Source organism: Oncorhynchus nerka, linkage group LG22, assembly GCF_034236695.1.
Source record: "Oncorhynchus nerka isolate Pitt River linkage group LG22, Oner_Uvic_2.0, whole genome shotgun sequence".
Lineage (NCBI taxonomy): Eukaryota > Metazoa > Chordata > Actinopteri > Salmoniformes > Salmonidae > Oncorhynchus > Oncorhynchus nerka.
The window spans coordinates 77865499-77937587 of NC_088417.1; the positions used below are offsets into that span (position 1 = coordinate 77865499).

Sequence of the window (72089 nt, forward strand, 5' to 3'; positions counted from 1 at the left end):
TTTCCCTCCGTGTAAGTGGATCTTCGTGCAGGGCGACTGTGGGTTTCTGTGTTTAGGTTATCTCTGTCTGGAGATCTGATTCCAGTGAGTGCGCTACTGAGGTTTAGCCTACACTATAGCCTTCCTGATGGGCCTACTCTCACCCAGCACCTGCTGCTCCTGGGAGTGGAGAGTGGGTTAGCCAAGTCCGAGATAAACGAGCGCAAACACCAGCCAGCACAACACAACATTTTTGTAAGACAACCTGAGCTGAAACTGCATGAATATTCTCAGGCTGACAGAAAAATATTAGAGACAGGTTTGTTTTCCTTGTAGGCACTTTTTCATTGTCTGCAGGACCAAACATTCCATGCAGATCACATACATGAAAGAATATAACAATGTTTAAAACCTTTCTAGTGCAGGCGTTCCGCTAGCGGAACCCCTCGACAACATTCCGCTGAAAAGGCAGCGCGCGAAATTCAAAAATAGTTTTTAGAAATATGTAACTTTCACACATTAACAAGTCCAATACAGCAAATGAAAGATACACTTCTTGTTAATCTACCCATCGTGATTATGTTAGATCACCGCCAAGTCCAAAAAACACACAGCCATTTTTCCAGACAAAGATAGGAGTTACAAAAAGCAGAATATAGATAAAATTAATCACTAACCTTTGATGATTTTCATCAGATAACACTCATAGGACATCATGTTACACAATACATGTATGTTTTGTTCGATAATGCGCATATTTATATCCAAAAATCTCAGTTTACATTGGAGCATTACATGCAGTAATGTTTTGATTCCAAAACATCCAGTGATTTTGCAGAAATACTCATAATAAACATCAATAAAAGATACAAGTGTTATTCACAGAATTAAAGATAGACATCTCCTTAATGCAACCGCTGTGTCAATTTTTTTTTTTACTTTACGGAAAAAGCCTAATCTGAGAACGGCGCTCAGAGCCCAATCCAGCCAGAGAAATATCTGCCATTTTTGAGTCAACAGAAGTTAGAAATAACGCAAATATTCACTTACCTTTGATGATCTTCATCAGAAGGCACTCCCAGGAATCCCAGTTCAACAATAAATGACTGATTTGTTCCATAAAGTCCATAATTTATGTCCAAATAGCCACTTGTTGTTAGCGTGTTCAGCCCAGTAATCCATCTTCTTGAGGCGTGAGCACTTCGTCCAGACAAAAACTCGAAAAGTTCCGTTACAGGTCGTAGAAACAAGTCAAACAATGTATGGAATCAATCTTTAGGATGTTTTTAACATAAAACATCAATAATGTTCCAACCTGAGAATTCCTATGTCTGAAGAAAAGCACAGGAACGAGAGGTAACTCTGTCGGGAGCGGGTGTCACGAGCCTGAGACACTCTGCCAGACCACTGACTCAAACAGGTCTCATGAGCCTCTCCTTTATAGTAGAATCTTCAAACCAGTTTCTAAAGACGGTTAACATCTAGTGGAAGCCGTAGGAAGTGCAACATAACCAATATCTCACTGTATCTTCAATAGTGGCTGAGTTGAAAAACTACAAACCTCCCACTTCCTGGTTGGATTTTTCTTAGGTTTTCGCAGACATCATTCAAACAGTTTTAGAATCTTCAGAGTGTTTTCTATCCAATACTAATAATATGCATAAATTAGCATCTGGGACAGAGTAGGAGGCAGTTCACTCTAGCATCCAAAAGTGAAAATGCTGCCCCCTATCCCAAAAAGGTTTTAATATCAGTAGAGCAAATTAATCTGCATTTATTTCAGAACTAAAATCCCAAGTGAAGAGATGAGAATGCATGGGTCTCATGGGTATCAGGAGTAGGCTTGTGCATGGGTTAGAATACCGCTGTGAATCTTGGCCCCCTATACTCATATGAACATGAGGAACATAGACATGGCCCTTTACTCATTTGGGGATGTAGGTGAGACACTAATTAACCAGTCATAGACTAATTGTTTAAAACAAACAGTTTTCCTCCTAATAATGACTCGGGGGTCAAGAGGAGGGGGATTATCGCTCTTTTAATTGCGAAAAAACAGAATGTAGGGCAACAATAGCTCAAACTAAAATTGGTTCAAATTATCGTAGAAAGAAAAGAAAAAGGCGACAAGGCTCACTAATTAGGAGCTGTGGCACTCGAGATACTAGTCAGTCTTTGTGCGTGGGTGTAGAGGCTGTGAGGCAGGCCGGCAGGCAGGCGACAGGCGCTGGTGCCCAGACAAAGGACTGTCTGCTGCTGGGTTGCTAGGCTTTCCAGGCCGCAGTCCCCATGAAATACCCAGCCTCGCACTTCACTTGAAGCTGCAATTTCCATCAACTCTCTCTTTCTATCTCTCTCTCTCACACACATACGAACATGCAAACATATTTGTAAATTTGCATGATTAGGCTCAGGATTATGTTCACATTTGTCAATGTGCTTGCAACATTAACCAATTATACCAATATGTTATATGTTGAACATAAGTAGGCCTATTACCATAAGTAGGCCTATTACCTTGGAATATCAATTTAAAATAGCTTAAACGATATTGACTTATAATTTGTAGGCTACAGTTTAAACTTGAGAAATGGGAATGCGTAAATAGGTTATTGTGTGCAACAGAAGTAGGCCTAATAGAATATGTTTAAAATAACTGGACAGCCTAACTAATAGGAGTAGCCTACAGCCAATGGGCTGCATATTTTCCTCACAATATTGTTTTAACTGTTAGTTTTATAACTGATGAAGAATTCTTCTAAAGTGAATTACTGTGGCTTAGAAACACGATGACATTTCAAAGGGAGGTCAATAATTAGTAAGGCAAGCGTTTATCATAATTGTGATGTTGCCAGATTGACTGTAAATACAGTAGCCTATAACCTAGTGGTGGAAAATGTATCCAGTTGTCATACTTTAGTAAAGGTAAAGATAGCTTAATAGAAAATTATTGAAGTAAAAGTGAAAGTCACACAGTAAAATACAACTTGAGTAAAACTCAAAGTATTTGGTTTTAAATATACTTAAGTCAAAAGTAAATGTAATCGCTAAATATATATCAAAGGTAGGCTATAAATCATTTCAAATTCCTTATATTACGACACCATTTTTTTCTTTAACTGACCGATAGCTATGGGCACACTCCAACACTCAGACATCATTTAATGAAGAATGAGTGTTTAGTGAGTCAGTCAGATCAAGGCAGTAGGGATGACCAGGGATGTTCTCTTAAGTGTGTGAATGGACCATTTTCCTGTCCTGCTATGCATTCAAAATGTAAGGAGTACTTTTGCGTGTCAGGTAAAATGTATGGAGTAAAAAGGACATCATTTTATTTAGGAATGTAGTAAAGTAAAAGTACTGATACCCCCAAAAAACTGCTTAAGTAGTACTTTAAAGTATTTTTACACCACTGGTATGACTTGAGCTAGCTAGCTAGCTAAGATTGAGGAGGAAGCACCAACATTTTAGCTAGCTAATGTTAGCATTGCTAGCTAGTTATGACAAACTTTGCTATGGCAACATTGACATCTCTCTAAGGTAAATTTGGCAACATAATGATGGAAAACGTTTTTGTTTTACTAATTATTTGTCTACTTTAGCAATGTCATCATATTTCCAGAACACTAGTGTAATTTTGACTAAAGAGTCAATAGTCCCCGTTCAGAAAGACTGAGCATTAACCATCAGTTGGACATCAATATGCTGCGGGATCTGTAGAATGTTGATAACAATGGCAACAATGTGACCGAGTGATAGAGGTGAAGTTCATTAATATATAAACATTTACAGAAATAATACAATAATTATACATGAGTTTGATCAAAATATTTCAAAAGTGTAGGGTATTACACGGAGAGAATAATGAAAACCCTAGAAAAATAACTGTCCTTTCAGGTAAATTAAATATCTAGAATTGCTCAAGTTGTCAAAACAATAAAACAGGAGACATTTTATTATAGCAAGAAGCTATTGCATGTCAAAAAAAATATTTTTTTCCAACATTCCAACATTGAGCTAGGCTAGAATTTAAATGTTTATTTAGCCTGTATATTTGGGAGCATCCGGAGTGAGAGAAAAAAAGACCTATGATACAGGCTAGGCTATGTCTTTTTAATAGCCATTGGATTTCAGTATTTAGGCCTACATTTGTAAAAGGACTTCTTTTGATGCGGAGGGCCTATTATTTGATCAACAACAATGCAACACACTTGATTTGTGCAATGTTAGTTGTTTGGGGTTTACGAAAGGTTGCTTCTAGTCCTTAGGAAACTATGTAGTATTTTGTTGTTTTATGTATTATTTCTTACATTTGTTAGCCCAGAAAATCTTAAAAGTGTTATTACATACAGCCGGGAAGAACTATTGGATATCAGAGCGACGTCAACTGACCAACATTACGACCAGGAATACGACTTTCCCGAAGTGGATCCTTTGTTTGCACCACCAACCAGGACATTGGATCTGATTCCAGATGCTGACCCAAAACAATGTCGCCACAGTAGAGGTAGACGGAACAGCCTCCTGGTCAGACTTCAAAGGCGTGCACACCACCCACCGCTTCAAGTATATTACTCACCAATATCCAATCTCTAGATAACAAGGTAGACGAAATTAGGGCAAAGGTTGTTTTCCAGAGAGACATCCGGGATTGTAACATTCTCTGTTTCACGGAAACATGGCTCTCTCAGGATATGTTGTCAGAGTCGGTACAGCCATCGGGATACTTTATGCATCGCGCCGACAGACAAAAACATCTCTCTGGGAAGAAGAAGGGCGGGGGTGTATGCTTCATGATTAACGACTCATGGTGTAATCGGAGCAACATACAGGAAGTCAAATCATTTTGTTCACCTGACCTAGAATTCCCTACAATCAAATGCCGACCATATTATCTCCCAAGAGAATTTTCGTCTGTTATTTTCACTGCCGTGTATATCCCTTGTCAAGCCGATACCACGATGGCCCTCAAGGAACTTCACTGTACTCGATGCAAACTGGAAACCATATATCCTGAGGCTGGATTTATTGTAGCTGGGGATTTATTTTAACAGAGAAAATTTGAGATCAAGGCTACCTAAATTCTATCAGCAAATTCATTGTAGCACTCGTGCAGGCAATACACTGAATCACGGCTACTCTAACTTCCGCGAAAAAGAAAACCAGCCACGTTACGGACACCGACGTCTTGCTTCTAGACAAACTAAACACCTTATTTGACCGCTTTGAGGATAATACAGTGCCACTGACACGGCCCGCTACCAAGGACTGCGGCTCCCCCTCTCCTTCTCCATGGCCGACGTGAGTAAGACATTTAAACGTGTTAACCCTCGCAGGGCTGCAGTCCCAGATGGCATCCCTAGCTGCGTCCTCAGAGCATGCGCAGACCAGCTGGCTGGTGTGTTTACGGACATATTCAATCTCTCCCTATCCCAGTCTGCTTTCCCCACATGCTTCAAGATGTCCACCATTGTTTCTGTACCCAAGAAAGCAAAGGTCACTGAACTAAATTCCTATTGCCCCATAGCACTCACTTCTGTCATCATGAAGTTCTTTGAGAGACTAGTCAAGGATCATATCACCTCTACCTTACCTGACACCCTAGACCCATTTCAATTTGCATACTGCCCCAATAGGTCCACAGACGATGCAATCGCCATCACACTGCACACTGTCTTATCCCATCTTGACAAGAGGAATACCTATGAAAGAATGCTTGTCATCGACTACAGCTCAGCATTCAACACCATAGTACCCTCCAAGCTCATTATTAAGCTTGAGGCCCTAGGTCTTAACCCCTCCCTGCAATTGGGTCCTGGATATTCTGATGGGCTTCTCCCAGGTGGGGAAGGTAGGAAACAACATCTCCAACTCGCTGATCCTAAACACTGGGGCCCCACAAGGGTGCGTGCTAAGCCCCCTCCTGTACTCCCTGTTCACCAATGACTGCGTGGCCATGCACGCCTCCAACTCAATCATCAAGTTTGCAGACGACACAACAGTAGCGGGCTTGATTACCAACAACAACGAGACAGCCTACCAGGAGGGGGTGAGGGCACTCAGAGTGTGGTGTCTGGAAAACAACCTCTCACTCAACATCAACAAAACAAAGGAGATGATTGTGGACTTCAGGAAACAGCTGAGGGAGGACCCCCTTATCCACATTGCTGGGACCGCAGTGGAGAAGGTGGAAAGCTTCAAGTTCCTTGGCATACACATTACTGATAAACTGAAATGGTCCGCCCACACAGACAGCTTAGTGAAGAAGGCGCAACAGCACCTATTCAACTTAAGGAAGCGGAAGAAATGTGGCTTGTCACCTAAAACATCACAAACTTTTACAGATGCACAATTGAGAGCATCCTGTCAGGCTGCTTCACCACCCACAACCACAAGGCTCTCCAGAGGGTGGTGCGGTCTGCACAACGCACCACCGGGGACAAACTACCTGCCCTCCAGGACAGCTACAGCACCCTATGTCATAGGAAGGCCAAAAAGATCATTAAGGACACAATCCACCCGAGCCACTGCTTGTTCACCCTGCTACCATCCAGAAGACAAGGTCAATACAAGTGCATCAAAGGTGCATCAAAGCTGGGACCGAGAGACTGAAAAACAGCTTCTATCTCAAGGCCATCAGACTGTTAAACAGCCATCACTGACACAGAGAGGCTGCTGCCTACATACAGACTAGAAATCATTGGCCACTTTAATAAATGGATCACTAGTCAATTTAACAATGCCACTTTAATAATGTTTACATATCTTGCATTACTCATCTCATATGTATATACTGTATTCTATGCCATCTATTGCATCTTGCCAATGCCGCTCGGTCATCGCACGTCCATATATTTATATGTACATGTTCTTATTCCATCCCTTTACTTAAATTTGGGTGTATTAGGTAGTTGTTGGGGAATTGTTATATTACTGCACTGTCGGAACTAGAAGCACAAGCATTTCGCTTCACTCGCATTAACATCTGCTAACCATGTGTATGTAACCAATAACATTTGATTTGATTTGAACATGAATATAAGGAGACATTTTAAGATGTGTCATTGATTCTATATATCCATAACTGGCCTAGGCAGCCGGTAATAGGCTCTGGATCTGCACTGTCATGTAGGCTTGATGTGCATTCCCGGTAATACACTCATGTACCCAGTGGACCGGCTCGTACATAAAGCATCCTCCATTCAAGCTGCAAAGGTATAATTTTCTTCCTTAACTAGCTTTAACCTCTTAAGTCGACCCTCTACTTTTTTGAACATTCTGTTAAAAATCGCGCAACATTTCAGCGCCCTGCTACTCATGCCAGGAATATAGTATATGCATTTGCTTAGTCTGTGTGGATAGAAAACACTCAGACGTTTAAAAAACTGGTTAAATCACTGCTGTGGCTTTACCAGAACGGCATTTACATCGAAAAGCACAGGAAAAACTGATCACTGAAAATGGGAAAATATATCCATGCGCTACTTGAACCCATTGATAAACGTGAACCACAATTAATTGACTGAGGTTGCAGTACCTACAGCTTCCACACGGTGTCTAGAGTCTTGTCATTTCCCTTCGAGTTTTTTCTTGGTCAAACACATACAGGACACCGTATCTCCTCCGGTCTAGGACCGGATATTTTCGTTGAGTTTCTAGCCGGACATTTTTCCAGACGGACAGCTAATGATCTTTACATCGCCTCCTGATGAATTTTATCGCTTATTAACGTTTACTAATACCTAAAGTTGCATTACAAACGTATTTCGAAGTGTTTTGTGAAAGTTTATCGTCGACTTTTTGAATTTTAAAAATGACGTTACGTTTTGAAACGATGTTTTTCGTTTATCACACAGTCTACATATAACGATATCTAGGCTTTATATGGACCGATTTAATCGAAATAAAGACCCAAATAGTGTTTATGGGACATCTAGGAGTGCCAACAAAGAAGATGGTGAAAGGTAATGAATGTTTTCTATTTTATTGTGCGGTTTGTGTAACGCCGAAATGCTAATTATTTTGTTTACGTCCCCTGTGGGTCTTTTGGGGTGTTGCATGCTATCAGATAATAGCTTCTCATGCTTTCGCCGAAAAGCATTTTAAAAATCTGACTTGTTGCCTGGATTCACAACGAGTGTAGCTTTAATTCGATACCCTGCATGTGTCTTTTAATGAACTTTTGAGTTTTAACTAATACTATTAGCATTTAGCGTAGCGCATTTGCATTTCCAGAGCTCTAGTTGGGACGCAAGCGTCCCGAGTAGAAGCAACAGGTTAATGGCAGAAACGTGGAACATTACAGGGAAAACATGCATACTTTCTTTATGAAACAACATTTTCCACCACCATGCTAGAGTGGCTAATGCCTAGGAACACTAGTTCTGGATGCAAAAATTCCTTTCATAGGAAGGCGGGGCAATATCATGAATATTCAGAAGTCTCGACATAGAACCAGTCGGGTGATTGGTTGAGCCTTCTTGAGTGTGTGACGTCATTCTGAGCCCTTACCAAACACAAAACATGACAATTTCTCTTGCCTTGGATCTGAAACCAGTAGTAACCACCAACTTAAATGACAGTTAACATAACATGTAAATACGGAGCTTGCTTGCTAGCTAGTGTTTGAATCACATCAGCCATTTTCTTATGAAAGAGCGCAGCTAGCTAGCTAATTTGTGATGCTAGCTACCTAACATTAGCTAGACTCGGGAGCTCATAGGCTTCAGGAGCCAGCGGGTTAAATATGATTCCACCATGGGCAACAACAACTGGCTACGAGTTAGTTTGCAGCCAAATATGTTCAACTTATAGCTGGTTTATCCTGTGACTACCCTATTTAGAAGGATAGCTACTGACTGAAATGTAGCTGGCTAGCTAGCATGCTGGCTCACACTGGCCATGCAGTAGACTTGGGACCTCATGGGCACACAGGCTAGATGGCCAACTGGTTAGACATGATTACACCACGGGCAACAATAACTTGTTTTCAGACAACTTAGTTAATCTACTGACCACCGCATTTAAGAGGATAGCTAATTACAGAAATGTAGCTAACTAGATGACTGGCCAGGCAGTAGTCACCAACTAATTGTGGACGCATGACCTATTCTTTGACACATTTGGTTGAACATGTTCATATCAAAAAATATATTGGTAACTAGCTGGTTAGACTTTAATCAATTTACCAATTAATTTAGTGAAGATGAGGCTGAGTTTCCCAAGTCATTCGGTCGGTGCTAACTGCTCATGCTGGTGGCACGAGCTAGATAAAGAGAAGGCTCTGTGGAACATCTGTGAGAAGGCTCAACCAATCACCTGATCGGATCTATGTCGAGAAGTATCAGGTTGCAGCAGGTAAATTATGCCTTTTACAGTCTTAATGGAGGATGCTTTATGTACGAACTGACCGGGGACAGAAGTGTATTACCGGGAATCAGAAGAGGCTGCTGAGGGTAGAGCGGTTCATAATAATCGCTGGAACGGAGTGAATGGATCGCATCAAACACATGGAAACCATTTGTTTGATATGTTTGATACCACTCCACCCATTCTGTTCCAGCCATTACCACAAGCCCGTTTTTCCCAATTAAGGTGCCGGGAATGCAGGTCAAGCCTAGACAATAGTGCAGATATATTGCCTAGGCTAACTCATAACAGAAGGTATAATATTAAAAGTTGTAATGTTTTCCTTTACAGAAAAACGGATTACACAACTTTGATTTTGATCAAACGTGTCATGTCAAAACAACTGAAACCTAAGACATTACGTTTTAATTTAATCGAGACTTTCAAATATCTTATTTCACGAGGCAAGCTCAACAATACACAAATCAAATAACGCAAACGATACAAAACAACATCTGAAGGACACATGTTTATTTAAAGTGTGAGGAACTCCACAAAAGCATATTAATTTACCCGAATAAACCAGCACAAAAGATGCCAATTCAGCTACCTCTGATAGTCTTCAGTGCTGGTGAAAAAGAAACCTGAGTTTTCCCTGCCAATTGCACAGTGTTGCGCGTTATATTGCAAAACAATGTTTCATCAACAGCATATGAAAAAGGTATGCAGGTGGCAGGCATTTCCTTCATATATCATCTCACTGGCAGGATAAACAGCAATGCATCACAAACATTTGAAACTCATTCGGTTTCGTAACAACAAGCGCTAAATAGTGTTAATGTACAATAGCCTATATTTCCATGTAAAAAGGGAAATTATAAATGCAACAAGTTGAAATCTAAGTAGTATATACACGCCAATGTACAGATTTGAATAAATTAATAACAAGTTGCGTATTATTTGATACTTACAGGATCTTGGAAACATAAATAATTCAATCAGATCAATCGTTCATATAGGAGTTACGAACGTTTTTACAAAACAGCTTCAGAAATCAGTTTAACCGGGCGTCTCACTTTCCGTCCCTTTTGACATATATTGTAATGCATTTTTGGGATGTAGCTTTTTCCTTATCAATAGTCTACCGAACCGCCCCAACATCATATGTTTCCTTTAGGGGCCTAGATTTTCTCCATACACAGTTATACATTGACGTTAAAACAAGGGATCTATATCACCAATATTGTATCTCATTTGATGAACTCCCTTGTTGGTAATTTCTTCAGCCCACATCACCCGCCCATCTAACTCTCAGCACAACTGTGTATATAATCCGACATAATGACGTTAAAGACACCTTGATTAAACAGGTGGTTTTCGTCACTTTTTTGAGTCAATGGCAGGAGACATTTCTCTGTGTTTTTCCAGTCCTCTGACCAGCCTCTGTATATTTATCAGTTCGTTAGTGGAATCCTTCACAGATGTCTTGGGGGATGCCGTGCTCTGGCTGGACGCTTTCTGGCTGTGGTGCTCGGATACAGGACTTGTTTCTCTGCTGCCTGATTTGGACAGGTGGGTTGCTGCGTTTAAACTGCCCGGCAGCCCTGTGGTGAGCAGGTTGGTGCTTGGAGGAACAGACGTGGGCATCTGATATGGGTTGAATCGCAGCCGTTGTCGGGAGGTGGTAAGGAAATGGTTTCTGCCCAATGTCGAGGCTGCGGTGCAGTTGGGGAGGGCCGAGGCCGCAGCAGCAGCTGCCATGTAGTTGTATGGATACGGGAACAGTCCTCCAAAAGGTGGAATCGAAATTCCCTGTGTTGAAAAAATAATGGCGTTATTATACATGTACAAATGCTATACAAACAGAATCCCAGGCCTGTCGTACTTCTTGGATTCGTAGTTGCATTTTTGTCTCTCTGTCTATGATGTTAAGACGACAACTGTGGTATAGGCTATTAAAATATTCTCATCTAATACGATTACAAAAAGTAGGCCTATGTCTATTCATAATAAAAAAAAGTATATTATCATGTTCTCAATTAAATCGAAAAAAGCATGCACAAGATCCCAATTTTGTTTCGAATAGCCCAATAAAGTAGCCTTTAGTCATTCTCTAGTGAAACTATATAGTCATAAACCTACATTAAATTGATCATAGGATTACTGAAATAATTTATTATGAATGCACTTGAAAGTGATTCTAAAAATATGTTTTAATTGCAGAAGTTTGTGAAGGAAAACGTGTAGAAATAGACTATAGTGTTTATCACCCCAGTTGTATTATTGGAATGTGATACAAAACGAGGCAATGGTTTGCTTTAGGACCATGCGTAGCCTCCGAGAGGTCGGGTAGGTCGTTTGGAGTGTTTATCTCACTGAATAAAAAAATAAAAATAAATGTGCTTCTACACCTGCATTGCTTGCTGTTTGGGGTTTTAGGCTGGGTTTCTGTACAGCACTTTGTGACATCAGCTGATGTAAGAAGGGCTTTATAAATTCATTTGATTGACATAGGCTACATAATGTAGGCTAATTTCTTGTTAAGAAGATATTACTATTATTAGGCCATGTAGCCTCTGTAGCTTATATTAGAGTTGAAGTAAAGGTTTACCTGAGACGCTAGCATGTGCTGTGACAGGTGGAACGGGAAGGGACTAGGGCCCGCACTTTGAGAGGAGAGACCTCCGTTTTCCAGACCATTAGCTCCGGACATAGAGGCCAACAGATGCCCCACCCCCATGTTGGAGAATGCCCCTGGTGCCATCGAAAACTGTCCGGGGTGGAACAACATTTGTCCCATATTCAAAGGGTTAAAGAACTGTTGACTGTGCAAACCGGAAAGGGCCAGACTCTGCAGGTGACTCGCGCTGAAGTGTGATGGGCTCTCCGTCTGTACCATCAGAGGAGAAAACCCATTGTTCACCCCACTGATGCCCCCACTATCCGTGTCGTTCTTTCTAGGTTCCGTCTCTTGGCGGTGCTTATGATCTAACTTATCCTTTTCAAGATTTCGAATACTGAATACAGAATCGCTCTCTTTCCTTGAATCCAGGTAGTCGCTCTTCTTTTCCAGCAGCGGCCTATCTCTCACGCTGTCATCGCCTTTAGGACTGAAAGGAGAGATTGGTTCAGGCCGGGGGCTGCTGGCTGCGATGGAGCGCTCCTCTTGTGGGTCAAGCTCCTGATCGCTATCAGTGCAGTTCTTGTCGTCTGTAAAACATTATTCCACACTTCCATTAAAATATCGAAATTAAATTATAGAAAATAACATAATGTGATTAAAACCCCTACAGTAATTTATAGGCTACTCAAATGACGCAAAGCAAAAATAACTATAGGCTATGTGAGTAGCCTGCGCATAGCTTCCAGTGTGCTACCATTTAAAATCACAACCAACACATGCGTGGCATTATCGTATATATTATTTCAAGGAAGGAGTCGTGATTTTGTGCTAACATTCATTTCCTAACCACTTCTCTTCTGCGCATAAAAATGCATGGTTAATTGGTAAGTTTGGCATACGTTTTGTTTAAAGTCGTTCTATAAAGCTTCCGCAGTTGAACTAGGCCATCATTTAGTGCTTGGTTGCTTATCTAATGCGTAACTATCGAATAAAGATCTGAATGCCATGCATGCTACAGTAATCAAGGGACTGAATGTTTTATGAACCTGTCAGTAGATGGCGCATTTGTCACGCTGATGCACGAGGCCTAACCTACATGTTTTATAGAGCAATGGATACGGGCAGGGGCGCAACTTTCACTTGGGACAGGGAAAACATGTCCCTACCACATTCTGAAATGTCATTTACCCCCAGTTTTATTATTTGAATGTGATACAAAACGAGGCAATGGTTTGCTTTAGGACCATGCGTACGCCTCCAAGAGGTCGGGTCGGCCGTTTGGAGTGTTTATCCCACTGAACAAAAAAATAAAACAATACAAATAAATGTTATGTCCCCCTCACTTCTAAAACCAAAGTTGTGCCCCTGGATACGTGAAATAGCATAGGGTGGATAAAGACATAATCCTGTATGCTATTGTTATTCCTGTTCTACCGAAGGTTTATAACTTGTCCCTAAACCAATAGCCTATCGCAACTAAGATCACATAGCACGCATATTTCTCCATTTATCCTCTGTTCTTTTTTCTTCTTATATTCTCTAACAAATATAGTTATTTATTTATCTCATCCAATTGTAAATCACCCAGAAAACATTCTGCTCAGCTTAATGACACATAATAACAACACACCTTCTGGTTTGTGCCCATTTTTATTTATCAAGCCTTATTAAATTACTGACATCTACAAAAGGACCAATTAGTGGACATGCAAATGAATGGAAACACGTGCTTAATGAGAAGACTTACCTCGACTGGTTCGGTTGAACCTCAGTGGACTGGTAACAGGTCCCAGCGTAGAATGAACCGAATCCCTTCCAGTGTTTTGTTCACAGGAGGAGTCATCGGAGTCGGCACAGTCCCGGTCCCCTTTGAGTTCTCGGTTTTCATACATGCGCAGCGATGGAAGGGTTAACTGCTTCCTGCAGACCGAACTGAGATTAGTTAATGCATCTGTATTGTGTGATTGAATACGTTTTGATCATGCAAGCAGTCTACTACACAGTATTGCTCGGTCTGCTAATTAGTGTTGTCCTAATGAGACATTTATTTCAACTCATGATCATATTTTCAGGGTCATATTTTTCTCAATTCAACATAGAAGAAAATAAAATACCTCTTTTCTCGTCGTCCATTTCCCGTGTCTCTGAACCCTTTGGCAAAGGGGTTGTGATCAATTTTGAGCTGTGTGATCTGTAGAGAAAACGAGAGTGCATGGCAATCAACAATGGTATCCTTCAAATAGGAAAATGCATTACATGGAAAAGCACCATGGAACTATTCTTAAATTGCTTGGCCTACTACCACAAATAATAGTAATGCCATTGATTCAACAGGCGTTATTGATGGAATATTAATTGTAAGTGACAATAGCAAGTGTGTGGTGCTGGGGACTGCTGCGTTTGTTAGCTCGTGCACTCTGGAGAGGCAAGACAAGCATCTCTGTTGATGACGTGCAATTACTAAAGCTGATCAATTATTCATAATTATTCTTAAAGGAAAGTTATATGCCTAACATTTCGACTAGTATACGCTTATATAATTTTCTCAAATACTGAATGCTACTTTTTAATAATTCATTGCACACCTATACTGGCCTAAGTGGCCTTGTTCATTTAGGAACAATACTATCCGTTCATATATTAATTTTCGTCTGTCCTTTTGAGTCTTTCCAAGCTGTGTTAATGCTTTGCCTTTGTGGATTTCATGCTTTGATTGTTCAGAACCGCTTTGGAGTCTCCATGCCTGAGGACATTGTGAAGATAAGTGCCTTCTAATCGATTGTGACTCTGTATCATAAACATTAAACAAGCTTACCATCAAGCCACCAGGCCACTTTCAACATGTATTCTAATTAACATCAACATAATATAGGTTATTAAGTAAAAATTCCAACGAAGTCCAGATAACAGACTGGTACAAATGTTTAAAACATATGATATCCCCATTATAATTAGATTTTTGAGAACTGTGAAACCATGAAACAACACGCACACACACACACTTTCTAGTGAAGCTTACCTTGTCATTCTGATATGCAGTGACACCGATAAAATCTGTCTCTGGAAAAACATATGTGCGGAAGGTGCTGTAAGGGAGCTTCAGAATGTCGTTGGCCCTCACGATATGAAACCTGGGTTGGTATTTATGCATCGAATTCAGGATAGTCTGAGAATGCAAAGACACATAAAATATGTTATACGGTGATCATGCTGATCAAACGTTTTGGTTTGAACTGAGATGATGCCAATATATTATTGTGTTATGGCAGGAAATGTATACATCCCACTAAAGAAAGACACACACCGTGTTTAATTATCCATTATTCATTTGTAAAGGCCGATGATTTCCTTAAACCATGATTTGACTTAACAAACGTAGGCCTATGACAAAAGTTGGTCAACGAGAGTTTATAAACCTACTGACAATAAAGACTGACGAGAATGTTTTGCATTGGGGCCGAGTATGTGTCTACCATCCTGCTTCTATTGTGGAACTTGTTATTTGTAAGAATGTATCACAATTATGATTATACCTTATCATTCGCCTATTGCTGTTGTTATTACATGTTGCCAGGCCTATATAACACGGATACGTGGGATTATGCATTTATATCAACTTTTCTAAAAATGTTTTACACCATTTGCAACATATCTTAAAATGTGTCAAGAACTTTTCATGAAGGCATAGCCTAAACATGGTTATGCAATTAACAGCTCGTGTAATGCTTGCATAATGTGGATAGTGCAGGTTGCACTAGACATGAGAAAAACGACAATAGCAGGCATCAATAACTGAATGACTTTATCACAATACTGTAAAATCAAAACTGTTTTCAAATCATATTCAGAGCACTGGCCTATATGGCGACATGGGAAATAACCCATTGGAAAGCATTTGTGATACTTTGTTGTTATTTCTCTTGCATGTAAGCATTGAGCGAGTATCTGATAACATTTCCACGTGTCCTTCTTGCAATATTACTGTCCAAATTGCACTTAAATGAAACACGTTGGGATCAAACATTATGCATTTTCCTCTTGAGCTCAATGCATAGCGTCGTACTAAAAAAGGTTGAACTAGACGCATAAGATCGCCTGAAGAGGCTCACAAAATCAACACAAGAGATAGAACAAGTATGCCCTCTTGTCTTTGACATGGTTCTACGCTATACTTGATTTCATCCCATACTTTGACACGCACCAAAACATACCACCAATGTAATACTTAATCAAATAAAAATCTCAACCGCTGTTGCTGAGCCTTAAAAGGGATTTTGGAGATGCATGGTGGATGAATACAGTGCAACACATATTTGTGTGATATTCTAGGCATTGTTGTTGTTTATCAATAAAGGTTAAAAAACGGATAAACTGATGTTATACCATTCAACGACATTACATATGTATTATTCTAGGCATACGTACGTCATTATAATATGCATTGATTGATTGATTGCGTCTACAACATGGCCTGATAGGAATATCACCATTGAACTCTTTTCAATAGCCGAGGTTAGTTTTACTAAAAAGCCTAATTCATATCTTTCATCGACACATCATCAAATTAAATCAACAAAATACTTACAAATCCATGCTTATCCGATATATTATTCGTCAACTTCAGTTTATTAAAAGCAACAGGCTTCGCCATCCACTGCTCTCCTGTGGCAGGGCTGTCCGGATGGATATACATTCGTTTGGGCATCTCCGGGTCGGCTTTCCCAGCTACCATCCAACGCGAGTTGTGGAACTTGTAGCGGCAGTCGTCAGCAGAGACTATATCCATAAGGAGGATATACTTGGCTTTCTTATCAACGCCATTGACGCGGACTTTGAATGGGGGAAACATCCTCCTGCAATAGAGTAAAACGAGAGTAATAACGATGATCAAAAACACTGAGGAAACCAAGCGGGATGTAGGCTACACCAAGACTTCTAAGGCTAGGCCTTTGAATTCAATACAAAAGTTCTATAACCTAACCTAACCAAACCACTTAACCTTTTCCCTATTCAAACACATTTGTTTCGACACATGAATGCATTGGTTGATTGATAGATTGAATTTGGTAATTAGTCTATTTCTCATGTTTGGCCCACCTCTATAGGCCCAATGTATAAACACTATGCCATAGCCTAGTGTTTATACAATATATATATATATATATATATATATATATATATATATATATACTACATCACTCATATGTATGTATGTATGTATGTATGACATTTATGACCATTTCCTAATAAAATTAACTTACGCGGCAGTGCATGGTTATAAGATCGCCTATAATATGCACACGTAACAGTAAATAAAGGTCCTTACCTTCCTGATTTCGTAATAACCATCTCGGTTCCTATTTTGTGAAATTGGTCCCATAAATCTTTGGCCTCCAGAGTGACTTTTGGGTCGTCCTCCACCTCTTCCTCCGGCTCCAAGCTCTTGAGGGAGCGGAGATGAGCTGCTTGGTGGTGATGACCCAACGCCGCGTGGAGTCCCGCTTCCGCGGCTCCAGAGAGAGCATGGTCGGTTAGGGGTTTGGAAAGAGCGCCGTGAGACAGCGTAAGTCCATGAAAGAAGGAAGGCTGTGCAGCTGCAAGGAAGGCTGACATAGGAAAGTCGGCCGGCCGGTGAGCGTGGAAAGGGTGATAAGCCATGGCAGTCCCTGTGTAAACTGGATCTCTCATCGGTGCATCCAAAAAATCGATGTAAAATGATTATATGATATTATGTCCACTCTCAGTAGAAGTATTGGTGTGTGTATCCAAAAGACAGATGTCGTATTTGAGCATAAATATAAAAGTAGTTTCGCGTGCGTAAACAAGAGCGAATGGATCTCAGACGTCTCCAACAGACCGAGGGAGGAAATGAGTGCACTGCTACTCCCGATGCTCTGTTCCCACACAGCACCGTGATAATATCCGTCAAAGAGACGGCATCGGCACTTCGAGAGCAGAGCTGGGCTTCACTTCTTATCCACTCAAGTAACTTTCGGAAAAATAAAATCACTCTTTACTCGGATATAGTTCTATGTACTGAGTTCGAATTGAGAGGTCTTGCTCTGACCACTTTGGAATTGTGACTGTCTTTACATGTCCCTCCTCCCTGGGTCCCTACACTAATGAGCCAAGCCCGCTTGATTGCCGATTTTACGCTTTGTGGACCAATTGTGGAGCCCTATAGGCGTGGTTTCGACAGCTCCGGCCAAGATCGGTAGGGGGGACTAAAAGGTGTCGGAAGCATTAGTTGCAAGAAACATGTTAATAGAATAAAATATGAACCAATGACTGAGTAAAGATCTGGATATCCCTCCCCCAAACTTCGAATGGAACACCAGCTGGCTTTTGCTGCATGGCTGGTGAAGAGGACGGATCCTCCGTCTGCTTAGTCGTTTTGTGAAGCTTTCACTCCACGCAAGATCTTGACTATACATCCTATCTCGAATATCGACAGCTTCAAATTATTCGTTCAGGAAAGTCTCACTTGAAATAATGGTATTTATACTAATGATTGAGCTTATAAAACACCAGCTTTTATTCATACAAAACATTTTGTAGGCCTAGAAACGAATGTCTCTCTGCGCTGGCTGGTCAACAGACTAGGCTACTACACAACGCCATGATACCTGGTTTAGAATTCGGTTGTGTTTTTAAAATACTTCTACATTTGGCGTGTTTTGCTGCGCTGTTTGTTGCACTTTTATAACGTTATGCTAGGCTATGTTAACATTCATAACCATCTATTGATATGTGCCTATCAAAACATAAACATTTATTATTTTAACAGCTAGACATTTAGCCTATAATTTACAAGTAAATACATTAGTTTCATGGAACCATATCCCTGTTGTCGAAAATTTCCTCCAGATGCCATATCAAAAAAAGAAGTGAGAAAGAAGAGAGATTTGAAGAGCTACATCCGGTTAAAACTGAGCGGAGGCGAACTCCTTATACCTTGGATGAGTTATTCAGGAGTTATTCAATTGAACGGAATGTCTTACATCTTCAAAACAGATGGATTTAAGATAAGGATAGGCCTTCTATTTTGCGTTATTATTTCAAATCTACGGAAGCATTATACCCTACTTTTATACCATTATACCCTAAGTTCTGTACCATACATTAAATGTAAAATGTATGCAAAAATGACAGAAAAATGATTGACTATTCGAAACCATAGCATATCATATTATTTATAGCGGCAAGGGTTCATGTGTAGACAATGGTAGGCTATGCGAGAACATTTGTAGGGAATCTCAATAGGCTACTGCTCATCAGACATGGCACGTGCATTTTGCAAGATGCAACCGGGTGATATTGTCAAACTTCATACTATCGGGTACCAAAGGTTGTGTGTGATTCCTGTGTAGCAATATAACTTTCTCGAAATACCATTGTGTATACCTTTAAGAAGTCCTTGTGCTGATCCTTGATTGAGTTGGACTACGTTTGGCGCTTGGCGCCAGTCTGCTGGCGTCCCACAACAAGAACCCTTTCCTGTCACTTCATATTTAACCCCAAATCTTCAAACAGCGTGCTCCAATCCCCTCTGCATTCCCTCTAAGGCTGCAGCCCATGGTAGATCTTTAACTTCGGATTTCCTGCACTTGCCACATATCGGCGATAGTTTGGCTATAATTATTTATTCCAATGCAGATTCTTAATGAATGAATGAAGAGTTTCCCAAACTCAAACCCAGCTTAAAACATTCAAACTTCAGCTGAATACACCGGACCTCTGTCACAATGGTGAGACTCTTACTAATTTTACCCTCATAAACGCTATAATGCAATATGTTTTCACATTATATTTTCTTGCTGTTATTTTCTTTCTGTTTAGCATTTTATCTAATTTTGAACGAATTGTCACTTGTTTGTATTGAAGAAAATGATATGATTATCTTATTTTGAAAACATGTAGTCACACGTAATATATTACTAAACGTTGTTTTAACTTTTAACAACACATTTTCAGTGGTATGCTGCGATTGTATTTACATTATATGACATTTACAGATCATTCAATCGATTAGGGGAGAAGAAGTGGAGTATGGAACGTAGGCCTACACACCGTAGGTGTCGATAATGGTGTGTCTGGATGAGTCCACTGAAAGGTGTTTGGTATTTAGTAGTTTTGTATGCCATAACCTTGTAGAACTATCAAAAACCACCAGCATGGCCCGCGGACTTTTGCCATTGAGAAGCGCAACATCGGGTTAGTTATAAAAACCAACATTAACACGGCAATAGTGAGGCTAGACCAATCATAGACTAATAGACTAAACAGTAAGGTCAGGTAAGTGAAAGGCATTGTTGATTTGATTTGATTTTATAGAATGTGTCTTTTCTTGTTGAAGGTGGATATAGGCCTACTTTCTTGTGACATGTTTCCATGGCAAACATTCATAGCCTACTTAAACTGTGGAATATAATTTCACATGATTCACTAAATGCTAGGCTTTTCGACCAGTCAAGTTCGAATGTTAAAGAAACTTCGTCATTTGCGGAAGGAAAAAAAAAATACAACCATTAGGCCAATACTTTATTACGATTCATATTTTTACAGTGAATATCATATGCCTATAGAGTTGGTTGATGGTAAGGTCCCAACACCTATAGTTTATGCCTACCAATGTAACCCACACAATCACGAGGCCAATTCTGAGTGTTTGTGTCTGCAATTCCCCGATCAAGAACGTTGTACTTAAGGCTGTGTTTGAGCAATGGTAATAGCCAATTAGTGTACAGTCTGACCGCAGTTGCTGAAATAAAGTAACAGAAAAAACACTATTTTGCAAATATTTTATTTTCAGTAACACATTTGGTAGGCTACATATAGACTACTGCTACTCCATATTTTAAGTCTTTGGAATGCAAAAGGTTTAAACCCACACGGAGACAGATAATGATTTCCTATGTATATATATCATTCAACTAATTACATAAACCAAGGCAGACATTATGCTCAATTTATTTGTTTTAGGGGTTCCACAGTAAGCCTATGCGCATATAGGCCCAGTTGATGTTGTGGTTTTATTTAGGCCTAGCCTATAGGCCTATGTGTTAGCTCGGTGAGTGCACATGGACCTTTGTATCTTAACTTTTGTTTTTAACTTTAACTTCAACCTAAATAATTTATCATGTTGAGCAAAATGAGTGTGTCAATTTGTATTTGTTCACATGACCGAATTAGGTGCACAAGTCACTAGTGCTATAGTCTACCCAGCTAGCACATAACGTTCTGAGAACAATATGTTTCTCAGAGCTTGGCGAGAGCAGGATTGTCTTATGGTTATTTTTGCATGCAACCTTCCCACAACTTTCTGGGAATGGTGCAGGATAGTTGCTTGGCTTTGGAACATTCTCAGCACATTTAAGGAACTTGAAAAAAAAAAGTAATTTCATTACTATTAACAAAACATTTCCTAAAAGTTCAAAAATGGTTTACATTTCATTTCCATTTTGGTAATGTTCTAGGAGCATTCTCCAGCTGGTTTGACAGAATGTTCTCAAATAGTTCAGAGAACTTTAAGAAACAACATTCTTCTGTGAGAATTTCTGTACTTCAGTGTAATATTTCCTACAGGTTTCCTCATGGTTCTATTTAAAGTAATGTTCTCAACTTGTTCAAAGAATGTTAAGAAAACTTTCCATCTAGAAGAAAAATAAACGCACACCTATTAAGGCGAGGTGCTGTCTAGCGGAGTAGGAAACTTGAAAATAAAGGAGAGATGCACACTCTAGGAGCTCAGATACAAAAAAGTAATATCCAATGTTTCGACAGCCAAGCTGTCTTCATCAGGATATAATCACAAACACTGCGGGATGACTCGTTTATAGAGTGTCAAAAGACACACAGGTGTCTGTAATCATGGCCAAGAGTGGCCTAATATCATTGGTTAATTCTCAAATATTAAAATGGCATACAAAGAACAGCATACAAAAAACAAATGGATAGCAACCTAAAAAATATACCGAACACGCAAAAAGTTTACTTCTGTTCTCGGAACATTTAAAGAAAAGTTCAATTTTACAGGTCAGGAAACTTCCTTCCCACAACCAATGTGAAACCTAAAACATAAGTTCTCACAACTTCCAAGGAACCAAATGTGCTAGCTGCGTATAGCCTGCCAACATTGCCTGGATATGTGGTGTAGGACCTACACTTTATATGAGAGAGCATATCGAGTAAAAAAACACAAATTATTTAAAATGTATCGGATACAAGATGTTTGTCCCCCTGCCATACCATATGCTGTTATAAATCTGCTCTACATGTCCCTTGATTCTTTTCATCATTCCCCTTCCATCTCTCTTTCTCTGTGTAACTGCTCTTTGGCTATATTTATCCTGAGGACTGAGGTCTTGGCGCCAGACCGTTTAAGACCTGTCAGAGTCCCTCATATTCCCGCGTCACATAGCCAAGGCAAAAAGTCTTCCAGCCTTAAAAACTAAACCGATCCCCCTCGCCCCCCCAACCCCTGGTCATGGTCAATTCCCTCACTTCACTCTTCGCGTTCGTTGATTCATTCATTCATTCGTCCATCCATCTATTTGTTCAAATCTGGGTTTAATCCCGTTGCGTCGCATCAGTCTTTGGGGGTTTAGAAATTTGCTCTTCGTCGTGACTGTCTCATCTCATTTACCCTAGTCAGTGGGGCCGCGGTCCAGTTCCCTACCCCCGCCAGTTCAACAAAGTCTAACGGATTGTTGAAAACTATCATTATTTATTCATAGCAACAATCGTTGGCGTGCACTCCTTACCCAAATTTGCCCCAGTTTTCCTGATGATGCCCCCATACCTACTCATATCGACCTACTCTCCTTAATCCTCAATTATTCATGCGGATGCTTATTATCTAACAGGCTTAAATATATATTTACGCTACTGCATGTTTATAGAAGCAACTGTTAAATATAGGACACTCCATATGCCTTGTTCATAATAGCCTAAATGTTATTTCAGCTGGAGATTAAATTGAATATGGGCTAATTAACCTGCGCCAATTACTGCACACTCATGGACTCCATAAGGTGATCTTGGCAGAAGCCTTAAGCCTTAACCTATCATTAGGTACTGTAGGCTAATCATGTCTGCGGGAGGATACTGGCTCCGCTGGGATCCTGGGATGTGGGAATTAAGGTCAATACGAAGAGCACCTTTCACTTAGATATAACAGGCGGGAGCGCCAAATTTAGGGCGGACAGGGATTTGAAAATAATGTTTTTCAATCTAATTCGATGTTTCACCACAAAGAAAATGTATCCAGACTAAACGAGTATGTATATTGATTTAATTTGAGTGACTATCGTAAGTCATTTGTTTATTCAAAACTGTAATATGCTATAGCCCTCTGCAGTGAGGCTGTCATTGCCATCATTATAATGATTGCATTCCCTTGTAGGCAACCACTCACAGTCGTCATTACCTTTAGAATGGAATTGTGGGACTTTATATCCATGTTCATAACCTAGTTATGTGACCCATGTATTTTACATTCATTGACCTAACAATTATTTTATTTCTTCATAGGAAGGGATACACTTTCACTCTTTAATTGAAAACTTGACTCACCTGCCGCACCACTGAGACGGTTGAAAACACGAAATGGTTCGTCGATCAAAGACAAGTTTTATTCGGTAGAGTTATTAATATCAATTTGCTTCTTTTAAACATAAAACGTTTTTATGATGACAATATCGACCCACAGTGGATGCTTTAAATGCCATCTTCATAGAGAATTGATTCAGTAGCTAAAGCTTTTTTGAATAATACAAATAAAGTCAACAGGGACAATTCGAATATACTTTTGTGGTTATGGTATAGCAGGGCTCGATCTTGTTTGAGAATCTTACACCAGTGTTTCCCACACGCCCAAACTACCTGCTTATTGTATGGACACAACATTTTAGTGGGCCATTAACTATTTTCAGTTACATTTCCAACATCTTGGTTGTAGAACAACTAATAGACACCATTGTTGAAATACATCTGATCAGCCCAACAAACTTGTTTATCTTAACGGCTTACTAGTCACATATAATATAGCCCACATAGGGCTAAGTATTTTAATTAACGAATTAACTTGATCAATTAATCTGTTGGATGACCATCAAAAATGTAAAATAAAGACGTACCAAATGGCCTGTTGATTCAAAGTTCAAATCCAGATTATAATTGGAATATGCATGACTTTGATACATTTTACATTATTCTTTTTTGACAATTAAAAACAGACTTTAAACAATAATTAATAGGCTAACACGTGCTCTGGTCTATATTTTTTTGTATATGAAACATTGATGGTTTGTCTATCGTTTACACTAAAGCCTCTCATTCTAAACTGACATTTCTCTTAATAGCTACATTTTACATTATTGATACAAATATATTTTTTTGTTAGTTTATCATTTATTAAACACTTTTTACATATAATAATATATATTAATATACTATAAACAAGTACTCCAACTATCACTGCAAGAACTGCAAGAATATTCAACATTTCTATCTGAAGACTGTTGGAACATACCAGGGAATGGAGGACTTTTTCAGACAGTCTATCCTAATGCTAAACTCTGTATGATCTCTCTAAAATAGCCATGTCAATATTCAATAACATTTCTGATAATGTGACATATCATATTTTTGACATATTTCGTGTGTCTGACAATGTCTAATGAACGCCACAATTTGATTAATAAGCATGTAATAGCCTAGAAGGCCTACTGAACATAATTAAAATCTTTAAAAAAAAATCACTATCCATGAGTGTGTCTTAACAACTTAACTGCCAGCCAGATACTTGTAAAACTATATTAAATATATATTTACAGAGCAGTGTCGTGCCTGTAGCGCTACCCTATAAGGTCATAGAAAAATGTATACGGTATCTGAATTCCTGCCCAATATCACACATGGTAACCAATATTATTTTTTAACTTAAGAATTTCTGATCTAATAATACATGTGTAGTAAAGTAAAAATCCATGTGAGTGAGGACAATTACAGATGCAGTTTGAAGCGAGGGCGAGGATTTCTTTTAAGGCTGTTGTCAGTGAGATGATGCCAGCCAAAGAGGTCAACTAATGCCAAATATGTACATTATATTCTTCCATATTACTCCTGAAGGACAATGCTTAGATCTTAGATCTGTGTAACAGTGAATCACTATACAGACTGAGTCCTCATACAAGGTGTGTGTGTGTTTGTGTATCTGTTTTTCATTCCTTCAATAAAGACAACTTCAGTGCTACGGTTGGCCTTTTTCTCATCCTATATGAATTATGTTCCAGCTACAAAAAAAGCACTTAATGAGTTGTTTTGTCTGTACTCTGGTACATGTCCACAATCCCTCACACTGAACCCTGAAGCAGAGAAACAAGTCTGTTTAGCTGATTCATTATATGGTTCAAGGTTTTCTTTTGAAGACATTATTTGAAACAGACACAAACTTTTCACTGAAGAAATTATATTGTCTCTTGTCAATGCTCACTTGAAACAAGTCATATTGTACTGACAGTATAACAGCAGACTCATAACCATTTCTGATTCATTTAATAAGGAATCAGTGTCCAGTGAATATGAGCCTTTTTTTTACACAAAACAAAAGAGTTACCATCACTGAGGTTAGACCTAAAACAAAACTAACTTTGCTGCATTACTGTTCACAATGTGATACAACAAGCAGAAAGTTCAAAAAATACGGTATCATCGTTACCACACTGCATGTGATTGCAGGTGTCAAGGGCAGTGTCATGCTAGGGGCATTCTATGAGTTGCTGTAAGCACTATAAAGCTGCCTTTGGACCAGGCTAGAGGGCATGTCCAGGTTAATAATGATTCATGAAGCCTTCATTAACTATTGGCATGCTTCATGATTGTCAACAAAGTGGGATTTATCATATTATATGAAATGAAAACCATCTGACCATCACGTGTGATGGCCTTTGGACTAAATTGTGCCGCTGATGCTGCTGCTTTAGCACAACGTCCATTACGTTACCCATTCATTTAGCATTTGGTAAAGCAATAATCATATAATAAAAAAAAGAAGTGTACAAATCTATGTGAACTATCTTGCGGGTTACTTTGTTGTTTTCTTGGTTGGACAGAGTGTTTTCCAAACTTTGTGTTGGTTGGTCATCCCATGGGTCTGTCTTGACTCAGTGATTTTCCCCTGATCAAAGGCCTAGCAGAGAATGAGGGGGAGGCCAGCTAACCTCCTGTGTTGTGGACTGTAAGGTGGATGCAATAACCTGAAAGGTCAGCATCTCCCCACATCAACACTGCCACACTGACCGGTGGAATGTTCACATCAGGGTCAGGTAAGGGATTGGCCTATGTAGGAGGCAAGGTTGGGTAGGTTACTTTATAAATGCAATATGTTATAGTTACCAGTTACCCATCCAAAATTGTAATCAGTAACGTAACTTTTTTGTTATCCAAACTCAGTAATCTAATCAGATTACTTACTTTTGAATTATTTTCCCCTTAGGAGCATCAGAAGAAGACTAAAAGGATCCAGCAAATGTGTTTGTTGTGTCATCATAGTGGTCTCTGACTTGTGGTCAGACTCAGTCAGGTGGAACAACATGACTGATTTTCTGCTAGCTAGAGGTTAAACTTAAATGTTTTCCTTTTTTTAAGGCTGAATTGAATGTCATTGGGAAAACAGAAAGGGGTCATAATATACAATATATATTTTTGCAAACATTCTTTATGAATATAAGGGTTACCAACACATAAGGTAATCATCTAGTTTTTCTAAAGTGTCTGTAATCTGATTACAATATTTTTGCTAGTAACGTAATTGATTAGTTACAATTTGGTTGTAATCAGATTACATGTAATCAGTTACTTCCAAACACTGGTGGGAGGGGTATACCATCTTTACCATCGGACACTAATCAACTGATTATAAAAAAATGACATACTCTCTCCATTGCTTGTTGAAGGTGTTTGATATAGGCTGTTAAATTGAGGTGGGTTAACAATATGTATTTGTCAAAGGCTCTGGACAGTGAGACTATCAGTATCTGTCAGATGGAATGCATTATCTCAGTAACCAGAAATATGTGTAAACATCTTGGGAACAATTTGCTCAAAATATTAAAGGCAAAGTTTTTTCAAATTACTTAAATGTTTCCTTTCCTTAACTGTGAGACGCTGCAATCTACGCTTAGGGTTTGTTTACTCAGCTACAGTCACCAATGGTTAACATTAGCATTGATGACCAAAAATCAATGGGAGTGAATGGGAAACCATTAGCATGTTTTAATTGCATGCTCAAATCATATCAAATTCTAAACATAGTTTCAAACCCCAGTAATCACACAATACCACAATCTGCCAAAGGTGATAGGAAACATAACACTAACTTATATTACATTTGGGGGATCTTTCCCTTCAAATCCATGTTGGGCTATGGGCTAGCTGGCTTGCGAGCCAGTATAGAGAGTTCTGAGTGAACTGGTGAGCTGGAGGGGAGTTGGATGTCAGTAAAAGCTTGGGGTAGGAAGTGATCTCAGTGGTCCCACACAAGACGAATGGCTCCCTAGATACAGGGGGTAATAACTTCTAATCAAAGCCATGAGACGGGTATGGGCCGGGGAGGTTGGGTCAGGACTTAGAGGAGGACATTAATCGCACCTCTCCGCTCCCGTTTCATGAGGTGCAGATGACTGGTGAGGAGGTGAGGGTGTTTGTTTGTTTTCTCAGGATGGAAAGAGAGCCACATGTCTGACAGGCAGGCAGGCGTAAATTGTACAGTAGGGTTTGAAGTGAAGGGAGGCAGGATGATGACGGGGTCTGCTTCTCCTCACTCACTGCTGCTGAGGCGGGATGGTCCACCCCCCCCCCAGCCCCTCCCAGCCCCAGCTAACAGCACATCAGAGGAGCACTGAAGCAGGAAGGAGGCAATCAATCTGAGCGACGGCGCACGGCTTTCACCTCTCCGGTCACAGTCCACACCTGGGACACATTCAGCAGAATGTTAGGTCACACAGGGCTCCAGGCGAGTCATCCCGAGGTCGAAACTGTAAAGCAGAAATCACATCTGAAGGCTGTAAACTCTCTCTGTGATAAGGAATAAGAGAAAGAGCCCAGGCTGGAGTTATAGCTGAAGTAACTCTCCAGCAGGACCCTTTTATTCTCAGGAGATCAAAGGCAAAGCAAGTACATACAATATCTGTTTACAGTCATTATCAAGATGCTTTTACTGTGTACACATTGTTCTCTTCTCATTATACAGGATAGCTTCATACCCATGCACATTGCATTGCAACAATAGGGAATTTAAACTAATGCATCCTTCCTATACTGGCTCGATTTATCTGTCATTGAAACGCACACACGCAAACAGATACACACACGGATACACACACGGATACACACACACACACACCAAAACACACACACACACACACACACACACACACACACACACCAAAACACACACACACACACACACACACACAGAGGTCGTGCAGACTTATCTGGAGTAATCCATAATGATATCACTTTCCGGGCGAAAGCATCAGGCCCCAGTACCACTTTCTGAGCTTCAGCTCCCAGAGGAATGTGATGGTGGCTCATTATTCTAAAGGACTTAAGCTTGTGTACACGACCGAAGACCTAAAGGTTTTTTTCTGCAGCTTAATGCACCCACATTGTCCCTATTTCTGATGCCAGACCAGCCTGAACAGTTGTAAAAATAACAAATAAAATTTAAAAAATAAATGTTGTGGTGGTATCTATGGTAAGTGTGCTTATTTTCAATCCTCTCTACATTTGGCAGATTTGAACCAGTTTTCTCAAACTCTCCATATCCATCCTAATTGGAGGATATATATAATGTATGTTTTAAGTTGAGCATTCTTCAGGAGATGAAGAGTTAACAGTTGAGACATTAACCCATTGAAGTGTAAAATGTGGCAATGTAAAATACACTACACGATTAAAGTATGCGGACACCTGCTCGTCGAGCATCTCATTCCAAAATCATGGACATTAATATGGAATTGGTCCCCCCTTTGCTGCTATAACAGACTCCTATCTTCTGGGAAGGCTTTCCACTAGATGTCGGGACAATGCTGTGGGGACTTGCTTCCATTGAGCCACAAGAGCATTAGCGAAGTCGAGCTCTGATGTTGGGCAATTAGGCCTGGCTCGCAGTTGGCGTTCCAATTCATCCCAAAGGTGTTCAATGGGGTTAAGGTCAGGGTTCTGTGCAGGCCAGTCAAGTTCTTCTACACCGAGAGAACGTGTTTCCACTGCTCCAGAGTCCAATGGCGGAGAGCATTACACCACTCAAGCTGATGCTTGGCATTGCGAATGGGGATCTTAGTCTTGTGTGCGGCTGCTTGGCCATTGACAACTATTTCATGAAGCTTCTGACAAACAGTTCTTGTGCTGAAGTTGCTTCCAGAGGGAGTTTGTAACTCGGTAGTGAGTGTTGCAACCGAGGACAGATGATTCTTACGCACTACACGCTTCAGCACTCGGCAGTCCAGTTCTGTAAACTTGTGTGGCCCACCACTTTGAGGCTGATCCATTGTCGCTCATAGACGTTTCTATTTCACAAAAACAGCACTCACAGTTGACCGGGGAAGCTCTAGCAGGGCAGAAATTTGACAAGCGGATGTGTTGGAAAGGTGGCATCCTATGACGGTGCCACGTTGAAAGTCACTGAGCTCTTCATTCTACTGTCAATGTTTGTCTATGGAGAGTGCATGGCTGTATCAGCAGTCACCTGTCAGTAACGGGTGTGGCTGAAATATCCAAATCCACTCATTTGAGGGGGTTTTACATACTTTTGTATATATAGTGTACCTTCTAACTATTCCACACTAGAATGCCCAGATATGGTTGGATTTAGTGCTTTTCTGTGAATAGCTGTAAGCCGCTTATGTTTTCTTTTCTCACTTTAGGCTGGCTTTGGCTCAGGGATATAAACCCTGTGATTTCACATAGAAAATTGCTTTGTTTTTTGCCACTGATGTAAGGACTGATTCAGACAGAGTCTCCTGGTCAGTCTAAGAAGTGAAACCCAGGAAAAAAGACTTGAGAGCATGTATGTATCTCTAGTCACTCAGATCACCTGCTGATTCAGAACATGTTGCTGCAAACCAAAGGCCTGTGTTGATGGAGATACAGTACATTGAACTCACAATGAAAAGTGGATCAAAGGAAAACAAAGAGCCTCTTAATCAGTGATTCTGCGCCAGCGTTCAACATGAGGAGAGAGGGAGAGGGAGAGGTCCAATCCCAGTCCAATTTCACCCTCTTCAGCCTAGGTAAACTAGGGGAAAGAGAGGCCGCCCTGGGGACTAGAGACCAAGGCAGAAACCCACACCAGTCCCACACTTATCCCCTCTGATTTGTAATGTTGTTCAAACAGTAATCCCACCATGGTCTGTCTCCCAGCTGTCTCTGGTTAGGGCTCTCACATCACACATATAAACACACCGTCCTGCCTGCCATGATGCCCTAACCAACCAGGACGACTGATACCCAATCAGGGCTTACTAAGGAAATACCCCTTATTAAGGACACACACACACACACACACACACACACACACCTCTATATCATGCAAGGTCCTGCCAACATATACTGTATTTTGCTCACCTGCACAATAGAATGATAACCAAGTTCTTTGTCGTCCTATTTTAAGAAGAAAATGTGGCTCCAGAATAAGACATTTACAGCAGACTAAACAATAGGACTATACTATGTGGAGACTGCAGACAGTTACATGCATTCTGGTTAATCTTTCTGCACAGCCATAGTGCAGTAGCCTATAGTATTATAAACCCAAAGCTGTTTCAAAGAATTAGCTGTAAAGCCAGTAGAGGGGGTATTAGAACTAAAAGTAAGAGCCTGCCACCTGTGTTAAATAACCTTGACAATTATTATCCCTGACCCCTCCCTCTCTGTTGTGATTGGTGACATCAGCGGTTGCCCCACCTTGACAGAGGTAACGGGCATGGTGTGTCAGGGGTCCAATCAAAAGGGGACCATCGCGCTCTCCGAGATGCTTGGCTGGTGTGTAAAACCCATGAATTCAGACAAATAAAAGGTGTGATGGGTACACACTCAGAAATATGTTGCATAAGGAGCACAGAGCCATCACCCAGCTGCCAGGGCACTGGGAAAAACAAACAGGGAGAATTTATACAGCTCTTCCAGAGGAGGGGGCATTAATACGTCTGGTGGCTTAACGTATCGTTGTAATTAAAACACACTTTCAGATGGCAGTGCACCTGGAGGTGGCAGGACTCCAAACCCCAGCACCGGAGCTGCTTTCAATTATCTTTAATGAAAACCCTACTGCTACCCAGCTCAGCCACTCAGGGTCAGTAGGAAGCCTGATCAGATTCTCATCAACCTTCACATAGCACCTCATAATGAACGATACCCATATCAATCTCTTCCTTTTATCTCTTCTATTCATCGATGTAGCAAAGCTTTGTGTTGTATATCCTGAAATGTTTCATAAAAAACAGAGAAATGGGGTGTGAGTTTGTTTGTATCTGGCAGAGAGCCTACATGCAGTGTTGGACGTAACATGGTGCACATGGCTGGGTTTTGTGTGTGGGAACATTATAGGAACAGAAACAACACAAACCTACAATGAATGAATGTACTGCAAAGAAGACACATGAACAGACAGACAGAGACAGACAGACAGACACTCCCCCTAGCAGGCACAAACATTCTGTTCCCTTTTCTCTAGCATTGAAAGCCTACAATCTGCTTGAAGCATGCTATTAAGTGCACTGTCTAAAGTCATCCACAGAGGAGCTGATCGCTGTGGGTTAGTGCTTTCACTCAACCTCCATCTCCATCCTTCTACAGGCGTCACTTTGCCCATGCTAGTGAGCTCAGTGGCAGAGGGGAAGTGGGGATTAATGATACAATGACATGCAGGGCTGATGTGTCAGAGTGGGGTGTGGGGATGTGGAGGGAAGTGGCTGCCCTGCATACAGGAATGAGTTTTCATCATCACAGCACTGTCGCTGTGCATTACGCTCAAGCTCTTAGTTCGCCAAAGGAGAGCAACCCTGGAATGAATGGGTTAGTGCTGAGGGGTAAAAAAAATAATAATTGCATCCCTCTTTTACACTCTCGAGTCAATTTTCACAGCTCCGTACACGCCAAGCCTGTGCTAAGGTCACCTCACATTCTTATTTTAGAAGCTCTGTGTTGTGGTTCTCAGTACTAGAGTGCACTCTGCAACCACAAGCAGACCCCCTGAGGGGTGAAGTGGTAGACAAATATGTCAGTGAAAAGTATCTAAATACTGTGTTAGAATGAGAGGAACATGGAGGAGGGAACCTTTCAGCATCACTTCAGGCCAATGTTCCTTTTAAAGCACTAAGATCATGGTCATGGTGCCTCTCTCTCTCAGTGACTCCCTGTGTCTCTTCCTTGTTGCACACCATGTGACCGAGGAGATATTATTACAGCCTTGTGTCTCTGTCATGGCAAGTCATCAAAGTCTTTTTAATATGGCAACATAGATAAGTGATGATATCAGTAAACAGTAATGCTGTGTATCTAAGCCATGCACAGCAGGTCTAGTTGAGGTCCTTCTTCCAGTGTAATCAGGAAGTTGGTGGTAAGGTTACTGAGCACCAGTACTGAACACCACCAAATGACAGTCCCCACCTCCCCATGCTCGTTCCGGGTAGGTGGTTGAAAATCCCTGTGTGGAAAGGGCCTGCCATTACCTTACTTAGAAAAGCATTGCTCTCTGCTGAGAACTCCTGTTATTGTGAAGTATAACTCAAGCACAGAAATGGGTGGAATAAAGGTATGATTACTCAAGCTAGCGAGTAAGGGCAGGAAAAGGAAAAACCCCTGTAAGAAACAAGGGCTGAGCCCAGCAGCCAAGCGCACCCAGCTATGGTAGACTGCAGCAGAGATGGATACCAGTGTTATGACAGGCAGGCCATACTACCCATCCACTCACTCACACAATCACAGCTGGCCTCTGTGGAGGAATATGAGCAGCAACATCCAATTCAAACATGACGGAAATGAACAAGACTGACCTACCTTACAGGCTACGAACAAAACAGGTTTTCATTTCAATAATGAAATGTGAAGCTAGTTCAGAATTCCACAATGAAGGTTTGGCTACAGAAGCGTACAATGTACTGAGTGCTACATTGTAGAGTTAGAAGTGCAGTGTGGATGTATCTCACTGAGAAGGTTATGATTATGATGTACTGTATAATATCAGTTTGCAAACAATTGTATTTTATTACAAAAATAATCTAATAAAGCATATGTGGTCGCTTTCCGATTGTATTGTTGTTTTAGTACATTTTTGTTGAGTAAGGCAGCTCCCAAATGCAACTGTTTCAGCCTTGCTCAGTGCTTTCTGTGGTGGAGGGGCAGACAGAGAAATTACAGAGCGTAGGCATCATTGATTTTCTCTGGTTGCGCGTGATTGGCTCAGCGTGCTGTCACTTTTGGGAACACTACGTCACCGCAGCACCTGCTGGGGGAGCTAGCCATCAAAAGCTCATCTTTAGTGCTCTGTTTATTTACAGTAGAAGTGCCCGCCCAAGAAGGATTATTGTCATTGACCACAGATACAGTAAATCAATGTGTTATGCCCGGTAACTTTGACAGGACTGAGGTGTCGACTACATAGCGAGCTAATTGATTAACACGCACTGTTAGCACGTCTACAAGCTAGGTAGCTTAGGTAGCTAAAACATGTCGACTAGCCTAGTTATATCGTAGCAAATAATAATCTAAGTTAGCGTTATAAAGAAAATGATAAAACATCTCGGTGCTCATTAACCACCAAAACTAAAAAATATGGTCAACCATTAAAATAAAGCAAACTGGGAAAGAAGATTCAAGTCAAGTGGTTGGTGGTGGAACATGGAGCAGTGGCTAACATCTGTTTGGAGATAGGCTAGCTATAATATCCTACAGGCTACATGTGTTAGTGTTGATGTTTGATGGCAGACTGTAATACCCATGGAACCACATGTAGAAGAAGGGTTAGTTAAAAATATATTTTATCGAATTTTGCAGTATATGAAGTGAGGGAATTGAGTTATAAACATTGCATATTGTTAACTGGGCCCGTCTGTAACAGGCAGGCAGGCAAACGCACGCAGTGTCTCAATATTGGAGACCGATTTCTAGGTCGTTTACTATATAAAAGTATGATCGACTACAATGGTCTTCCGTGCAATAAGAGCTAAAGATATGGGAAGTAGCCATTCACTGATCATAACCCAAATGTTATAACGTTTGTGTGTATGTGGCTCAAAACTCAATTCTCAAATTTGTTATTACTGCATTCAATGTGTATCCAGTACTGTGTAGTAGTGTACTGGTTTTGATGCATATGAAATTTGTTGATTGAGTTTTCCCCACCAATTTTTTCATGTTAAAATCGCCACTGGACATCAGAGATCAGAGTCAATACGATTTGTGATTATCCAGTAGTAATATTACTAAATGTTAGTGTCAGGGAATATTGGATAACTAATACTGGTTGAAAAGTGGATTGATTTTGTAATTCTAATTGAATGTGCTCCAATCAAACTATTATGAACTCTGATTATAATATTTTTCTGAAAGAAATAAAATTATCCTTCCTCTTATCTGAACTCTCTCAGCTGTGAGTGGCAGGAACCAAAGAGCTAATCACATCAGTCCATCACACACAGCTCCTTCTAACCCCCCCCTCCCAAAGTCATCATAGCTGAGAAGTCTCAAGAAGATCTTCAACCTCTAGTTAGAGTTCAGTCGGATAAGTTTTTATTTATTTTATTTTACCAGGCAAGTCAGTTAAGAACAAATTCTTATTTTCAATGACGGCCTAGGAACAGTGGGTTAACTGCCTGTTCAGGGGCGGAAGGACAGATTTGTACCTTGTCAGCTCGGGGGTTTGAACTTGCAACCTTCCGGTTACAAGTCCAATGCTCTAACCACTAGGCTACCCTGCCGCCCCAGGAGTTACACATGTATTCCTTTCTACATTACTGTATCAAAAATATTTTTGGTTTGAATTCAGAAATGTTTTCCTGCAAGATAAGATCAGGTGATAAGTGAACATTTCCAAAATCCACAGCCTCAACCTAACAAATCAATGAGGAGAGCTACGCTTCAGTGATGCTCAGCATGTGGAGTAATTTTACTCAATCATAAAACCATTAGGAAATCAACTTGATAATTTGATTAATAATTACTGCATGTGGCTTAGGGGCCTTGTAATATATGACACACTATTTGCTTTTGCATTTCAAATGCTTTAAAAAAAACATTGCACTTCTGTATCTGAACGTGTGCATGTTTGTGTGTGTGCATTTGTGTGTGTATCCTGCATGTGCTTATTAGTCCATGTTAACAGAGGCTGGACGCGGGACATTGAATTATACATGAACAAGAGAATTCCATCTCAGTAGGGACACACTGTGACATAGGTGCACAATCTTCTGATAGTCCTGGGATTCTGTCTCCAAGCTGTTTAAATGGCATTTGTGTTGGGTTTGGCACTGATAATCGAATCCAATTATCATCATTATGCTGCCATGCAGAGACGGAAATCTTATTTAAGGATTACATTACAGTTTTCCCTGGAAGCGAGGCTAGTCTTCTCTTTATCATCACCTTATCTGCACCACTCACCACACTGGGCTGAGGCTCTGTCTGTTTCGGCGGGGTGGGATAACGAGAGTCTAGATCCTCTGTTAACACTCTGATGAAGCAATTAAAGAGGGAGCAGTGCAAGTAACTCCCCTGACTGCTTAATCTACTAAATCCTGCTTGTTGTCCCATTGGTGCTGTTTAAAACGAACCTACTCCAATGTAAATATGATCCTTAGTCATGCAAAACAGAGCTTGATAATATACACTGAGGTTACAAACATTAGGAACACCATCCTAATATTGAGTTGCACCCCCTTTTGCCCTCAGAACACGCTCAATTCATCAGGGTATGGTGTTGAAAGTGTTCCACAGGGATGCTGGCCCATGTTAACTCCAATGATTCCCACATTTGTGTCATGTTGACTGGTTGTCCTTTGGATGGTGGTCCATTCATAATACACACGGGAAACTGTTGAGCATGAAATACCCAGCAGCATTGCAGTTCTTGACACAATCAAACCAGTGAGCCTGGCACCTACTACAATACCCCATTCAAAGACACTTAAAGCTTTTGTCTTGCCCATTCCTCCTCTTAATGGCACAGATACACAATCTATTTCTCAATTGTCTCAAGGCTTAAAAATCCTTCTTTAACGTGTTTCCTCCCCTTCATCTACACTGATTGAAGTGGATTTAACACTTGTCAGTCTATGTGCCTCAACTTTGGACCTCGAAGGCAGTTCCACTCCCTTTTTTCATTGTCTAATCAGGGACTGATTTAGACCTGGGACACCAGGTGGGTGCAATTAATTATCAGGTAGAACAGAAAACCAGTAGGGTTGAATACCCCTGGTCTATGTCATGGAAAGAGCAGGAATTCCTAATGTTTTGTACACTCAGTGTACTTATAATTTGGGGCGGCAGCGTGGCCTAGTGGTTAGAGCGTTGGACTAGTAACCGAAAGGTTGCAAGATTGAATCCCGAGCTGACAAGGTACAAATCTGTCGTTCTGAACAAGGCAGTTAACCCACTGTTCCTAGGTCATCATTGAAAATAAGAATTTGTTCATAACTGACTTGCCTAGTTAAATAAAGGTAAAATAAATAAATAAAAATAATATATGCCATTTACTAGACACTTTTTTCCAAATGTGACTTACAGTCATGCTTGCATACATTTGACTTATGGGTGGTCCCGGGAATCGTACCCACTACGCTTGCGTTGCAACCACTGTGTTGTGTGTTAGACAAACCAAACTCTCTAGGTCATCACCCTCTGACAAGATGTCATCGGCCGGCTGCTCTGGCAAAGACCCTCTTCCAGTGAGCACCTTACCACCTGCTTTAAGCTCCTTCCACAGAGGCTATCAATCCCCTAACTGCTGAAGTTAGAGGACACAGTCAGACAGAGACGGGGGAGAGGAACATGTTACTGACTTCCAGCAGGGCTGAAGACATCTCTGAAAATAGTCAGGCTGACCTACGGGGTAAATCAGTCACCTTCACCATGCCAATGCATTCTCATTTTGATTCCACAGAATACAGTTCTAAACCAAGAGGCACAACATCGCGATACTTGCTAGAACGCTTCGTGAAGCAGACTCGACCGGGATTTGGGAAGACAATGGGAGAAGTGAAAATGTCATTTTTATCAAAAACAACTGAACAACAGTTCAGCATGAGATGACCAATGGACTTAATGAAGTGTTTCCGCACATAAGCTTAGTTAGCCAATGTCGCCATGACATTACCTTTGAAATGGCGCTGTACTCAATGGCCGACAACCCAACTTTGTTATTTTGTGATTATTTTGTAAGTAGTTTTTACTTTATTTTCAGGAAATGTATCCGCTATTATTTCTTACAACCGACAAGAACTTTTGAACATTAGATTGGCACCTACTTATCCCAATTCCCTCCTCAACCTCAACTCATCTGCCCTGGGCTCTCTCTTTAATTCCAACCCAATTTTTGGGCTACCCAAGAGGAAAAGCTGTCATTACAGAGGCAAGGGGGGGGGGGGGTCCTGGTGAGATTACGGCGAAGGAAAAAAGGCCACCTCTTCCCTCCATTCTGCTGGCCAATCACTTGATAAGAAGATGGATGACCTCCAATTGCAGATTTGCTACTAACGTGACTCTCGAAACTGCAATATTCTTTGATTTTCTGAAACAAGGCTCCCGGACAAGATACCCCCATGCCTATCCAACTCGATGGATTCTGCATTCATCAGGCAGGCAGGCCAGTGGAGTTGGGGAAATCGAGGGGGAGAGGTTTGCCTGTACATTTACACCAACTGGTGTGCTAACTCCAGTGCGGTGGAAGTGTCGACCCGATGTTCACCCATATCGGTCAAATGCCGACCCTTCTACCTCCCAAGGGAGTTTTCAGCTGTTATCGTGACTGTTGTATACATTCCAACTCAGGACAAGAGAGAGACTGCTTTTCTGGTTGCCAGCTATTTTAATTCCGCATCACTAAGACACGTGATGCCCAACTTCCATCAACACGTTTCAAATGCCACTAGGGGCGATAAAGTCCTAGACCACTGTTATTCTACTCACTAGCAAGCATACAAGGCCCTCTCTTGTCCGCCATTTGGCAAATCAGATCATGACTCTTGCTTTCTCTTTACAAGCAGAAACTCAAACAAGAAGTACCCATGACTCGCTAAATTGAGAAATGGTCACTAGAATCTGAGATTATGTTACTGGACTGCTTTGCTAGCACTGATTGGAATATGTTTCAAAACTCGATAACATTGACCATCTCAGTCATTGACTTCAAAAATGCATCAGTGATGTTGTTCCCATGGTGAGGGTTTGCTGCTTCCCTGGATTAATACAGAGGTTGGTGATAAACTAAAGGACAGGGCAACTGCACACAGGGCTATCGCAGACAACCCTGAGGCTACAACCGAGGACAGGAATAAGTACAAGATGTCCTGTTATGACCTCCACATAGTCATCAAACGAGCAAAAGGACAATATAGGAATAAGGTGGAACCATATTACACAGGCTCTGACGCCCACCGTATGCGGCAGGAGCTACATTCCATTATGGATTACAAAGGAAGACCCAACCTTAATCTGCCCAACGACGCCTCTCTACCAGATGAACTCAATGCGTTTTATGCATGCTTTGACACCAGCAACATTGTCCCGGGTTTGAGGGCTGTCACCAACCCAGAGGATTGGGTGATCTTGCCCTACAAGGCCAATGTGAAAAGGGTCTTTAATCAGGTCAACACCTGCAAGGCTGCGGGGCCCAATGGGATTCCAAGGTGCATTCTCAGAGCATTCGTAGAACAGCTAGCAGGCATATTAACAATAATTTTCAACCGTTTGTCCCAGTCTGTAATCCCCACATGATGACCACCATCATTCCTGTTCCCAAGAACTCTAAGACTTCATGCCACAATGACTACCGCCCTGTAGCACTCACTTCTGTAATGGGGCTGGTTATGGAACGCATTAACTTCACTATCCCAGACACCCTAGACCCACTCCAATTTGCATAACCCCCCAAAAGATCCATAGATGACGCAATCTCAATTGCTCTCCATACTGCCCTCACCCACCTAGATAAGAGGAATAACTATGTGAAAATGTTGTTCATTGACTACAGCTCAGCGTTCAAATCCATTGTCCCCTCCAAGGTCGTCATCAAGTTTAGGAATCTGGGTCTGAACACCTCCCTCTGCAACTGTACTTCTTGACCGACCAACCCCAGGTGGTGAGGGTAGGCCACATCACCTCTGGCATGCTGACTCTCATCACTTGGGCCCCACAGTAATGAGCCCCGTCGATGGACTACAGGAAAAAGAGGACCGAGCATGCCCCCATTCTCATCGACAGGGCTGCAGTGGAGCAGGTCGAGAGCTTCAAGTTCCTTGGTGTCCAAATCACTAAAGACTTAAAATGGTCTAAACACACATGCACAGTTGTGAAAAAGGCACAACAGTGCATCTTCCCCCTCAGGAGGTTGAAAAGGTTTGGCATGGGCCCTCAAATCCTCAAAACGTTCTACAGCTGTACAATTGAGAGCATCTTGACTGGCTTTATCACTGCCTGTAATGGAAATAGCACCGCCCTCAATCGCATGGCTCTACAGAGGGTGGTGTGGACAGCCCAGTACATCACTGGGGTTGAGCTCCCTGCCATCCAAGACATCTATATCAGGTGGTGTGGAAGGAAGGCCCGGAAAATTGTTAAAGACCCCAACCACCCAAGCCATAGACTACTCTTTCTGCTTCCGCACAGCAAGTGGTACCGGTGCATCAAGACTGACAACAACAGGCTCTTGAACAGTTTCTATTCCCAAGCAATAAGACTGATAAATAGCTAACAATAGCTATACGGACTATCAGAGTTAACCTTGTATCTTATTGACCTTTTATTTTTTATTTTTGCACTGTCTCTATGCACACACACAGGGCCCTACACACTCACTCCATCATCTGCTCACTCACACATAATATGCACATACATTTAAAGTGACTATATACACACGCAGACCCACTCACATACAAGCTGCTTCTACTCTGTGTATCTTATATCCTGTTGCCTAGTCACCTTACCCCTATACATATCTACCTCCATCACTCCAGTATCCCTGCATTGTAAATATAGTTTTGGAACTGACCCTGTATATAGTATTGTTACTTACTTATTGTGTTCTTCATATTTCTTCTAATTTCTTGAGTGTTTTTTCTAGTATGACATAGTTATTAATTATTGCATTGTTGGGTTTTGAGTTTGCAAGAAAGGCATTTCACTATACTTGTGCATGTGACATTAAAACGTGAAACTACAAGGGTGATCTGCGATTTCTGATGGAGAAGCAGTTTCTAGGAATCTTTGACAGTGCTTTTCCTACTGACTCATCACAAAGCTGAGGTTGCTGGAGGTGTAGCGTTTTGTATTTAGATTTTTTTCATGCCTTTATTCTTCATTGTGCTTTCTCACCCAATTCCCTGCTCTCTCCATCAGCTGAGTCTTCACCTAATGTGTGTGAGAGAGCCCCCTCTTCTGGGACTGCTACCTAATGTGATCCGTAATGAATTTTGTGTTACATTAGGCCTGTATAAATGGACGGAGAAGCACAGACTACAAGTGTCCGGGAGTCGGACTTAATCTAATGACAGCCAGGCAGAGACAGAACCAATTAGAGGGAGAGGGCCAAGTCGCTGCTGCTGCAGGGACTGCAAATGAATAGGTACAAATCAAATCAGGGCCTAATAGACGCGCTGCGAGAGGAGCCAGTCGATGCTAATAGCATTAGGGCCTCGTGACCTCCCAGCTCAAAGCCACATCGGCCAGATAAACTTCCATCGGCCCTTCAAGGAAAAATCAAAAGACCTCTTGTTCACTTAAGGAGGGGGAAAGAAACGTTGTTGTTGTCTCCTAAACAGGTAAAACATTTGGGTCGTCAGCATGGCAGACTGCCCCTTCAGGGTTTTAATATGAATTACTTAATACATCATTTCAGGCCCTTTAAAATATAGGCAGCTTTTTGCCAGCTTATCTTTGCAAAGGAATACATCACTTGTTTACAAAGAGACACTGTGACTCAAGCACATTAAAGGAAACTGGGAAATAAAATGAAGGTGGAATAAAAATGCCAACTCGATTTGTTGTGCTTATTGAGAGACATACTTTATAGGGTGCACTTGACAAACGGACACTGTAGAAACACTATGTGTGATTCCTTTTTGCAAACATTGTAGAATAAATCAAGAGTTATGATGTTAAGACACATTAGCAATATATACTGAGCATACAAAACATTAAGAACTATTACATATAAGTGTTAAATCCACTTCAATCAGTGTAGATGAAGAAGAGGAGACAGGTTATAGAAGGATTTTTAAGCCTTGAGACAATTGAGACATAGATTGTGTGAGTGTGCCATTCAGAGGGTGAATGGGCAAGACAAAATATATAAAAAATATATAAACGTAGCATGCAAAAATTTCAACTTCATATAAGGAAATCAGTCAATTGAAATAAATTAGGCCCTAATCTATAGATTTCACATCTGTGGTCCCAGATACCTTAAAAAAAAGGTAGGGGCGTGGATCATAAAAACAGTCCGTATCCGGTGTGACCACCATATGCCTCTTGCAGCACAACACATCTCCTTCACATAGAGTTGATCAATGGCTGTGCGAACTGGAACACACTGTCAAACATGTCAATCCAAACATGCTCAATGGGTGAAATATCTGGTGAGTATGCAGGCTATGGAAGAACTGGGACATTTTCAGCTTCCAGGAATTGTGTACAGATCCTTGAGACATTGGGCTGTGCATGAGATGATGGCGACAGATGAATGGCATGACAATGGGCCTTAGGATCTCACCACGATATCTCCGTGCATTCAAATTTCCATCGATAAAATTCAATTGTGTTCATTGTTCGTAGCTTATGCCTGCACATACCATAACTCCAACACCCCATGGGGCACTCTGTTAACAACCTTGACATCAGCAAACCTCTCACCCACATGACACCATACTGCCATCTGCCCGGTATAGTTGAAACCAGGATTCATCCGTGAAGAACACACTACTCCAATGTGCCAGTGGCCATCGAAGGTGAGCATTTTTCCACTGCTGAACTAGAGTCAGGTCAAGACCCTGGTGAGGATGACGAGCACGCAGATGAGCTTCCCTGAGACGGTTTCTGACAGCTTTTGCAGATATTATTGGGTTGTGCAAACCCACAGTTTCATTAGCTGTCCAGGTGTCTGGTCTCAGACGATCCCTCTGGTGAAAAAGCCAGATGTGGAGGTCCTGAGCTGGTGAGGTTAAATGTGGTCTGTGGTTGGGAGGCCGGTTGGACATACTGCCAAATTCTGTAAATCGATGTTGGAGAGGGTTTATGGTAGGGAAATTAACATGACATTTTCTGGCAACAGCTCTGTTGGCCATTCCAGCAGTCAGCATGCCAATTGCCTGCTCCCTCAAAACTTGAGACATCTGTGGCATTGTGTTGTGTGACAAAACTGCACAAAACTGCACATCCTGTCAGGTGGATGGATTATCTTGTCAAAAGAGAAATTCTTGCGAAAAGGGATTGTGCATGACATTTGAGAGAAATAAGCTTTTCGTGCATATGGAAAACTTCTGGGATATTTTATTTCAGCTCATGAAACATGGGGCCAACACTTTACATGTTGCGTTTATTTTTTTGTTCAGTGCAGGAAGGTGTAAATCCATCAAATAAGGCATTGCTGACAGTGATTTATAAATATCTTGAGACATTTCGGAGGTATGAGTGGACCATGGACTACATGTGACCACACTGAGGAAATGTAGACGCAATGAGGTGAACTGAGGACAACACTACAGATTAACCCCAGTTAATGGGTTATGAGGGCAACCATGTATTTCCAACTGATAACATTATGACTGCCACGGACACTTGAGTGACAGCAGTAAATCAAATATTTAGAGACTGTGAACATTACAAAAAAATATATATTGACATTGACTTAAAATTATATGCATATTATCACTGAGATAATAACAAATTAAATAAATGAAATAAAATACTAAACTTGTAATCTCCAACTATGTTTGACAATGTAAAATGCACTATATATACAAAAGTATGTGGACACCCCTTCAAATGAGTGGATTTGGCTATTTCAGCCCCACCCGTTGCTGACAGGTATGTCAAATCAAGCACACAGTTGTGCAATATCTATAGATAAACATTGGCAGTAGAATGGCCTTTCTGAAGAGCTCAATGACTTTCAACGTGGCAAAGTTCGTCAAATTTCTGCCCTGCTAGAGCTTCCCCGGTCAACTCTAAGTGCTGTGAAGGGGAAACGTCTCGGAGCAACATCGGCTCAGCCGCGAAGTGTTAGGCCATACAAGTTCATAGAACTGGACTGCCGAGTGCTGAAGCGCTTAGCACGTAAAAATCGTCTGTCCTCGGTTGCAAAACTCACTACCGAGTTCCATACTGGAAGCAAAGTAAGCACAAGAACTGTTCGTCAGGCGCTTCATGAAATGGGTTTCCATGGCCTGGCAGCCGCACACAAGCCTAAGTTTACCATGCCCAATGCCAAGCGTCGGCTGGAGTTGTGTAAAGCTCGCTGCCATTGAACTCTGGAGCAGCGGAAACGCGTTCTCTGGAGTGATGAATCACGCTTCACCATAAGGCAGTCTGTCGGACTAATATCGGTTTGGCGGATGCCAGGACAACACTACCTGACCCAATGCATAGTGCCAACTGTAAAGTTTGGTGTAGGAGGAATAATGGTCTGGTCAGGCCTAGGTCCCTTAGTTCCAGTTAAGGGAAATCTTAGTGCTACAGCAAACAATGAGATTCTAGACAATTCTGTGCTTCCAACTTTGTGGCAACAGTTTGGAGAAGGCCCTTTCCTGTTTCAGTATGACAATGTCCCCGTGCAAAAAGCGAGGTCCATACAGAAATGGTTTCTCAAGATCCGTGTGAAAGACCTTGACTGGCCTGCACAGAGTCCTGACCTTAACCCCATCGATCACCTTTGGGATGAATTGGAATGCCGACTGCGAGCCAGTCCTAATCGCCCAACATCAGTGCCCGAACCTCACTAATGCTCTTGTAGCTGAATGGACTCAAGCCCCTGGAGCAATGTTCCAACATCTAGTGGAAAGCCTTTCCAGAAGAGTGTAAGCTGTTATAGCAGAAAAGGGGGGATCAACTCCATATTAATGCCCATCATTTTGGAATGAGATGTTCGACGTGCAGGTATCCACGTACTTCTGGTCATGTATTTGCTCATTTCCTGGAAGAGGAGCAGGATAAAAGCTACTAAGGAGAGAAGGATCAGAGGAAGTTGTATAGTTTCTGTGATTACAGATAGGACCATAGAGATAGACAGAACAGAGGAGTGCAGTGCCCTTGCTGAACAGATATCTCACACACCAAACGCCGCTGGGTTATCACAGGGCAGGGATGGAGCCCTTTGATGTCGGGGCCCCTGGCTATCTGCACTTGTCTCCGGGGCTCCCTGGCCTGGCTCAGCCACACATTGGCCCCTCTGACAGCTGCTAATATACATGCGAGAGTGGGGAGCAGGCAGTCGCTGCATAGCGCTGCTGATACGGAGAGACGACCACTATCTACTGGCTGAACACTCAGCCAGTCCGGGCAGACTCACACACAGCAGATAACTTTTTACCACTTCATAAAAGCTGTCTGAGCATGTCTGTTATTGACTCCTCAAAGGATGGGTCTGTTCCCAGGCTAACATATTTACCATCAAAGAGCTGGTGGGTAGGTTTCTTGAGGAGTGTGAAAATACAACAAAAACAGTTATGTATAAACATCTCTCTACAGTACCATCAGAATGTATTCATAACCCATGACTTATTCCAAATTTTGTTAAATTAGATGGGGAGTGGCAGTGTATAGCAATCTTCAAGTCTTTCCACAGATTTTCAATAGGATTTAATTCAGGGATTTGGCTGGGCCACTCAACGAATTTCACATTTTTGTTCTGAAATTATTCCAGCGTTTATTTGGCTGTATGCTTGTGGTCCTGTTGTAATGTAAATCTTAGCCCCAGTCTAAAGTCGTTTCCACTCAGAAGCAGATTCTCATCAAGGATATGCCTCCATTCATTGTTCCCTCTATCCTTACCAGTCTCCTAGTCCCTGCCACTGAAAAGCATCTCATAGCATGATGCTGCCACCATGCTTCACGGTAGGAATGGTGTTAGACAGGTGATGAGTTGTGCCTGGTTTTCTCCACACATACTGTAGCGCTTTGCATTCAGGCCAAAGAGTACATTTTTGTCTCATCAGAGCACAGCATCTTTTGCCTTTTGCCCTCAGAGTCCCCCATGTGCCTTTTAGCAAATTCTAGGTGTGCTGTCAAGTGCCTTTTCCTCAGGAGTGGCTTTCTTCTGGCCACTCTCCCATAAAGCCCAGATTGGTGGTCCTGTAGAGACCGTAGTCCTTCTGGCAGGTTCTCCCATCTCAGCAAAGGAACGCCGTGGTTCTGTCAGAGTGGTCTTTGGGTTCTTGGTCATCTCCCTGACCAAAGTCCTTCTTGCCCGGTTGCTCAGTTTGGTCGGATGGCCAGCTGTAGGCAGAGTCTGGGTAGTTCCATATTTTTTACATTTCCCAATGATGAAGAACACTATGCTCTTGGAAACTTGTATACCCTTTGTTTAATACCCTTCCCCAGATATATGTCTCATCACAATTACAATATATCTCAGAGATCTACGGACAGTTCCTTGGACTTCATGGTATTGTTTCTTCTCTGACATGCTCTTCTTCTTTTTGGGGATTTGGTTGGTGGATCACATCCATCTTTTAGATGCATAGACCGCCACCTACTGTACTGGTGTGTGAGGCCATTCACGGTCTATCTACATTACATGATGAAATACTAGTCTAAATTCTAATGTGACCACTCCTTAAATCTCAATAGTCTAAACTCTTAACCTCTCTTGGTTAGTGGGCAGTATTTTACATTTTGGATGAATGAGGTGCCCAATGTAAACTGCCTGTTAATCAGGCCCAGAAGCTCGGATATGCACATGCATGGTAGTATTGGATAGAAAACACAAAATAATGTCTGTGAGTATAACAGAACTGATATGGCAGGCAAAAACCAGAGGAAAATCCATCCAGGAAGTGGGATATTTTTGATGTGGGTACTTTTCTATTGAATGCCTATACAGTATCTAAATGGTTAGGACCCAGATTGCAGTTCTTATGGCTTACACTATATGTCAACAGTCTTTAGACATTGTTTCAGGCTTGTATTCTGAAAATGCCAGGACAAAATATTATCGATTATTTAGACAATAGACAACCTGAGGATTAATTATAAACATCGTTTGACATGTTTCGATGAACTTCACCGGTACTATTAGGATGTATTCGTCTGCATGTCGTGACCACCTTTGAGCCAGTGGATTACTGAACAAAACGTGCCAACAAAAGTTTTTGGGGCATAAAGAGGGACTCTATCGAAGAAAACAAACATTTATTGTGTAACAGGGACTCTTGTGACTGCAACCATATGAAGATCATCAAAGGTAAGTGATTAATTTTATCGCTTTTTCTGACTTTTGTAATTCCTTTACTTGGTTGTAAAATGTTTGTATGCTTTTGTAAGAGGGGCGCTGTCCTCAGATAATCTCATGGTATGCTTTCGCCGTAAAGCCTTTTTGAAATCTGACACAGCGGCTTGATTAAAACAAGAAGTTCATCTTTAAGACAATGTATGACGCTTCTCTTTTTATGAATGTTTAATTTGACTATTTCTGTATTTTGAATATGTCGCTCTGCAATTTCACCGGATGTTGGCCAGGTGGGATGCTAGCGTCCCACCTGCCCATAAGAATTAACATAACCTCTACCCACATCTCAACATTCTGAAACTCTAAAGTAACTTCGACCCATATCTCAATAGTCTACACTCTAACGTAACCTGTACTTACATAATTTACCTGCTTCTCGTTTATCTAATTGATCAGCTCAAACAGCACCGGCTCACCTTCCTCTCACAAATCATGTGATGCCATTCACAGCCTACCTACATTACATTCTTTGATATGATACATAACCTCGACCCACTTCTCAATAGACTAAGACCGACCTCAGCCTCCCAGTGACTTGGACTACAGGCACGTGCTACCACACTCAGCCAGCTGCATGTGTGCAACTCTCTGATATGCACTGTAAACTGCAGGACCTTATATAGACAGGTGTGTTTCTTTCTAAATCATGTCCAAACAATTGAATTGGCCACAAGTTGTACTGGCATATCAAGGATGATCAAAGGCAATTGGATGCATCTGAGCAATTTGAAGTGTCATAGCAAAGGGGTGAGAATATGTATGTAAATGAGTTATTCCTGTATTTCATTTTCAATACATTTGCAAAAATGTTGAAAAACATGTTTTCACTTTGTCAGTATGGGATATTGAGTGTTGATGGGTGAGACAATTTTTTAATTTTTTTTATCCATTTTGAATTCAGTCTGTAACACAACAAAATGTGTCAAGGGGCACTGTAAGCATCTCATTCTTAAAATATTTGTAATATTACATTTAGATCATCAAAGGTGAGATAAAGGGAGAGTTTGATTTCCCACACCTCATTGAGAGGCTAGAGCTATCCTTTCCACCTTCTGGACCTGTCATTGGCGTGGCAGCTCTTGGTGGCGGAGTCGGACAGACAGTGTGAACAGCCCAAAGTGTGGCTGCGGATCGCTCTGTCTGTACATACACACACTTTGTCTGCTGCAGTTATTTTAAGGTCTAGGGTCCAGTCCAGGGGAAGTGTGATAAAGAAGGGGCAGCAGTCTATCTGGATGTCAAGGTCAGGAGTTCATCCTCCGGACCCAGGCCATCTACTCTCCTCCCTCCCTCAGTCTGTCTGACAGCCAGCCATGCACCACATTCCACTCCCTTCACACCCAGCTTTTAAAATGGCACGATTAAATAACCATGTGTCTCCTGAGAGAAAGACAGAGAAAAAGAGAGAGAAGAGAGGAGAAAAGAGAGTGAGAGAGCCCATAGAGCGCAGACAGGCTCTTCTATGACTAGCCTCTGCCAGAATTCATGTTCTCCCTCTCTTAAACATGGGAATCTCCACCAAGCAGCAAAGGGATATATGGAATACGGTAGACAGAGTGGAAATACATAATTAGAAAATACAACTGTGATTTTCTTCACTGTGAAAATAAAGGAGTGAGAGATTATATCTAAGGCAGCTGTTGGCAAATGCCTGCTTACGTATCTCACAGCAGTGACATTTCCTTATAGATTTTATAGAGCAGAGTGTTGGAGGGAAAAATAAATATGCATGTCCTTTATACATACATTATTACAAATGGGTGACCCTTGGAATCAAACTCACAACCCTGGCAGTGCCAGCGCCATGTTCTACCAACTGAGGCATACAGGACCACATACACTGCCACAGTTTAGGAAAAAGTACTCGATTGTCATACTTGAGTAAAACTAAAGATACCTTAATAGAAAATGACTCAAGTAAAAGTAAAAGTCACCCAGTAAAATACTGCTTGAGTAAAAGTCTAAAAGTATTTGGTTTTAAATATACTTAAGTATCAAAAGTAAATGGAATTGCTAAAATGTACTTACGTATCAAATGAAAAAGTAAAAGTACAAATGATTTCCTATTCCTTATATTAAGCAAACCAGATGCACGATTTCTATTTAAATGTTTTATTGACAATTGGCCAGGGGCACACTACAACACCTAGACATAATTTACAAACAAAGCATTTGTGTTTAGTGAGTCTGCCAGATCAGAGGCAGTAGGGATGACCAGGGATGTTCTCTTGATAAGTGTGTGAATTGGACAATTTTCCTGTAAAAATGTTAAGAGTACTTTTGGGTGTCAGGGAAATGTATGGAGTAAAAAGTACATTATTTTCTTTCGGAATGTAGTGAAGTAAAAGTAAAAGTTGTCAAAAATAAAAATAGTAAAGTACAGATACCCCAAAAACTGCTTAAGTTGTACTTTAAAGTATTTTTACTTAAGTACTTTACCGCACTGCACTGCTATTAGCATAACCACACTGAAATGTCAGTCTCTGGCCACGAAAGCCCACTAGGCCACGTTCATTCAAAACCAGTGAAGGAATTTGAGGTTAACAGGTTTGATTGAATAGGGCCGACAGTAGCTAATCACAGAATGGTGTTGTAAAGCCCTATTTACTGAAGGAGTCAGATAAGTAGTGCCCTCTACCTTTCTTCCCCTCTGATCTATGCCCTAGCTTTCAGCTATCTATGCCCTGCTCTTACAACCTCTTAAAGTCCAAACCTGACACTATTCCCTGTAAGCCTCACAACAATCCTCCCCTTCTCTCCCCACACCCCCAGTTCCTAAAAGAAGCCCAGCGTTGGCACAGAGTCCCCTGGCGGCCCATCAGTGCCCCCCTCAGAGACCAGAACACTGACAGCCCTGCAGACAAGAGTAACGCCGCCCACCTCTGCAGCTCGAATGGCTGCCACAAGTTCTTAGCTGCGATGTGTGAGTGTTAATGTGGATGTAAGCCCCCAGGATCAACCTCCACCACATGATAGGTGACTCCAGGAGTGTCTTCCCTCCTCCTCATGCCCAGGGAACTACCTCACTTTTATTATATTAGCTAGAGTGTCGGCGGTTAAATCATTTACCTTTTCTCTCTCTTCCCTCCCTCCCTCCCAACCCCATTTTCACCCTGGGCTCCGGGAGTGTTAGTAATCCTATCAATAGCAGCCTTCTGAGGGATTTGACTCTCTCACACACAATGGAGCTCTGCCTCAGCTCCTCTCTTTCTTCCCTCCCCTGCCTCTCTAAAAGTCATATCTGGAGCATCTGAGGAGAAAGAAAGAGGGTAAAATCTTTCAATTGGCTTTAAACCTAAGAGAGCATAAAGAGCGCCTTCAGCGTCTGCTGTGTGTGGCACTTTCAACACTGTTCCTCTGTGTTTTATTGTAGAGCTGAGGGGACCTTTCATAGCCAAATAAGCCTGCTTCCATGCCTCAGGGCATCTCGCTGTGTGTAGCAGTGGTGACTAGGATCTCAGACATGCTCAACTTTAGATGACATTGAGAAACATCACTTACAGTAACCCTGATAACCGTACTGACAGGATGGGGGACTGTCGAAAACAAGATATGATTTCTACAAATATCTAGATGGATAATATCATAGATTAGTACATAATAACTAGTAAGACCAGAGACGCAGTACTGTATATGCCATTATCTGCAAAGTAGGCTGATAAGACATACAGTAAGAGGGAGTGAGAAGGAGCAGTAGTGAGTGGGTAGCAGTGCTATGTGTAAGCCTTGAGTGTTATCTACTAAGCTGCTAATGTGCCTCTGCTCTGATTAATGGTCTGATAGCCAAACTCTACCTGTGTGGACAGACAGGGTTGTGTCCAGATTGGGAGCTCGAGAGTCTTTCACTACTTTTCTTAGGGATAATGCATTGGCTAGCGTGGCACTGTGAAGTAGTCACCATAAAGGAGACTCACGGTCCAATCTACAGTAGGTCCTACGACACACAGCCACAGCAAGGACAAATGATCCCAAAGTTGTGATGTATCTAACGATTCAAAGCAGTTGGTACGATCAGTGCATTCCTTTGTACTCAGAGTACAGTCAATAGAGAAAAACAGTGTGGGAAATGAATGGGGTCTTTTTCAGTTCCAATCCAGTCTGCTCTGCCTGGACTTTCTCTCATGATTCTTTTCTCCCAGAGTCTTTAATGGCACTGCTGTCTGAAATGGACTGACAGCATCAGTAATGGATTCAACATGGGCACTGGTGGAGACTGAAGGGTTAAAATAACCTTGACAAAGAGCAGACGCCAAAGGGTGTGCTCACTGACAAACCACTGACATGCCCATGACATCTGGATGAAGGGAGCCTCCTTCCTACACACACACACACACAGACACACACACACACACGTCCATGCCTTGCTGGGTTCACATTCTGGTGTGCGTTCAGCTGTCATCTCTCACATTGCGATGGTGTGTAAGGCTTGGGTATTCTCCCTTCCTGGGCCCTGGTCATACAGTACAGTATAGCCTGAGCACCAGGCTCCCTGAGTGCTTCTTTTACACCTAGCTCAAACCACCCAACTACCACACAGCTGCGAGAGTGTTGCCTGGAAGGCTTCCAGGAGCCGAGTTAAACAAATGAGCTCTCCAGACTCTGGTACCCCCGAGGATGCGTTCTGAGAGTCACATTATGAGTGTAATGGGTGGGCTTTATATAAACAGAATATTGTGGTTTACAATGAATAATGAATGAGGCAGCAGGCTGAGAGGAAGTTGGGGGTACACCTAGATGTCAGGGGACCTAATGGATTCCGAACAGGCTTGTGTTACAAGCAGACTAAATGAAGCAACGCTCTGTTTATGCTGACATGTAAATGTGCTTTAAAGCTACTTTACTGGCAGGCAGTAGGGCTCCGGCATGCTCTGCACCACTTATCAATGACGTCTCGTAGAGAGAGACAGAGCGGATCACAGAGATGCAAAAAGAAATACATACACGTAAAGAAAAGTGAAAACATGACACTGTTGTTGGCTAGTTGCATTGTAAATAGAGGCTAGTGTCAGTGATGTACTGCACAGAATATTAAGGAGTGTGGTATAGGGTGTAAACGGTAGGGGAGTAGAGGTGCAGGGGTGTAGGGGCGAGAGCGTTGCTGGAGTCATTAATCAGGGTGCCCCTCCCTGTTGGTTCCATTCATCAGACCTGAGTTTCAGAGGGAAACTCGATCGGACCCCTGGCTGCCTGGGTCAGACAGTCCACATCAGGCGATTGATGACCAGCCCCTTTCACCTCCACTCCCCTGAGCTCTCCATGTTCACACTACCCTCTCATAACACTATTACACATCCCCACTGTACAGTATGTGATGAGAGACAGCATACTGTAAAGTCCAACAGAGCTGTATTACAGTTTTTACAATCACTTGGGCACTCATTTCGGAATAACCTTGATAACATTTTTCAAAACTCTAGACACGAATCTCACAACCAATGATCAAAATGCACATTTTTCCCAATTGCTTGGCTACAATACACATAAAGTTAAGATCATTTGTTCATTGAACTAAAATCACCTGTTCAAAATGACACAACATAACATCAGAAGATTACTATTTCAAAATACAATTCACACATTACATCTGAGATAACTGTCTATTCAATTCATTACAATGATCTAACTATCAATTGATACAACTGCTCAAAATGATAAGTAACTGTTGCATTACTCTTAATGCATAGTTTTATGAAAACTGACTAACAATATTCCATGTTTAGATCATGAAAGTTTCAGGATAACAAGATCCATTGACACCAATTACTGTGGAACATGAACCAATTGGACTACATGATATATGGCTGTAATATTTCATCATCATTCTTTATCAGACAGTTTCTATGGTCCCATGTACCACTTTTCCAGACCATGTTTTCAGATTTGACATTACTGTACACTCACTGGCAACTTTATTAGGTACACCTATATCTAGTACTGGGTAGGACCCCCTTTTGCCTCCACAACAGCCTGAATTATTCATGGTGTTGTACGTTAAGAGATGCCCTTCTGCACACCACTGTTTTAAACAGCTGTTATTTGAGCATTTGTGGCGTTTCTGTTAGCTTGAATGAGTCTGGACATTCTCCTCTGACCTCTCTCCTTAACAAGGTGTTTTTGCCCACAGAACCGCCGCTCACTGAATGTGTTTTGTTTATCGCACCATTCTCTGTAAACTCTGGAGACTGTAGTGCGTAAAAATCCCAGGAAGGCAGCTGTTTCTGAGATGCTGGAATCACCATGTGTGGCATCAACAATCATACCAAGGTCAAAGTTGCTTAGATTACTCATCTTGCCTGTTCTAATGTTTGTTCGAACAACATCTAAAGCTCTCTACTCTATATACTCTATATATTGAGTTGCAGGCAGCCACATGATTCGCAGTTCGAATGTAACCTTCCTTGATGAGCTAAATCAGCTCTGTAGAGATGATGGCATGACCTATGCCATTGTGTGGGATAATGGCATGCTTCCACCATGCTCAGAATGGTGCAAGCCTGGTTTCAGGCCCAACCGCAATTTACCACCCTGTACTTACCTCCATACTCTCTTTTCCTTAACCCGATTGAGGAATTTCTCTCCTCATGGAGGTGGAAGGTATATGATAGGCGCTGTTACGTTCCCCAGTTTATGTGTTGTAGTTTGTGTTTGTGCATGTGTTTATTTCAGGAAATGGCTTCCGGAAATCCTTCAAACAGCTGATTGGTCGACTCCAGGGCTAATTGGAGAGCTGACCCCGCCCCCTCGTCAAGACGCAGCTGTCTCCAATTACACATTCCTTCAGAAGCTATAGAAAAAGCCAGTGTTCTGTTCAAGAGAGAGTGCTTTTTGTAGAGAGATTTGCTGGGAGGTCATTAGAGAGTGCTTTTTGTAGAGAGATTTTCTGAGAGATTTTGCTAGAGGTTGATTTTGCTAGAGGTTGATTTTGCTGAGAGTTGGTATATTTTGTGAGTTTGTTGCTCAGATAGAGCTTATTTGATGTCGTTTGTTTGAAAATTGTTTAATATTCTGTTTCATTTGTTCCCAGGGGGAGAAGGGGAAGGCACCTTGGGAGTGCTTAGGCAAGAGGCCCGCGGGCATACATATACCCGTAGCATATTCGCTGTCTAGGCACACTAGGTAAGACCTGGGCGGACCACCCCCTGTATTTTGGTTAGGGCACCAGGTGGTGCTAAATTAGGTAAGTAGTGGGTAGGCAGGTAAGATAGGAGAGGGGGAGGTTTTGAGATTTACTTTCTTTGCTTTGGTTCCGTCCAGCCCCTTTTCCCCATATTACCGTGTAAAGGAATAAAGTCCTTGTAAACGGTACCACATTCTGTCTGTTGTCATCCTTACTCGCACCTACAGTCCATACCTTTTTCGCTTCACAGAGAGTTTAGTTGTAGCAGGGTGTCGCGTTCCCTCTTCATAGAGGCGTGCGTAACAGGCGCCCTCACAAACACGCCGACCTTTTTCAGGCCATGGATGACGTATGCAATGACATCACGGCAGACCAGTGTCAGGCCCGGATTCGCCTGAAGATTCTTCCCAAGATGTTTGGCTAATGAAAACATCCATTGTGATGTGGATGAGAACCTATGGCCAAATCCACAAGACAGAGTTGAGGGAAATATAGAAGTACAGTAATCAATCCTTTGTTTTGCTTTTTACAGTAAGCCAGGTGAGGAACACTGCAGTTGATGTTTTACTGTAGTTTTTTTCTTTTTTTTGTAGCTAATTATTTTTGCTTTGATTCAAAGAAACCTATGTTGTGATGTTATTGTATTTCATCAATAAATTTCAGATTTTGTTCAATGATTCCACTGTGTCTGTAGTATTCTCTCTACTAGTCCTTTTACAGTGACGTATTTACGTGTAGTAGCATAATGAAACATGTGTCACATATTTTGTACTACAATATTTAATGATTGTACAAACAACTACACAGTGAAACTATTGGTATCTTGTGTGTGGGTGATGGAAATGAACGTTCCTATGGTATTTAATGATAAATTAGTTATTTGAACCAATGATTCTGCAAGTGCAAGGTTTCTTTAAAGATATGAATGCACAATGAAATGTTTTGAACATTTGACAGCCTGTGTTACAAGTGATGGCTGTTTTGAGTTTTGTGTCGAGAGCTTGGAAAAATGACCACACAGTTCTGAAATTAATGCCAAAGTGATTATGAAAAACTGTATACTGTTCCCAAACTTTCATACACTTTTCAACCTACAGCATTATTTTACTCAATGTAATGTTTGGTATGATCTGTAGCCTTGTATTCTTTATTTGTGTTCACTGTACATGTCATGTTTACGGTCACTCTCACACACCACTAACATGTTGCTGCCGAACGCTAAACTGCACATTATTGTGGAACATTGAGTGTGAGGATGATCCAAGGGCATCGAGCTCATGATGCATGATCTAATTTGTGTGTTTGTGTGTGTGTGTGTGAGAGCGAGAGAGAGAGAGAGAGTATGTGACTGAAAGAGATTGAGATAAAGAGAAAGGGGTGGGGGAAGCAGACATGCAGTAATGACGACCATGATTCCTGTGCCCTATTTTTAAGTGAGTTAGGATGTGCTGCCTGCTATTTATCTCAAGTCCTCCAAAGACAGCAGCAGTGAAAAAAGCCTGAAAAACCCAGACCTCAGCTGGTCTTCAGTCGAGATATGTGGGCAATGAATGCATGCACACGCGCGCGTACACACACACACGCACACCCTTCCCTTGGCCTTGTCAACTAGCATTATTTATCAATGCGCTGACGTCTTCCATGGAGCCTGCTCCACATGAGAAAGTGATAAGATTGATGTGAGACATGATTGCACCTGACTGCAGACTGCTCCTGGGCAACAGGCTGTCTCCAGCCACCGCCTCGCCTCTATCTCTCCTGCTCTACTCTGGCCTGCTCAGCGAGAGGCAGGCCGTATGTCAATAGTTTAAGTGCTTCTCCTGCTGAGTCTGGGATCTGGGTGGGGTGTGTGTGTGTGTGTTCATTTTGGTGGGGGATGGGTTGTGTTCACATATGTGAGAGCTGCATGTGTATCCGCATGGACTTTTGTCTGTGTGTGTGTGTGTGTGTTAGCACTAAAAGCGGTGGACACACACTAGCAGTGACAGAGGACGTGTTAGACGGCTCCTAGGGCTGCTGTGTGTCGGCTGCCTTCTCTCTCACCTTAATCCAAACAGAAAACACAACACATTTTCAAGGATCCTAAAACCACTGACTTGTGAGCTGACTTCATTGCCAGCAAGGAATGAGGAATGAGATGACTCAACTGTCCCTTCAAACCACTGGGGGTGTGGCAGGACCTTGCATGATATAGAGGTGTGTGTGTGTGTGTGTGTGTGTGTGTGTGTGTGTGTGTGTGTGTGTGTGTGTGTGTGTGTGTGTGTGTGTGTGTGTGTGTGTGTGTGTGTGTGTGTGTGTGTGTGTGTGTGTGTGTGTGTGTGTGTGTGAAGGGAAAGTAGAAACCCTTAGTTAATTCATCATTACATATATGGAGCTCTCAGGTTCCACTGTGTGATATGTAGGAGCCGTGCCTGATGCAATGAGTGTGGGCTGAATACCAATGGAGCATTTTTGCAAAGCAAAGGCCTTTTGACGATTGGGTAAAGGATTAAAAAATTGTTGAAATACATAAGTCTAGCTGATAACTTCTTTATTGAGGAAAAATGTACTTACTACGACTTTTATATGTGGTTGTTTCACCTAACTATCTTAAGATGAATGCACTAACTAAGTCACTCTGGATAAGAGCGTCTGCTAAATTACTCAAATGTAAAAGTTAATGTAAATAACAAACATATTGTAGCTTAATTTGCTGTATGTGTATTTTCTTTGTGCTCAGAGGATTTAGATTGCAGGTTGTAATGTATTCTATTTACCCTTTATGATAATCACGGTCTACAGATTCCTTTTTAACCGTGGGTTAGAGGGCATGAGATCAGGAACTGGGTTTGAAAGAGGAGTCCCAAGGGTCAGTCCTTTAAATCCATAGAGAAAGAATAGCATCAGGAATGACTTAATAATATCCACTGTGCCATTGAGCAGTAGAACAAACAACCCATTTGGCTGCTAAATGGTTTGGATCTAGGCTTGTAAACAGGAGGTTTCGAGTTCATGTCACAACCCTTGAGATAAGCACTTAAGCGCAATTGCTTCAATAAAAATATTCAGATGAATAAGTGGATAAATATTTAAGAGCATCTGCTATGCAAAGAGCTGATGACAATAATAAACTGACCATTATGGCTAGATAGGGAAATCTCATCGAGTCAGCCAAGGACAGGGAAATGGTTTGTTACCTCTGCCTGACCCAAAGTGGAGTAAACTCCTTAAAACTGGGGTAATTTTGTTTAAGATTGGTCCACATACTCTAAAGAGTGCTGGGGTTTGACCAACCTGATGTGTAGTTAAAGGATTTTTGAGATTCTGATATTATTGCAGTCAAATTCTATTCTTCCTCCGGGGCAGTCATTCAGCTCATCCAGTTTAGTCCAAAACGCCAAACTCAATCACAACACCAACCAGCATATTCAGGTTAATAACCATCCCCGTTTAACAAGGAAATGAATGCATGGTGAAACAAAGCTCAGGGCTAACCCAGGCCAAAGGGCCTGCAGCATCATAGAAGAGGTCACCAGTGTGACACCATAAAAGTGGAGAGTATAGGACGAGTATAGGTCTTTTTATCCACTTGACACTGCTACAAAGGCTTAGTCTTACCTTATTCTCCCTGATCAAAGTCATACCAGAGGAAAGGTGAGGTGAAGAGTCAATTGGTTCACATAAAATAATGAGTGACTGAGACAAGCAATGTTAACAGTGAATGTGTGCTGACAGAAGCAGTCCTGAGCCCTGGACAATCTCATTTCAGTCCCACTGAAAGCAAGACTCCGCCCAAACGTGTCCCGCAGTAAAAGTGTCAAGGGGGTCCATTTTCATTTGGCCACACATACAGAGTTAAAGAGAGGCACTTCAGAAGACGGCCGGAGCAGAGGTTTATGGGCTGAGCAGTGGTTTGTCCACTATCTGGGGCCATGCAAGGCCTGACCTCATCACTGCATTGGATATCACCCCTCTAATATGCGCACATCCCCACTGGTATCTACACACAGACCTACTAGAGAAAACCCAATTTAACTGCAGCTTGAGTGGAGGGTGATTGTTTACACCAGAGGTAAGTGGTGCTCAAGTCTTCCTGCCATGCAATGGAAATCACAGATGTGGCTGTGCTGCTGAAGGTAATGAGGAGGAAGTGGAGGGTCCAGGGCACGGCACCTTAGAGGGATTAAACCACAGACACGCTTCCTTGTGTAAGCGTCAACGCAAACACTGGAGCAGCTAGCACCTCAGCAGCCCAGCCCTCCAGATCCCTAACAAACAACAGGAAGAGCTAATGGACACAGCCGGATTGGAGTAAGCACTAAAGACAGTGGGTGTAGGAAAAGCATGCTGAGGGTGGAGGACACAGTTACAGAGCAGTGTTTGGACAGAGGATTGACCAGAGGATGCCACTGCAGTGGCACAGCAACAGGTAGCAGACAGACACAGAGCAGGAGTTCAAAGAAGAGGGATTCTAATGCATACTGCATAACTGTAGACATCTGGGCCTGCAATCAGCAGGCTACTCTCAAGGGCTGCCAAGGCAAACAAGGCAATAACAAATCCACTTTGCAGATCATCGATCTGCCTCTGCCCAGGCCAAGGTAAACACGTAAACCAAGGCTCAGGGATCGAAGGGAGGCCATAAGCCCCCCTGTCCATCCCAGTCCACAGATGAGATGTCCTCTTCTCTCTGGCTCTATGTATAGGTCTGTCAGAAGGATTTCTCCATCTCTAAAATTCACTAAAATAGTGAGGATTTCCTCTAGAGAAACATGACTCACATGTATTGCATCATCACAGTGTTTGCTATTTGAGTCAAGGAGGAGATGGAGCAATTAACCCAGCTGAGGTACCTGAGAACTCTGAGAGAACAACATTTAGAGCAGAAAGTTCATTTGTACCTCCCCCAAATGCAATGCATTTTGTAGGATTCCTTCTGTAGGATTGTTGAAAATGATGTAAGTGATTTATTGAAAGACGAACAGAAACACAAATCCTATGATAACCTGAGTAGAGATGAGAGAATGGCTCTTAAGGACTTAAAGTCAGATCTTTCGATTATCATTAAAAAAAACATGACAAAGGAGGAATTTGTGTTCAAAACAAATGTGACTATGTGAATGAATGTCGCCGACAACTATCTAAAGGTGACTTCTATCGCAAACTGAATTGTGACCCTACCCTAGAATTCCAGCATAATATCTCATCCACGGTGGAAAGCTGTTTTGAATCAGGACAAAACAGAAAAAAAAGAAGTTGAATTTCTATGTGTGAAATTTTCCAAGATACCAACTTTCTATACAGTCGCTAAATTAAGCAAACAAGTGTCTCCTCCTCCATGTAGACCCATTGTAGCAGACTGTGACATCCAACATTTCTACATTTGTGGATTACCACATTAAACCAATGGCTGAGAATCTCTCATCTTTTGTCAAAGACACTAGTCACATGATCTCATTGATAGAGGGCTTAGGAAGGATACCACAGGGCACCCTGCTGGCCACTTTTGATGTGAAGAGCTTGTACACTAACATCCCATACACTGGAGGCTTGCAGACACTGCAACACTTCCTTCAGCAGAGAGACTCTACCCTTGCTCCATCCAATGATTACATCTTAACACTTACTGAACTGGTATTATCTAATAACTATTTTGTCTTTGAGTCAGACTTTTTCCTTCAAATTCGGGGTGTAGCCATGGGCCCCCGTTTTCGATGGTATTCTTCAGCTTGCAAGCCTCCCCCTTTTTCCTCCAAACATAACAATGGTCATTATGGCCAAACAATTATATTTTTGTTTCGTCAGACCAGAGGACATTTCTCCAAAAAGTATGATCTTTGTCCCTATGTGCAGTTGCAAACCGTGGTCTGGCTTTTTTATGGTGGTTTTAGAGCAGTGGCTTCTTCCTTGCTGAGCGGCATTTCAGGTTATGTCGATATAGGACTCGTTTTACTGTGGATATAAATACTTTTGCACCTGTTTCCACCAGCATCTTCACAAGGTCCTTGCTGTTGTTCTGCGATTGATTTGCACTTTTCGCAGCAAAGTATGTTCATCTCTACGAGACAGAGCGCGTCTCCTTCCTGAGCGGTTTGACGGCTGCGTGGTCCCATGGTGTTTACACTTGCGTACTATTGTTTGTACAGATGAACATGGTACCTTCAGGCGTTTGGAAATTGCTCCCAAGGATGAACCAGACTTGTGGAGGTCTACAATTTTTTTTACGAGGTCTTGACTGATTTCGTTGGATTTTCCCATGATGTCAAGCAAAGAGGCACTGAGTTTGGAGGTAGGCCTTGAAATACATCCACAAGTACACCTCCAATTGACTGAAATTATGTCAAATAGCCTATCAGAAACTTCTAAAGCCATGACATCATTTTCTGGAATATTCCAAGCTGTTTAAAGGCACAGTCAACTCAGTGTATCTAAACATCTGACCCACTGGAATTGTGATACAGTAAATTATAAGTGAAATAATCTGTCTGTAAACTATTGTTGGAAAAATGACTTGTGTCATGCACAAAGTAGATGTCCTAACAAACTTGCAAAAACTATAGTTTGTTAACACGAAATTTGTGGAGTGGTTGAAAACTAGTTTTAATGATTCCAACCTAACTGCATGTAAACGTCCGACTTCAACTGCATACACAAAGCCCACAGATCACAATACCTTGCTATGTGTGGATAGTATGCATCCCCTTCCCCTCAAGAATGGACTACCATATAGTCAGTTATGCAGGGTTAAACAAATCTGTGGCCACCAGACAGATTTTGACTGCAATGCTAAATGAATGACAGATACATTCAAAATGAGAGGCTACAAGGACAAAACTATTGATGCTGCAATGATGAAAATATCTCACAAACCAAGAGAGGAATTACTAAAAACTCAACCAAAGAATAAATACAATGCAACCGTCTTTTGCACTAAGTACACCAAGGTTTAGGAGACAATGAAAGCAATCCTGAAAAAGCACTGGCATATTCTGCAATCAGACAAAAAAATTGCACACATCTTCAAGGAACCCCCACTGGTGGTCTATAAGCGTGGTCGCAATATTGGAGATAGCTTGGTGAGATCTGTCATGCCCCTTGAGCCCACTCAGGCATTCTTCCAAATGGGAACTACAAATGTGACTCATGTGCACAGTGCAATAGCACTATAAAAACATCCTTCTTCAGACATCCACATACAGGTAGATAAATCCTTGTTAGGGGTATCATCTCATGCAAGACCACGGGAGTAATATATCTCATCACCTGTTTATGTGGAAAAGCCTACGTAGGACAAACGAAAAGACAATTAAAACAACGCATAGCTGAACAAGTCAGCTCAATCAGGTGTAAGAACATTGACTATCCAGTAGCAGCTCACTTTGTTGAAGTTAACCATCCAATCTCCTCCCTCAAATACACAGGCATTGAGAATGTTGCTCTACCAAGGAGAGGAGGTAACATCGAGATCCTACTACTACAAAGGGAGGCTTCCCGGATATCCTATCTAAAAGCATTGACCCCTAGTGGTCTGAATATTGACTTTGATCTCAGGCCCTTCTTATGAACAATTCTTTCTTTTAAGAACACGTCTTATAAATTGATATATTCTTAGTACAGTTTATTAGCATACACCTAATATGTTCCCCCTGTTGATGATGCTCATTTTACATTCAGGTTGAACCAAAAGATTACATGCAACAAATATGAAATGAAATACGAAACAATTATGTGAAATTGAATTAAACAAAAATGTATGTTGATTCTATTCTGATGTGCAATATTCAGTTATGTTTCTATATGATAACAATAGCGTAATATATTTAATATGCCATAATTCTTTAAAATAGTTTCACTAATTCATTTTAATTAACTTAATCATTATGACACACCCTCACTAGTGTAATTGGTTGCACTAATTGCACTGTTTGTCTACATAACCTGGTTCAAGTATTCATGTCATTACCCAGAGGAAGGCACAGTGATGCCGAAACGTTGGTAAATACCCATTAAATTGCTGGGAGTTTATATATGGAGTGTGCGACTTTCTTTATTTTGATAGTTTATTGCTATTTGATGTTTACCAAGTTCATGTGCATGTAAGTCGGTTATCTGTGCAAAGACAGATTTCAACTCAAGCTTAGAATACATCAGAAATAATCATGACAGACAGAACGGCACCAGATGGTGTAGAACAGGGATCATCAACTAGACTCAGCCACGGGCCGATTATTTTCTTGAGCGGATGGTCGGAACATAATCATTTGTAGACTGCAAATTTACCGCAAGAAGCCTAAACAGATATAATATTTTACTAAAACATAATCGTTTCAAATCTTACATATGTTTACAATTACGTCTCTCTATTATGCATGGAATACTTGGGAACAGATTTCCAAAATGAATATCACTTGGAGCTGATTTCCTGGTGTTTTTAGAGTCTTTTATGTGGAGGGGTTTCTCTTATAACAGTCTACTGATTAATGGGTATGACAGTCAAATATGGCAGATGTCTTTACTAAACTTTCAAATAAGACCTTGATTCAGACGAGCCGGAATTGTGTTGTGTGTGTGATACACACACTGGCAAAACTCAGGTCAGGAGACAACCTCCATTGAGAGAGCAAATGAGCTGTTCCGCCCCCAGAGACCAGTGCTTATAGTGCAGAAACACAGTCCAGATCCCCTGATAGAGGAGCAAGCAGGTTGGAGGAAATGGAGCCTGATGGTTGGGATGCTTAACACAGGGTGTAGCTCTAATGAAAGGATCTGGGTCACCAAAAAACATCCAAGCCCGCCTGTTGTTATTACATGTGCCTCAATGTCTGCTTCATCATCTGTCCACTTCGCATACTGTCCTTTTTACCTGGCCATGGATGATGGCATCTGTTACTCACATTGGCATGAGGCCATCCCCCAGCTTTAGTGGAAGGGCAATGGGATTGAAAGTGCAGCTAAGGAAATCGAAATAAACATCCAGGTGTCTTATTAGATTGCTTTTTCAGCACCTGGCATAGTGGTACATACCCAGATAGCACATAACATTCTGAGAACGTTATTTTCTTGCTATTTCATTACTTTAACAGAATGTTTCCTAAAAGTTGAAACGTGGTTACATATTAATATACATTTTGGTAATGTTCTAGGAATGTTCTCCAACTGGTTTGACATTGGGAATGTTCTCAAATGGTTCAGAGAATGTTAAGAAACACCGTTCTTCTGTGGGAATTTTAGTACTTCAGCATGACCATTCCTACAAGTTTCCTAATGGTTCTATTTAAAGTCAAGAAAACTTTCCACAAGAAACACAAGAAAACTTTAGTAACGTTTAGAGAATATTCTAAGAATGTTGTTTAAAAACATACACTCCATTCTCAGAACGTTAAGCAACATTTCCATTTTAAAAAATGCAAGAAAACTTTTGCAATGTTTAGAGAATGTTCTAATAATGTTATTTAAAAACAGATACATTCTGTTCTCAGCCTTAACAAAACTCTCTCTCTCCCTTATCTTGTTAAGTGTGTTCAGGTGTGTTGGCCATGCCCACTGATTGGCCACAACTGATCTTAATTAATGAATGCTTGTTTCCTTTGATGAACAGATTTGTATGAGTTAAAAAAAAACATGGCATGCTAGCTTCATCCTGGTGGCCCAGTGGACTAATCCCATGGCTAGAGAACAGAAGATCACAGGTTTGGATCTCACTGATGCTGTGCTACATAAAAAAATAAGTATGTTTGCATGCTTAATGCCTAAGCAAATGAATTTCTATGTATCCTATCTGTGCTTGGAGTTCAAAAAGGTTAACATAAGCTAGCAGTGTATTTGAAATATGTTCTCTGAATGTTATTTAATTACCTTCAAATAACCTACAATTTATGTTCATCAAACCTCCCAGGAAAACATTCAGGGAACCACAGTAAAACATATTTTTTTCAAGTGTTTTACTGGTCAGGACGCATATGGCTACTTTCCCAGAACCAATGGGAAACCAAAAGCATACATTACCACAACTTCCAAGAAAACAAATATGCTAGCTGGGTAGTGTCAGCAACACCTTAGAAAATATTTTTAGACAGTTTAGAGGCAGCTAAAATCTCGGGATTAGCTGGCCGATTGTCCCGGAGTGGTAAGGGCAAGTTGAATCCTTTGAGAAGGGGAATACAGATTGTCGGTCTGGAAGCGAAAAGGATGAGGGAGCCAGAAGGCTGGAGGAGAGATACAAACAATATTTGGAAAACTAGCTCAGTAAAGAGTAGGGCTGCAAAGCTACTGGTAATTTACTAAAATTACTGGAATCTTCAGTAGTTTTGGTAATTAACAAAACTGGCAGTCTATCATAATTGAACCCCTGTGTAGTCTTAACATTCCGTATACTCCCCTTGTCTTAAGGGTAAAAAATTACCTGCCTTCACTGAACCCCTAAAATAAAGCAGCTTAATTTAATTTTAAACTCAATCTTTTTTGCATGAAGAAACAACCTGTCATTCATCACAAACTTTGTGAATATCTGGGTTTTTCCTCTTCACAGTGCAGAAAGACTGCATTTAATCAGTGGACACCACTCATTTTATTACATCACACCTGGCATAATGGTTTTCTTTTAGTAAGTAGAGGTTGATTATTTTATTATTGCTAAAGGTACTGCATAGGTGTAAACATACATTTTTTTTTAGCAAGAGATAGCACTTGTATAGCCTAAGAAAGTAGCAGAAATGTGCAGAAAGTAGTTTTCAATGCATTTTATTGAAGGGAAACAACTTTTTTGGCAACATAGTGATATATTCTTATACACTGTACAATGAGGAATTCAACTACAAAATAGTAGTCTTCTCCATGTTTTTTTTAATCCATTGCCCCCACCCACAAGGTGTATAAACAACAACAATAAATAAGAATAAAATAAGATAGATTTTTAAAAAAACATTAAGAACATAAATCAATCAACTCTAATTAGCACATGTAGGACAAGTGTGTGCGCATGGACTTTGCAGATGTATTTCTCACATATGCAGCACATATTATTTGTTTTACAGTCCTTCTTTGGAGGGAAGAATTGGCATGTCCTCCTCTTGCCTGCCCCAGCTGCAGGCTCAGGTGGATCAGGACAAGATTCAGCCCTCTGAACAGCTTTCACAAGTGCTGCAGAGGCTGCAGTGGGGGGGAGGTGCTCCCTTCTTTGAATGCGTGGAGTTACAAGTGCCTTTCCCAGCTGCTCCAGGAACACCCTCCACTTGTTCCACTTATCAGGCATCCAGGTAGGGTTGATCTTGTTCCATATCACAAAGGCATTTTATGAGGACACATCAATGATGTTATGAAAGATGGCCAGGGGCCAGCAGGCAGTCATCCTCCTGCAGCTGTAAGTTCCAATCACCTTATCCAGGTTTTCCACGCCTCCTTTGTTGTGGTTGTAGTCCAGGATGATGGCTGGCGTCCTGTCCTCACGATCACTGATCTCAGCTGTTTTGGGCAGTGTGCTCAGGAGGACCACATTCTTGTTCCACTTTGGGAGGTAAGAAACTAGAGTGGTGTTGGGGATGAAGCCTAACTTTGATGAGAAGGCCTTTCTCCCCCTTGCTGCGAGGAGTGCAGGGGGGAGCACAGGCTTGTTCTTTCTTCAGAAGCTGCTGGCTGAGTTCATAAGAGGTGAAGAAATTGTCACTCGTGACATTGTGCCGCTTCAGTCCATCTGTCACATCAAGCACAACCCGCATCCCCTGGTTCTTCTCCGGGCCTCCACTGGTTGGCTTCCCTGTGTAGACTTGCATCTTCCAAGTGTAGCTGGATTGTGCGTCACAGGCCACCCATATCTTGATGCCATACTTTGCTGGCTTGCTGGGCATATACTGCTGGAAAGGACAGGGACCTTTTGACAAAAGAGATTACTATCAGTAGTTAGTATCAGTGTCACAGAAAACAGTCACATATATCAATGGTATTACAGTGATACATAATAAAATTAACAGTGAAAATCACTTACATTTTTATTTTCATATCTGTAATGTATCTCTGAATGGAACCAGTTGCTCATCCACTGCTACTTCAGGCCCAGGGTTGTAGAGGTAATGCAGACACTCCACCCACTTCTCCCAGACCTTTCGTCCAGTTTGTCTCTCACACGTCTTGCAGGTCTTGACTCACGGTTATCAAATCATAACATTCTTGAGAAAGTGTGAAAGACGTTCAGTGGCATCGTGGCACGGAAAATTTCCCTTCCACTCTCTGCATCCCAGAGACTACATGTAGACTCACCTCTGGACCTATACACACCCGCTAAGATTAGCAGCCCTATGTAGGCACGCAGGTCAATCTCATCCATCCTTTTCCAGTTGTCTCTGTATTTATGGAAACCCTCCAGATTTGTAATCTCCAGGATGATTTTGTTCGATGGCTGGTGTGATGAACATGTAGGATGTCCTGGGCATGGGCAACTGCATGTCTTGTGGACCCTGGGGTCATCCTTATGACATTTTGTGCTGCCATGCTACCCTGGTTGTCATATGGTGACAAGGACCATGTTATGTTGCTGTTCTTTGACCAAAATGTCTCTCTTTCGAATTGGGGGATTTCTTCATCTGAAGATGATGCATCGTGCTCTGGGTTGTATTCTTCCCTGTCTTCTTCTTCAGATTCCTCTTCTAAATCCTTGTTATCTTGTTACTCTTTGACATCTGAAAAAAAATCAATCTACGACCTGTTGAGCACTGAAACGTGCAATCATTGCTTCAGCAAAGAGAGGACTGGGGGGACTGTCATCTGCAGCACCTTTATAGGGGGGGACTGTCATCTGCAGCACCTTTATAGGGGGGGACTGTCATCTGCAGCACCTTTATAGGGGGGGGACTGTCATCTGCAGCACCTTTATAGGGGGGGACTGTCATCTGCAGCACCTTTATAGGGGGGACTGTCATCTGCAGCACCTTTATAGGGGGGGACTGTCATCTGCAGCACCTTTATAGGGGGAACACTCTTTTGCATCACCTTTATAGGGGGGGACTGTCATCTGCAGCACCTTTATAGGGGGGGACTGTCATCTGCAGCACCTTTATAGGGGGACTATCATCTGCAGCACCTTTATAGGGGCGGGACTGTCATCTGCAGCACCTTTATAGGGGGGGACTGTCATCTGCAGCACCTTTATAGGAGGGGGGACTGTCATCTGCAGCACCTTTATTGGGGGGGACTGTCATCTGCAGCACCTTTATAGGGGGGGGGGACTGTCATCTGCAGCACCTTTATAGGAGGGGGCTGTCATCTGCAGCACCTTTATAGGGGGGACTGTCATCTGCAGCACCTTTATAGGGGGGGACTGTCATCTGCAGCACCTTTATAGGGAGGGGGACTGTCATCTGCAGCACCTTTATAGGAGGGGGGGGGACTGTCATCTGCAGCACCTTTATAGGGGGGGGACTGTCATCTGCAGCACCTTTATAGGAGGGGGGGGACTGTCATCTGCAGCACCTTTTATAGCTTCTGACTGCATTCCTCATTAGTAAACAATGCTTTCAAAAATGTTTTATTTTGTCTGAAATTGTTTTATGTTGTCTGAGTCATGTGTGGGGTCGTGGAGGTGAGATGCTGCACGTGCACAAGAGAGTTTGAGTTTTGACTGAGCTCAATCAGTAGCACCAGTAGTTTGATACCAAAAAAAGGACAAAAAATACATATTGACACAGCCTCCGGACGAGAGAGCACATTTTCTTTGCCATGACAAATCATGCATCATTAACTCGTTGTTGTGGATGTATCAAAAAGCAGCTTAAACAAACACAAATGCTGTTATTCTAGCTACACTGTTTGGCATGACTGTGTTAGCCATAGTTGGCTAGCTAGAAAGCAAGGGATAAAAGTGTTGCCAGCCAGCATGGTAATAGAACATTTAGAATGAGTGACTGGGTCGCGTCCAATAATACTTAAGATTCTCTGGAAAACCGATCTAATGGATGGCCAACCGGCTTGACTAGCAACCATAGATGTGCTGTGACTATTTTTGTTAAGGGATGAAATAGTAGCCTATGAATACATTTATCAAGATACCGTTTTAAAAATGTAATTGGTAACCCGTTGTAGAAAAGCAACTGGACACTTTTTTTTAGCACTGTGCTGATCTACTGTACTCGGCTTCGCCTTGTACCTATGACCACAGCAGAGCCGTGGTAAAAATGTTGTTTAGCACACCCACTTGGTCAATTGCTTTGATAGTATTCACTAAATTGAGGGTTTATATTTAGGATAATGTTTCACAGCTTTATCATTCAATTTTTTTATTTATAAATGATTTTTCAATGATTTCATATTATTCAATGATTTCATATTTTACATGTGATAAAACCAAATCGAGTGGCAGAGATTATTATAGACACCTGTGACAATATGAAGTACCCCAAAAGGGCCACTCTAGATGTCTTGACATAGATCATGTCAAATTATATCCTTAAAAGATACCAAAATTCTGGTAGTTTACTGGAACACTTAGCATTTTTCCAGTAATATAGTGCATTCAGAAAGTATTTAGACCCTTTAATCTAAACTTGATTAATCAATCAACACATAATACCCAATTATGACAAAGCAAAAACAGTTTTTTTTATGTTTGCAAATGTAGTAAAAATAAACTGAAATATCACATTTAGTATTCAGACCCTTTACTCTGTACTTTTTTGAAGCACCTTTGGCAGCAATTACAGCCTTGTGTCTTCTTTGGTATAACGCTACAAGCTTGGCACACCTGTATTTGGGGAGTTTCTCCCCTTCTTCTCTGCAGATCCTCTCACGGTTGGATGGGGAGCATCACTGTACTTCTATTTTCAGTTCTCTCCAGAGATGTTCGATGGGGTTCAAGTCCGGGCTCTGGCTGGGCCACTCAGGGACATTCAGAAACAACTCCTGCATTGTCTTGACTGTGTGTTTAGGGTCGTTGTCCTGTTTTAAAGTGAACCGTCGCCCCAGTCGGAGGTCCTGAGCACTCTATAACAGGTTTTCATCAAGGATCACTCTGTACTTCGCTCCGTTCATCTTTCCCTCAATCCTGACTAGTCTCCCAGTCCCTGCCGCATGATGCTGCCACCACCATGCTTCACCGTAGGGATGTATTGGCCAGGTGATGAGTGTGACGCTTGTCTAGCAGGCCAAAGAGTTCAATCTTGGTTTCATCAGACCAGAGAATCCTGTTTCTCATGGTCTGAGAGTCTTTTAGGTGCCTTCTGGCAAACTGCAAGCGGGCTGTCATGTGCCTTTTACTAAGGAGTGGCTTCAGTCTGTCCACTCAACCATAAAGGCCTGATTGGTGGAGTGCTCCAGAGATGGTTGTCCTTCTGGAAGGTTCTCCCATCTCCACAGAAGAACTCTGGAGCTCTTTCAGAGTGGTCAACTCCCTGACTAAGACCATTCTTCTTCGATTACTCAGTTTGGCCAGGTGCCAGCTCTATGAAGACTCTTGGTAGTTCCAAACTTCTTCAATTTAAGAATTATGGAAGACGCTGTGTTCTTGGTGACCACAATGCTGCAGAAATGTTTTGTTTCTCCTGTAGTCCACGATCAGCTCCTGATACATTGGCAAAATTTTCTAAAAACCTGTTTTCGCTTTATCATTATGGGGTATTGTGCGTAGATTGATGAGGAACATTTTTTATTGAATCAATTTTAGAATAAGGCTGTAACGTAACAAAATGTTGAGAAAGTAAAGGGGTCTAAATACTTTCCAAATGCACCGTATACCTTCCCTTTTCCAAACCTACACTCTTAGAAAAAAAGGTGCAATCTAGAACCTAAAAGGGTTCTATGGCTGCCCCATAGGAAAACCATTTGAAGAACCTTTTTTGGTTCCAGGAAGAACACTTTTTGGTTCCATGTGTCACACCCTGACCATAGTTTGCTTTGTATGTTTCTATGTTTTGTTTGGTCAGGGTGTGATCTGAGTGGGCAATCTATGTTGGATGTCTAGTTTCTGTGTTTGGCCTGATATGGTTCTCAATCAGAGGCAGGTATTAGTCTTTGTCTCTGATTGGGAACCATATTTAGGTAGCCTGTTTTGTCGTTGTGGGTGATTGTCTATGTGTAGTGTTTGTGTCAGCACGATTGTGCATTAGCTTCATGGTTGTCACGATGTTGTTTTGTAGTGTTCAGTTTTCCCATTAAAATGACGAACACTTACCACGCCGCATCTTGGTCCTCCTCTCTATCTCCAGACGACAACCGTGACACCATGTGGAGCCCTTTCCACAGAGGGTTCTGCCTGGAACTAAAAAGGGTTCTCCTATGGGACAACTGAATAACCCACTTGGAACCTGTAGTGTAGTAAAGAGGGACTGATGAAATGGATATGGGATTTATTCCTTTGCCATGTTTATTGAAGTAGTGCTGGCCACTGGTCCATCTTCATTGACCATGTTCTTTACGTTCTATATGTCCCTTGTATTTGGCACATGTGACTGATTTGAAATAAAAGATCCCAGACATGTTCCGTATGCACAAAAAAACGTATTTCTCTGAAACTTTGTGCAGAAATGTGTTTACATCCCTGTTAGTGAGCATTTCTCCTTTTCCAAGATAATCCTCAACTTGACAGGTGTGGCATATAAGGAAGCTGATTAAACAGCATGATCATTACACAGGTGCACCTTGTGCTGGGGACAATGAAAGGCCATTCTAAATTGTGCAGTTTTGTCACACAACACAATGCCACAGATGTCTCAAGTTGAGGGAGTGTTCCATTGGCATGCTGACTGAAAGTATGTCCACCAGAGCTGTTGACAGAATTTAATGTTTATTTCTCTACCATAAGCCGCCTCCAACGTCATTTTAGAGAATTTGGCAGTTCTTCCCAAACTCATAACCGACCTCACAATAGACCATGTGTATGGCGTTATGTGGGCGAGTGGTATGCTGATGTCAATGTTGTGAACAAAGTTCCCCATGGTGGCGGTGATATTTAAAAATATATTTTACCTTTATTTAACTAGGCAATTCAGTTAAGAACAAATTCTTATTTACAATGGGTTATGGTTTGGGCAGGCAAAAGGTATGGACAACAAACATAATTGCATTTTATTGATGGCAATTTGAATGCACAGAGATACCATGACGAGATCCTAAGGCCCATTGTCATGCCATTCATATGCCTCCATCACCTCATTTTTAGCATGATAATGCACAGCCCCATGTTGCAAGGATCTGTACACAATTCCTGGAAGCTGAAAATGTCCCAGTTTTTCCCTGGCCTGCATACTCACCAGGCATGTCACCCATTGAGCATGTTTGGGATGCTCTGGATCAATGTGTACTACAGCGTGTTCCAGTTCCTACCAAAATCCAGCAACTTCGGACAGGCCACAATCAACAGCCTAATCAACTCTATGCAAAGGAGATATGTCGTGCTGCATGAGGCAAATGGTGATCACTTCAGATACTGACTGGTTTTCTAATCCACAGCCTTTATTTTTATTAAGGTACAGTATCTGTGACCAACACATGCATATCTGTGTTTCCAATCTTGTGAAATCCATAGATTAGGGCCAAATTAATTCATTTCAACTGACTGATTTCCTTATATGAACAGTAACTCAGTAAAATCTTTGAAATTGTTCCATGTTGCGTTTATATTTTTGTTCAGTATAAGTCGTCCTTATCCAACCTCTATCAGATCCTATCAAGAGTTTTGGATCTCATACACTGCTCCAAAAAATAAAGGGAACACTAAAATAACACATTCTAGATCTGAATGAATGAAATATTCTTATTAAATACTTTTTTCTTTACATAGTTGAATGTGCTGACAACAAAATCACACAAAAATTAGGTCTGGGGAACGGGCGGGCCAGTCCATAGCATCAATGCCTTCTTCTTGCAGGAACTGCTGACACACTCCAGCCACATGAGGTCTAGCATTGTCTTGCATTAGGAGGAACCCAGGGCCAACCGCACCAACATATGGTCTCACAAGGGGTCTGAGGATCTCATCTCGGTACCTAATGGCAGTCAGGCTACCTCTGGCGAGCACATGGAGGGCTGTGCGGCCCCCCCAAAGAAATGCCACCCCACACCATGACTGACCCACCGCCAAACCGGTCATGCTGGAGGATGTTGCAGGCAGCAGAACGTTCTCCACGGCGTCTCCAGACTCTGTCACGTCTGTCACATGTGCTCAGTGTGAACCTGCTTTCATCTGTGAAGAGCACAGGGCGCCAGTGGTGAATTTGCCAATCTTGGTGTTCTCTGGCAAATGCCAAACGTCCTGCACGGTGTTGGGCTGTAAGCACAACTCCCACCTGTGGACATCGGGCCCTCATACCACCCTCATGGAGTCTGTTTCTGACCGTTTGAGCAGA

General features: G+C 41.7%; 1 protein-coding gene and 1 long non-coding RNA gene across 5 annotated transcripts; one reads left to right on the top strand and one right to left on the bottom strand.

The window, feature by feature from the left end:
- Positions 1–9841: 9841 nt before the first annotated feature.
- On the bottom strand, positions 9842–53470 carry LOC115105780 (T-box transcription factor TBX2b-like). 3 transcript variants are annotated; one of them, XM_065007433.1, is made up of 7 exons: positions 53203–53470; positions 16536–16803; positions 14970–15116; positions 14065–14141; positions 13698–13882; positions 11939–12537; positions 9842–11139 (listed from the first exon to the last, which is right to left on the bottom strand). In XM_065007433.1, exons 2-7 carry the CDS (start codon positions 16797–16799, stop codon positions 10708–10710), a joined length of 1704 nt encoding a protein of 567 aa, XP_064863505.1. In that variant the 5' UTR covers positions 16800–16803; positions 53203–53470; the 3' UTR covers positions 9842–10707. The 3 variants fall into 3 exon arrangements, with proteins under 3 accessions (XP_064863505.1, XP_029484018.1, XP_029484016.1); XM_029628158.2 differs by lacking the exon at positions 53203–53470 and adding an exon at positions 17277–18079 and having other exon boundaries at positions 13698–13870; XM_029628156.2 differs by lacking the exon at positions 53203–53470 and adding an exon at positions 17277–18079.
- LOC115105781 (uncharacterized) lies at positions 18236–27086 on the top strand. Of its 2 annotated transcripts, XR_003859915.2 has the most exons (3): positions 18236–19698; positions 26140–26277; positions 26448–27086. It is a non-coding gene; the product is annotated as an uncharacterized LOC115105781 (long non-coding RNA). The 2 variants fall into 2 exon arrangements; XR_003859914.2 differs by lacking the exon at positions 18236–19698 and having other exon boundaries at positions 19720–26277.
- Positions 53471–72089: the final 18619 nt, after the last annotated feature.

Excerpts from the sequence above, each read along its gene's own strand:
- LOC115105780 (XM_029628156.2), bottom strand. The coding sequence starts at position 17,638 with ATGAGAGATCCAGTTTACACAGGGACTGCCATGGCTTATCACCCTTTC. Across the intron at positions 16,804-17,276 it reads GTTATTACGAAATCAGGAAG|GAGGATGTTTCCCCCATTCA; the intron begins GTAAGGACCTTT and ends ACTCTATTGCAG. Across the intron at positions 15,117-16,535 it reads TATCGGATAAGCATGGATTT|ACTATCCTGAATTCGATGCA; the intron begins GTAAGTATTTTG and ends TTGCATTCTCAG.